Source organism: Juglans microcarpa x Juglans regia, chromosome 3D (assembly GCF_004785595.1).
Source record: "Juglans microcarpa x Juglans regia isolate MS1-56 chromosome 3D, Jm3101_v1.0, whole genome shotgun sequence".
In the NCBI taxonomy this organism is placed as follows: domain Eukaryota; kingdom Viridiplantae; phylum Streptophyta; class Magnoliopsida; order Fagales; family Juglandaceae; genus Juglans; species Juglans microcarpa x Juglans regia.
In genome coordinates, this window is record NC_054598.1 from 27585158 (window position 1) to 27657246 (window position 72089).

General features: G+C 37.1%; 3 protein-coding genes and 2 long non-coding RNA genes across 7 annotated transcripts; 2 read left to right on the forward strand and 3 right to left on the reverse strand.

Moving 5' to 3' along the window:
• Window positions 1-27678: 27678 nt before the first annotated feature.
• Window positions 27679-28386, forward strand: LOC121253908. Of its 2 annotated transcripts, none has more exons than XR_005938525.1 (3): window positions 27679-27747; window positions 27916-28155; window positions 28241-28338. XR_005938525.1 is itself a non-coding variant. In XM_041153834.1 (3 exons), the coding sequence occupies exons 1-3, from the start codon at window positions 27763-27765 to the stop codon at window positions 28364-28366; spliced, it is 402 nt and encodes a 133-aa protein (XP_041009768.1). In that variant the 5' UTR covers window positions 27759-27762; the 3' UTR covers window positions 28367-28386. The 2 variants fall into 2 exon arrangements, 1 of the variants encoding a protein (XP_041009768.1); XM_041153834.1 differs by lacking the exon at window positions 27679-27747 and adding an exon at window positions 27759-27798 and having other exon boundaries at window positions 28241-28386.
• A 12-nt stretch (window positions 28387-28398) lies between these two features.
• LOC121253909 lies at window positions 28399-28797 on the forward strand. The gene is made up of 3 exons (XR_005938526.1): window positions 28399-28450; window positions 28565-28657; window positions 28746-28797. It is a non-coding gene; the product is annotated as an uncharacterized LOC121253909 (long non-coding RNA).
• A 1456-nt stretch (window positions 28798-30253) lies between these two features.
• On the reverse strand, window positions 30254-45459 carry LOC121253911. Its single transcript, XR_005938527.1, has 3 exons — window positions 45449-45459; window positions 32258-32260; window positions 30254-30399 (listed from the first exon to the last, which is right to left on the reverse strand). It is a non-coding gene; the product is annotated as an uncharacterized LOC121253911 (long non-coding RNA).
• Window positions 42446-43244, reverse strand: LOC121253910 (MLP-like protein 43). Its single transcript, XM_041153836.1, has 2 exons — window positions 42971-43244; window positions 42446-42874 (listed from the first exon to the last, which is right to left on the reverse strand). Exons 1-2 carry the CDS (start codon window positions 43161-43163, stop codon window positions 42597-42599), a joined length of 471 nt encoding a protein of 156 aa, XP_041009770.1. The 5' UTR covers window positions 43164-43244; the 3' UTR covers window positions 42446-42596.
• Window positions 45460-60070: 14611 nt separating the features above from the next.
• On the reverse strand, window positions 60071-67307 carry LOC121253912 (MLP-like protein 43). Of its 2 annotated transcripts, XR_005938528.1 has the most exons (3): window positions 67295-67307; window positions 60703-60767; window positions 60071-60606 (listed from the first exon to the last, which is right to left on the reverse strand). XR_005938528.1 is itself a non-coding variant. In XM_041153837.1 (2 exons), exons 1-2 carry the CDS (start codon window positions 60893-60895, stop codon window positions 60329-60331), a joined length of 471 nt encoding a protein of 156 aa, XP_041009771.1. In that variant the 5' UTR covers window positions 60896-60973; the 3' UTR covers window positions 60071-60328. The 2 variants fall into 2 exon arrangements, 1 of the variants encoding a protein (XP_041009771.1); XM_041153837.1 differs by lacking the exon at window positions 67295-67307 and having other exon boundaries at window positions 60703-60973.
• Between the last annotated feature and the right edge of the window lie 4782 nt (window positions 67308-72089).

The following is a 72089-nucleotide window of genomic DNA, read 5'->3' on the forward strand; positions in this document are numbered from 1 at the left end:
ATATTATTATGTTTTCATCTAAAGTAGTATGCTATCATACTATATCTATATATATATATAAAATATAGTATATACACTACATTATAATATAGTATATAATGCAGAATTTATGGAGTAACAAAGAATATCTCGAACAACCAGGTTGTATAAAATAAGAAAATAGTGAGAAGAAGTTGGTATTTTTTTCAACTTTTAAAAAAAAAAATTATAATGAAGAGAAATATTTTGAGTATCTAGAAAATAATACGTATATATAACTATTATATTAAGGAATACTAACTATTGAATAAAAATTTAAGCCCGACCATGATTTTTTAACATTCGAACTTTAATAATGTATTCCCGCTGTATTTTTTATATCTGTTAGGAAGGGTACGTTCGAACGTTTCAATTATAACGTTCGAACATTAAACTAAAAGTGGGGAAATATCCCGCTCGATTAAGGTATCTATGTGATGACCTAAACATTCAAACGTTTATACTGTACGTTTGAATGTTAGTGACTAAAAATCACTAGAAAATTATAATGTTCGAACGCCAAATTTCTGAACGTCCGAATGTTAGGAAATTAGTGCAGGAAATTTCCCGCTCGATTTTGGTAACTCTTTGATGATATGAACATTCGGTGTGCAAGTTGTACGTTCGAACGTTAGTCGGTGAAAATCTATGAACGTTCAAACGATAAATTCCTTAACGTTTGAACATAAATAAAAGTGCGAGAAATTTCCCGCTAGATTTCATGCTCTATCATACGAAGGGTACGTTCGAGCGTTTATATAAAACGTCCGAACGTTAATCGCAGAAAAATTATCCTATTTTCTTACGTTCGAACGTCATATTAAAATTGGGCGGGATAATATAACGTTCGAATGTACAACTTAAATGTCCGAACCTCTGGTCTAATAATTTTAGACTTAATGAATAACGCATGGGAGGAAGCGCCTCATTTCTGCTTCTCCCATGCGCGCAACAGAGAAAGAGTTGAGAGAGAGTCTCCTACAGGAGAGAGGGAGAGGGTTGAGTGAGAGAGGAACGTGAGTTAGGGAGAGCAAGAGTTAGAGTGAGAGAGTTTTGGTAAGAAAAAAATATTGAGTTTTTGTCTTTTTTTTTTTTAATTTTATGATATTTGTATTATGTTTTTGTTATATAATACAAAATAATAAATTAGTGTTGTATTTTTTTGAAGGATTGGTTGTTTTGGCAAGTTGGAAGCTTTGGATTTGTAAGAGGTATATTTCTAAACTTTAGCAATATGTTTATACATTTTATGATTACTCTTGAAATGTTGTGATTATTATTTGTATAGTTTGTGAATAGTTTGTGAGTTATTGTGAATATGTTGTGATATGGATTTGAAATATTGTGATTATTGTTTGTATAGTTTGTGAATAGTTTGTGAGTTATTGTGAATATGTTGTGATATGGATTTGAGATATTGTGATTATTGTTTGTGAATTTTGTTTGAATATGTTAACATGTTTAGAAATATATTGTCTTTAGGTTTTGTTAATTCATGGTTATTGCTTACTCAAGTTTAGGAATATGTTAATACATATTGTTATCATTTTATACTTACTCTTGAAATAATTATGATTATTATTTATGAATTTTGTGTGAATATATGTTTATATGGTTAGAAACATATTGTGTTTAGTTTTTCGTATTTATGTGAATTTTTTATATAATAATTTTTTTTGCGTTTTTTAGATTTGTTCTTTGAGAAGAAAATTATAAATTTAGGATTTTAATTTAAGTAAAGATTAAAAATATTTAATATACATTTAATATGAGATTTAATATCTAACATTTAATAAGTATATATAATATATTCATACTAATTTAGTTAGAATATGATTATTATTCTAATTATAACTATAGTATAAAACTTGCTTTTAAAAAAAAGAAAAAAAAAGTATATAACTTAACTATATATAAAATATATATATACATACAATAACTATAATTAATAATTACTTATTAAATATAAATAACTCACTCAATTAAAATTATATAATAACATTGGAAATTAAGTATAACAATTAAAATGATACTTTAAGAATGATAATAATTAAAATGTTATAATAACATTTGGAATTAAGTATAACAATTAAAATAACTCTTTAAGAATTATAATAATTAATATTATATTATAACCTTTGAAATTAATTATACCAATTAAAATAACTCTTTAAGAATTATAATAATTAAAATTATATTATAACATTTAAAATTAAGTATAACAATTAAAATGATACTTTAAGAATGATAATAATTAAAATGTTATAATAACATTTGGAATTAAGTATAACAATTAAAATAACTCTTTAAGAATTAAAATAATTAATATTATATTATAACATTTAAAATACTCTTCAATAAAAAAGTCTTGTACCTACCAAATAAGTAGAGTTGGAATAAATATACTTATTTATTATAAACTAAAGAGTAAGTAAATAAGGATCAAATAAATGCTTATATAAAAATTATATACTTATTGTCTATATAAATAAGTAACTCACTCAATTAAGTATAACAATTAAAATTGTAATTGTGGAATGATAATAATTAAAATTATATAATAACCTTTAAAATTATATATAACAATTATAATAACAATTATATAATAACAACGAGGCAGAATGATCTTGAAGAAATGTCTATCAATTTGCTTGATTGTCATTGTCTCTCCGGCCTTGACTACTCTCTTTCGGTCTTGACAATTACTAATTGAAAGTTGTCAGGATTGGAGAGTCTATGACAGTTAAGCAATTAGACTAAAATATAGATATTTCTTCAAGATCATTCTCCCTCGTATCTACTCATGATACGAAACTTGTGAATATATTCTTTCATCTCTCTCTAGTTTAACAATATAACATATAATACTATTTGTTTGACAATCTAGACACAGAACATGAAGATATTGTTTGTAGTGTTTTTTTATAGATGCGTGTGACATTGCATAAACAACCTTAGACCCGTTTGAGAATTAGTGTACATTTATGTGTGCACTAATTCCTGAATTGTCTAGTGTGGACAGTTTGGGATTATATTATCTGTATTGCACATTTTTGTTACTCCTACTTTCCACGTTTAATATGAAGTTTCGGTGTCTTGTTCTTCGGGTATACTGTTCGTAAGGTCATAATCCCTCTATTTGAACATGTATACTTGGAGAACTATGGGGAGGTGCTGCCGAAATTTCTACTAACGTGGAAAGTAGTGGAGTGACGAGATTTGTGCAATATGGATAATATAATCTCGAATGGGATAGGACCAACTACCTTATTAAAAAAGCAACTTCGTATTGGAGCATGACATGCATGTGAATTTTTTATGTACGTGTTATTAATAGATAGAGGCTTTTAGAAATGGACAAAACTTAGATGCGTCTGGGCGATAGACTTGGAAAGGATTACCTACCCTATGCGCGTGGAGTAAGAACCTTCATTGATTTTGCACGGGCTTCTGCTGATAGTCGTGGTTACATTAAGTGTCCATGTCGAGAGTGTAAAAATTTGTGTGCGATAGGGTTGGATGAAGTAGAAAGTCATATATTTGTGAATGGTATGGATCTGGGGTATACTCGATGGGTACTGCATGGTGAGTTGTATGAACAGTCAGCAGATGTATTGGTCGATCATCACAATTATTTGCGGCACATGAATGATGATTATGAGCAGGATGATATGGAGGAGATGTTGGGTGACATTGGAGCGGGGATGTTTATGGATGAGGTTGAGGACAATGCCTCGAGTGGTGGAGGGACTGATTATGATAATTTCGCTTCAATGTGGGAAGATGCAAACGCGAGCTTTATCCAGGCTGTACAAAACATTCCAAAATGTCGTTTATTGTGCAGTTGCTTCACATTATGTCATTGTACGGGATGTCGACGAAAGCAATAAACATGGTATTGGACTTATTTAACGAGGTGCTTCCCAAAGGATCTGCATTGCCCAAGAACTTTTATGAAGCGAAACAGTTGAGAAATGGATTAGGATTTGAGTACAAGTCCATACATGCATGCAAGAATAATTGTGTTTTGTTCTGGACAGAGAACGAGGAGAACAAGCATGTCCTGTATGCGAAGAGTCGAGGTGGAAGGGTAAGAAAAACGTGTCGGTTAAGGTGTTGCGGTATTTTCCCTTGAAACCTAGGTTGAAAAGACTATATATGTGTAAGAAAACAGCTCATGATATGAGGTGGCATGAGGAGAAAAGAGTTAAGAATGACGCATATATGAGGCACCCAGTTGATTCACTTGCGTGGCAGTCTTTCGATAATCAATATCCAAAGTTTGGGATAGAAGCTCGGAACGTGCGCCTGGGACTCACAACAGATGGATTCAACCCTTTTGGGAATATGAGTACAAGTTATAGCACTTGATCCGTAGTATTGATTCTGTACAATCTTCCACCATGGAGGTGCATGAAGGCCCCAAAATTTTTGTTAACTTTACTCATCCCTGGCCCGAGATCACCTAGGAATGATATTGACGTATTCATGTAGCCGTTGATTAAAGAGCTAAAAGAGTTATGGGAAACAGGTATTAGAACTTATGATGCATCCATGTCGACATCTTTTCAGATGCATGCTACGGTAATGTGGACCATAAATTATTTCCCGGCATATGGGAATTTTTCTAGCTGGAGTACGAAAGGGAAGTTAGCGTGTCTTACGTGTAATAAAAAAACTGCTAGTGAGTGGCTAAAATATTCTCAGAAGTTAGGTTTCATGGGTCATCGACGTTATCTACCAGCAAATCATGCATGGAGAAGAGAATGTGCTAAGTTTGATGGGAGAGTAGAGGATAGAATTGCACCAAAAGAGTTGTCTGGGGAAGCGATAGTGGAACAACTGCAACATGTTAAAGTGAACAATTTTGGCAAAGGTCGGGGAAAGAACAAGAGAAAACGAGGCACATCAGAATTGAATTGGACAAAGCGTAGTATTTTTTTTGACTTGTCGTATTGGTCGTCCTACATGTTGCGACATAGTTTGGATGTAATGCACATAGAGAAGAATATTTGTGATAATATACTGGGTACATTGATGAGTATTAACAAAAAGACGAAAGACACGATCAAGACGAGAAAAGATCTTGAGAGAATGGGAATTAAACATAATCTACATTTGCGGGTGGAAGGCAATAGGGTGGTCATGCCACATGCATGTTTTACGATGACCAGGGAGGAGAGGATGGATTTCTGTAAATGGTTGCAAGGTGTGAAGTTGCCATATGGTTATGCTTCAAATATTGGTAGATACGTGAGTCCTGATGACTGGAAAATCAGTGTAAAAGTCATGACTGTCACGTATTTTTGTAGAAGTTATTACCTATGAGAATTCGTGGGAAGATGACGTCTAATGTACGTGTAGCCATATCTGAACTCTTTATGTTTTTTAAGGATTTGTGCGCTCAGATAGTAAATCGAGATGTGTTCTCGAAATTGGAAGAAGACATTGCTACTATACTATGTAAATTCGAGCAGATCTTTGCACCATCATTTTTTGATGTCATGGTCCATTTAGCAATACATTTACCGCGAGAGGTACTTTTGGGTGGACCAATGCAGTTCCATTGGATGTATCCAGTTGGAAGATATTTGGGTCGACTGAAGCGCACTGTTGGGAATAAAGCCAGAGCTGAGGATTCAATAGCAGAGGCCTATATACACGATGAATGATTAACATTTTGCTCTCTATATCTTCATGGTGTTGAGACAAGATTTAATCGTCAAGAGCGAAATGGTGATCTTGCTGCTCCGCCTCCTCGTGAGCTATCAGTGTTTTCCCATAATGTACGACCCTTGGGTGCACAAACGGGTTACGATTTAATTGATGGAGAGTTGGGTAAAGTTCGATGGTATGTGCTAAATAATTGTCGGGAGATTGATGATTATCTCAGGTATGTCATTCCATGCTTCGAATAATTATAGTTTTCTTAAAATTAACTGTAATTGTTATGCTCAAAATATACTTCGTTTGCAACATGTTATAACAGTAAGCACATGGGCAAACTTAGGACGGAAGGCGTAGAAAATATAGAGGCAAGACACGAGAAAGAATTTCCCGGATGGTTTGAAGAACGTGTATGAACTAAAATTAAATATATGTTATATTTTGAAATTTTTAACTCTGGATAATGAAATAATAAATATATACTATTTCAATTTTTAGATTTTGGAACAACGTGCTCGTGATCCCGGATCAATTTCTTCTTAATTGTATGCATTAGCCCGTGGTCCCTCAAATAGAGCACTTCGATACACTGCATGCATGGTTCGAGGTTATAGATTCTATACTCTGGATCGTGAACGTAATAGAAAGACTCAAAACTGTGGTGTTGGTCGAGGGGAGTCATGGAACAGATATTGACTATTATTGTGTCATACGTGATATTATCGGATTGAAATATCTGGATGGGTCTGTAACATATGTCTTTAAATGTGATTGGTGTGATCTAGGTGGTGGTTGGGTTTCGATACATAGGGATAATCACTTTACGAGTGTCAATACTGCATTTAAATGGTATGAAGATGATCCATTTGTATTGGCTTGTCAAGCTACCCAAGTCTATTACTTGATTGATCCAATGAAAAGTGCTGATGAAGATAGTGGAGAGATAACTTGGCGAGTCGTACAAAAATTTGTCCCTCAAAATATATATGAAGCAGGAACGAGTGCAGATTACGAGAATAGTGGAGATGAAGATCATGACACTCTGATTGTAGAGGCATACCAGGAAGATGGAGAGGGTATTAACTTGTTTGTTGACCTTGGTGTACTCGAGTTGCTCCCCTTGTGTAGAGATGATCTCCCACCCGTCCATCTCGACCCGTCTGTATTAAATGATCATTCAATTCAAGTAAGTGAGGAGGAAGAAGAAGAGGAAGAGTTAGAAGATGAAGACGAATCAGAATCTAGGCAAGATGTGGACAAGGACAATGAAGAAGAGGTGCATGATGATGATGAAGATGTTATTGATGGAGATTCTAAAACAAGCATGGAAAATTCATTCGAAGATGAAGAATAAAAGTACTAAATATTTAATTCATATAGGTGACTATAAAATATCTTAAATTTTCATAATTTCTTCTAATTAATTTTCTTTGATATAATTAATTATTTTCAAGAATGCCGTCAAAACGACAACGAAGAAATGTGCCTCCGACAAGTCCAAGTCCTGAACCCATTGAGGACTTCCCACTCGAGGAATCCATTCCTGAAGATCAAGTTAACACAGAAGAGAACAACAGCCAGTCGACACCTACCAGTAAGGAAATATTGTCATTGATAGTTAATCATATAGTTAATACTTTTGTCTCAATAACTATATAATTTATAATTATACTATCTATTATCATGTAGTTGACGCATCTGCACGTTGCGGTCGTGGCTATACACAAGTCATCTCTCTTGAAAAAAATAGAAGACACAGAAAATTGAAGATCACAATTCCTGATAATTCCACTGGAGGAGTGGATGATAGTGTAGCAGCGCTTTCCTCCTATATTGGCACAGTAGTTCGAGCTTATGCTCTATTTTATGTGCGCTCCTGGCGAGATGTTCCGAATGAGATTAAGGAGCACATTCGAAGCCGTGTGCTAGTGAGTTTACTTTGAGAGTACATTTTTTTCACCTAGATTAGTATATCATATTTTTGACCTGATTCCCTTATTAGGATGAATTCGACCTCGACTTTGGCCGTAGCGAGGATTTGAGAACCGTGAATGAGTTGATGGCTACACTATTCCGACGTCATAAAGGACGATGTCATGACTACTTCAAGAAGTTTGAGACGTTGGAAGAGGCTGCGCAGTCTCCTTTTCAGCAGATGAAGTTAGGTAATTGGAAAAAGTATTGTGATCTTTTCGCATCTCCAGATTATCAGGTATTTTACATTTATATCTTTTAATTATTTACATTCATATTCATTCTATATATTATATGTATACATATTACAATTAACATTCTTAATATATTTTGTAGCACTTGAGTTCTACAAATGCACAGAATAGATCCACTCTGACTGTCCACCATCATGCCGGTTCAAGGTCATTCCACCGTCTTGTTGAGAAAATGGTAATTAAAAAATTTTAGATTTCATTTATTTTTCTGATATTCTTTTATTTGAGTATTAACATTATATTTTTAAAATTGCTAATGTTGCTTTGTTAGAAACGTGATGATCCTGAAAACTTTTCCCTAATTTATGTCTATGCTGCTGCTCACACTAATGAGCATAGTGAGTGGATGGATCCTGTCGCTGCAGATAATTATGTAAGCAGTGTTAATTTTGTTAAATAAATTATTTATGTAACATTTGAATAATTTATTTTTTATTTCTATTTCTTTTAATACGTTACAAATTATTTACGATTATTACATTTCAAATTACAGGAAAAAATGATGGAGATGCAGTTTACTTCTGGGGAATCCTCTCCTAGTGACATAAACATATTCAAGCAAGTGCTCGGGCCGCAGTCTAGTATGGCAAGAGGTTTGAGACGATCTATCATGCATAGATGTTCATCCTCCTCAACCTCATTGACTTCACAGATTAATAATCTTACGGCAAATTTAGAAGCTGCACGGCGTGAGAATGAGTATATGAGGTCGAGACAGCAAGAGTTAGAGTCTCTCTTAGAACAACAGTCTCATTTAGAGACGTGCTTGCAAGACCAATAGAGAGATCAGGAGGAAAGAATACGCAGTGAAGTGCAAGAACAAGTGCAACGGGAGATGATGGTGCAAATGGAGCGTGTTATGCCATTTCAACATAATGGCGGTGGGCGAGTAAAATAGAAGATATAAATTTGTCTTTTGTAGTGGTGGCTAGTTTTAATATCTAATTTTAAAATTTTATAAGACATTGTTAGTTTTTAATTGATGGTATGTAATATGATGAAACAAGTAATATGTTTTTAAATTTTATGAAATTAGTATATCTGATCTGTATGTTCGAATGTAAAGTAAAAACGTTCTAACGTTTGTTCACATTCAAACCAACGTTCGAACGTGAATACATATTGTGTATTGTAACATTCGAACGTAGGCCTCTACGTTCGAACGTGCTGACCCTCAAACGAACAAAACGTTCGAATGAGTCAACAATTAACGTTCCAACAAACCTTCGAACGTACCACTTGCATTCGAACGCTCCTTCGTTTACATTCAAAATAACGTCAAAACGTTAACGCTTATGTTTGAACATTAGTTTGTTTACATCCGAACGGAATTTTGAATGTATATTCTACTTAACGTTCGGACGCATAAACGTTCGAACGTAAATATGATACGTTCGAACTATATTCAACGAACGTCAACTTCTCTCATTTGAATGCCAATCGGTCGGGTTACCGTTCGAACGTTTAATTTGACGTCCGAACGTGACTTTCTGTGATAGTTCTCAACCGTCACAAAAAATGGAACGTTTGAACGTTCTACCAAACGGAACACCTCCAACTGTCACCAAATTTTTTTTTTGTGACGGTTGAACAGTAAACCGTCACCAATTGTTTTCTATGACGCACTTTAGGTGACGGTCGTGGTGACAGTTACAAACCGTCACCAAATATCTTTAGTGACGGTTTCCCATTTTTTTGTGATAGTTTTCTCCGTCATAAAAGACACATTCTATTGTAGTGTACCCTCCATTGGTGCAAGGCAGTTTATCTTATTTGTGGATTGATACCGACACACTTTCCGAAGGAACCCTCAACATTGTTATGGGTATTAAGGTTCTCTCTCTTTTGAACAATCTTGGACCGATGCATTAGAGTGGATCATTTACACATCCAAGTTACATGAATTGCCATGATACTTCTTAAATTTCGCATATTTTACAATTGAATGATACAGATGCTTTATTTTCAAGTATGATTATACGCAAACATTTTCAAGATAAGCCTAAAGTCAAGTTAAGTTCTGTTTCAATGCAATGTGCTATTTATGGACATTTTCCGAGTGATGATGCGGACACCGAGCAGGATTGAAGACTAAGAGTAGATTTACTTTGCCAAGAGTCTTCATAATTGGTGGCATGTGCAAGTCATGCATGATGCTTCATTAGGTTCTCTGTATCGCTTGCACCTTGGTTATCTTTATCGTTACAATGTTTATTAAAGATTTGAAAGATGATTAGCGTTTTTGAAGGCCCTCCTCTCAATGACTACCTATCCCTAAAAAACATAAACAAGGGCAAGGTTAATAATAGCATAGAGGAGGTACTAGCTAGGGAACTAATACATAGAAGTGGAATAAAGATGAGAGAAAGAAAGACATGAAGGGATGAGTTCTAGAAAGTGACTAGTATTTTCAACTAACCGGAAACTTAAAATAAAGCTTGTTTTCGACAACTTTTTTTTTTTTTTTTGTGCAATTTTAAATGAATTATGAATTTGTCTCTTTCTTAGTTTCTCGTCTTGATTGTTGGGTTACTCATGTGCTGTTGCGAGAGTACTATTGATATTCGCTTATCCATATACCATTGCAACTTAAATATATAACGGCTAATTTGTGTAAAAAAATGGTCTACATTGGCTTAGCCTTAGTTCAACAAATATGTAAGACATTGTAACAGTAGGCAAACATTATTTTATTTATTTATTTATTTTTTTCTCTCACCTCTTTTTATTTTCATTTGCTTTTCTCTCCCTGCGTCTTTTGTTTTCATTCGCTCTTCTCTTCAAACCCAATACGAACACAACACGATAAAAGCGGATTAGGATTTAGCCTTAACGGGTTCGGCTCAAAACTGGTTGACCCGTTAAGACACGATAGCTTAACGGGTTAATAACGGGTCAACCCATTATAACCCGTTATGACCCGTTAAAAAAGTTAAAATTACAATTATACCCTTATACCTAAAAAATAAAATTTTTGGGATTTTAATTTCTATATTTTTATTGTTTGAATTGTAATTTTGGGCTTGTAGTTAGTTTTATATTTTTTATAGATATTGTGATTTTAACATTTATATAAAATTATACTAAACTTAACTAGATCAAGGGGTTAATTTTGGGTCTGTTCAATCCATTTACATAAAGGGGTCAAAACGGGTTGACACGACACGACCCGTTATGTTAATAGGTTGTGTTAGGGTTTGAAATCTTGATATGATAAGCTTAACAGGTTAGATTAGGGTTGACCTACATAATATAATATACATATCTTGATACGACACGAATACGACCCGTTAACACGATTTGACACCCTGCACACGACACAGGTAGAGCAAAAAAGTATAGGCAATATTTGGTGGGTGGCTACGTGATTTTGTAGAATTCTTAAAATGTTATTAGTTTTATTGTTGTACAAATTGGTATGATTTTATTTTAGTGGCACTGGGAACCTTTAATTATTGCAACCTCTAAAAAAGTGGCCCAACTTTTTCTTCACGCTTCACGTGTGTTTGGCTTGCTGCTGCTACGCACCATATGCATCTCTCTTTATTTTCAATAAAGCTTCTTTAATCACCATTTTATCAATTTTGTCCTCTTGAGATTTTTGCGTCTAGAAGTTTTTCAATTTTTCTTTCTCTTGTCAATCCATTTTTGTTTAGTAATAATGCCACTCGACTCTGTGCTTCCATTTCACTTCTTTTTCATCTGCTATAGGATCACAATATGCATTTTTTTTCCGCTTGTGGTGCTTGTTTTTCAGTTTGCAATGGCTTTATTTTATTGTCTGGATGTTCCTTGATGCTATTCTACTGCCTAGATTATCACTACAACGGAAAGTGGCTTTTGCAGCCAAAATTTTTTCCAACAACAATAATCTGGCCGCAAGATTTTACGAGGAAAAAGATCTTTTACGAGGAAAAAGATTTCCTTGATGCGACATCCCAACATTTTACGAGGAAGAAGATCTTTTTCCGGCGAAAATAAGTGTGGCCGTAAAAGCTATGGACAAAATTGTTATATTAAGTCTGTTGCAGCGATAATGGTTAGACGGAAAAAGAAATTATTCATCAGGTTTATTGGGGCAGCTATTGTCGCTGCAATAAATTATTTTTACATTAATCTCACATATTTCCCTTTTCTCTCCCTCTGCCTCTTTTTCCTTCCCACGAAAGACCTCTTCCCATGAGATTCGAGAAAACCCATGCCCTAACCAGTCGACCACCACCGTTGACCACCACCTTCTCGCAACAGCCACCACGATTCTCTATACTTCCTTCTATACAAAAACCTATATCGATAAAACCCTTTCACCCATTCTCAGTCGCCATCTATGCTGAAATCTATCCCCAGCTTGAGCCTCCTCAGTCGATTGTTGAAATCGGAAGTGATTTGTACGCAGCTGCCCATCCTAAACCATGAGAATCAATTGTAGACAACGAATTTACATGGCGAGCTTGCGAGTTGCGATCGAGGGCACTAATTAGTGCTTGATAAGGACTTTGCAATCGTGCTTGATATCCATCGAAGATTCCTATACCGTAGGGATTTGGGGCAAATCCAGCAAGGTCAGTCCAATCATTTATGCTTAAAGTTTGATTTTTATGATCTTTATTTCCTTAGTAGATAGTTCATGCAATCTGTTAGTTTAATGATGTATGATTTACAAAACTTTTTACTTTTGATTTCGATTAGCTGAAATTTAGTTGCTACACATGTTTGAGTCTCAACGTCATTTGAATGTGCTTATTTCAAATAAAAGAACCATTATCCTCGTTTGTTTGTTAAGTCTATTAACTTCATGTAATGGAATTTCTTGGAGGGGAAAATACCAAGTGAGGGGAAAAAACAACTTTTTATCATTTCTAGCTGCATTGATTTAGAGTGAACTCTCTAGTGGTTTATTTTTTACATGAAGAACTATTGCTTTTTAAAGGTACTGGGAAAATTGGCAACTTTAGTCATCATATAATGTGATGGTCTAGGTGTTGAAGTTGGACTAAATTCCTATTAAATTTAATGTATCTTTCACTGACGTCATTTGTTATTTACAATGCTCCCTGGGCAGAATAGAGAAACATTTCATGCCGTGTTGTCGATAGATATAACAAAATCACATTAAGCATGTTTACTCCCATATTTTAGTTTGTCTCACCTTTATACAATGATATAGGTGGGTTGGGGAATCCTATGGTATTTTAGTTTTTAGATGTGGAGTTTATGATGCAACCTTTTTTTTTTTTTTTTTTTGTTCGATTAAGCGGTTTAGTTGAATCAAAACTTTCATTTCTGCTTTCCTCCACAACTTGCATTTAGTATCTCTACTATTAACTTACCACCTACATCCAAGGAGTAAGAGCTAGTTATCGGAGCCCTACCCGGGTGGGAAATAGCAGTAATAGTTAGGTTTTGATATACCTAGTTTACTCAATCTGCTGGTGTGTATGGTTAATCACTGCATAATTACATGCATTACCCACATTTTGGATAATCAACTCAATCTGTGGGTTTTTTTTTTTTTAATTTTTACATTTCACATCTCAATTTTAAAATGGTCAGATCTTTATTGGATGATCAATGCAGACTGGTATTTTACTTACTATTTTTAGTGCAACACAGGTTGACTATGTACCGCATTTGAATAGACATACACTAACATATTCAACACTCATACGAGAAGTCAGACTTCCTTCACCCTCTTACAAACATTAACTAAGGATTACATATGTATATAGTCATAGCATATTGAATTGCCATTATTGTATTGTAAAAGTTTCAGTAACGCAGGATATGCACAACAATCTCTCAAATCTATTTTATGCTTCCTGCTATAAATCCACAGATTATAAATTTGTGTGTTTAAATACTGATAAGGAAAAATATCAAGTAGTTTCTATCCAAAATAGATTTGAGATGTGCACTATCGCTACTTGTAGTCTTTTCTTTCTCTTATTGTCTTCAGGTTATGTTCTCTGGCGCTTGTACTGACATTAGTGGTTTTGATCTCTTCTATAATTGTTGGTGTGACAAAGAATAGCAAAGTTCAAGGTCAGCATTAAAAGACTTCATGCTAGTAGGTAGATATATAACACCATTGGAGTAGGGAGACGTATTAAGAGCATTTTATGCCCAGTTTAACTAGAAAGTTAATGTGCATAATTGCTGAACCATCTTATCTATCTCTCTCTCTCAACATCTCTCTCTCTCTCTCTCTGTGTGTTTGTGTAGATATATAAAAAATGAGCACTAATTCAGATGGTATCCGACAAGTCCGCGTGCTAATGAGAAGTTAAGTCACGAATATGACCTTCTTAAAGTTAAGGTAAACTCAAGACTAGCAAACTATCTTGTAATATGGGTATCTCAATGTGATCACCATGACCTATTCTAATGGTATTTTTTATAATTTATATTTATTACACCTAACTGGAAATTAGCTTCCTGTTACAAAAATATACATATATAATCATTTTTTATATCAACTATACCTCATACAATAGCCTATAGAGTTGGGGAATACACACACTATAACCCTAGTTAGCTATTAGCTTGATGGATTATAATTTTTCCTTCATTATTATGGGCTTATTTGTGACTTGAAGCACACATCTTTCGTTCCAACCATACGTTTACATTCTTCTATTGATTCTTAAGATATCCTACACTGTACACTATATTCTTTGTAGTAGACATACAATGTATAGCACTTTGATATTGGTCCTATATCAACATAATATCATCCAAATTAGAGGGTGAGTCTAGGACAACAACTTTCATTAAGGTCTAGAGTGAACTTTTTCCATTTGGTTATCCAAGTTTTTTTTTTTCCTTAAATAGATATAGGCTTTAGCAAGCAGAAATAACATATTTGAACCCCCTATTTATAAAATGAAAGGGTAATATCACCATTCATCTTTACTTTAGTTTATCATTAGGACAGTAAACCTCTGTATTTCCAAGATTTTTTAATGTATAATAGTCATCAGGGCAACACAAAAGCTCTTAGTGATACCCAATCATAATGTACATAATTTGAATCAGATTACATTTCTTTTTGACTAGCACTATCACTGCAAAAATCCAAAATTTCATGCAGTATGTTTTCTATAACTGTTCCTTTCGTTATTTTGTATTTGTTTGGAACTTTGTATATTCATCAATAGCTGTATAGATTTCACACTTTCATTTATGGCATCAAATCTAGATGGTCAAGACGTGGATGGATATTGAAGATAGATTTGTGTCTAACGAATATGCATCGGGGGTTAACCATTTCATGACTATGGCTCGGGAACATGCACCCGGAGGAGTTGACATTACGTGTCTATGTCGTAGATGCCGTAATATGTTCTTCTAACCAATAAATGTGGTCGAGGAGCATTTATTTATCATAGGGATTGATCCTTCTTATAAGGCCTGGATATTCCAATGTGAAAATGAAGTATTGGATGTTAGTTCCTCAAATTATGGTGATGAGTCAAGCTTGAATGATGGCTACATTGACGATATGGATGAGATGATGGATGACATTTTGGCTAGAGCCTATTGATGGTGTAACAGAAGGGTCTCTAGGTGCCAACTTTACTGAATTGTTAGAATATGCATGCCGTCCACTCTATCCATCATGCCTAAAGTTTTCAAAGCTATCGTTTTTCGTAAAGTTGGTTCATATCAAGACAGTTGGTGGTTGGAGTGTTAAATCCTTTAACATGGTTATTAAGCTCTCGAAAGATGCATTTCTTGATGCTTTTCTCCCTGACTCATACAATGAGGCATGCCGCTGGGAACGTGGCCTCGGCTTTAATTACACCAAGATAGATGCTTGTTTGAATGATTGTGTTCTATTTTTGAAGGAACATTCTGATAAAGAGAAGTGTCCTAAATGCAACACTTCAAGGTGGGTGTTAAGCACTAATAAGCAAAAGAAAATTGCACATAAAGTGCTGAGATATTTTCCTTTGATCCCAAGGTTGCAAAGACTATTTGTGTCAAGTAAGACTGTCGTGGCAATGAGGTGGCATGCTTGTGAACGGGTCAATGATGCTAGCGTCATGAGGCATCTAGCAGATTCAAAGGTTTGGCAAGATTTTGATCTCCAGTATCCTAGGTTTGCCTCAGATTCTCATAATGTGAGAATTGGTTTAGCGAGTGATGGTTTTAACCCATTTAACAATATAGCTAAACCATACAGTATATGGCCAGTGATACTCACCTATAACTTGCCCCTTGGTTATACATGAAAGATCTATACCTCATGCTATCTTTGCTAATCCCTGGCCAAAAAGCACTTGGTAATGATATTGATTTCTATCTATGCCCTTTAATTGACGAATTGAAATATTTGTGGGAAGAAGGAGTTAATACATACGATGCATCTGCCTTATCTAGGTTTCCCTTACATGCCGCATTACTATGGACCATTAATGACTTCCCAATGTATGCTAATCTTTCTAGGTGGAGCACAAAGGGAAATATGGCATGTCCAACATGCAATGATGAGACAGATTCATTGTGGTTGGACCATGGGCAAAAGCATTGTTACATGAGTCATTGTTGGTGGTTGTTGACAGGGCACATGTGGAGATCTAAAAAGGCTGATTTTAATGGTAATATGGACCATTGGCATCCACTATACATTTGTTAGGAAAGCCTATCTTGGAACAGTTGAAAGAAGTGACAGATGTACAGTTTGGCAAAACTTCAAAGAAAGGGAAACACAGCTAATGAGTTGAATTGGACAAAAATAAGTATATTTCTTGAGCTACCTTATTGGTCTTCCTTGGGTTTGAGACATAACCTCGACGTCATGCATATTGAGAAGAACATATGCGATAACATAATAGGCACTTTGATGAATATCGATGGAAAAAGTAAGGACTCTGCCAATGCACGGAGGGATTTAGCCAACCTTGGCATACGGAAAGAATTACACTTACAGTAAGATGGTGATCGTTATGCCATGAGGCTGGCATGTTACCAATTAAATAAACATGAGAATAGATCTTTCTGCGAGTGGTTGGTAAATGTTAAGGTCCCTGATGGTTTTGCCTCAAACATTGCTCGATGTGTTAATGTTAGTGAATCAAAGATCTTAGGAATGAAAAGTCATGATTGTCATATTTTCATGATTGTCAAACTGATATCTCTATTCTTCTTTGTAAACTGGAAATGATATCCCCACATACATTCTTTGATATAATGGTGCATCTCGCCATCCATTTGCCACACAAGTCCTAGCTTGCAGGACCTATGCAATATAGGTGGATGTATCCTCTTGAAAGGTATCTAGGAAAGTTCAAGCACTATGTCAAGAATAAAACTTGCCCAGGAGGCTCAATTGTCGAGGCCTATGTTCATGTGGAATGCCTTACATTTTTTTCAACTTATCTCCATGACATTGAGACAACTTTTAATAGAGAGGAACGAAATGTGGATATCGGTCAAGACCATCGAGAAGGCAGTTTGATTGTTTTGTCCCAAAAGATTTGACCAATGGGTTTGGCCTCCACTAAAAGGTTGGATGATCCACTTTTTTCTAAAAGTAGAGTGGTACGTGCTTATCAACTGTCCTGAGATTGAACACTACCTAGAGTAAATACTATAGTACTCTAAACAGAATTGCATACTTAACCTTCGATGAAGTACCCTTTTTTGAAAATAAAATCTGCTATTTTACTTTTCTCTGTGTGTAAACAACACTATAATAAGATTAAAAGAAGAGGACACTAACAACGTTGATCGTAGGCACCAAACCGAATTCCCCAACTGGTTCAAGAACCATGTAAGTCAAGACATTTTTTACATAACTGCTTGACAAGTTTTCTACACAAAATATATTTCATCTCCTGCATATAAGATTCTTAAGATTCTGTTCAATGTTGCCAATAGATTCAAGAATTGAACAACTTGAACCCGGGTGAAGTTATAAACGAAGTTTATGCTCTTGCATGTAGACCAGATACATGGGATGGGTCATACAGTGGTTGCATAATGAATGGAATTAGGTTTCACACAAAGGACCATGAACAACACTAGCGTAGTCAAAGTAGTGGGGTCATTGTTTCATCGGTCAAACTCGGTTGATTTCTATGGTGTGTTGACAGATATTTTGGAATTACGCTACATGGGCTAGCATCTTGTATACTTGTTTAAATGTGATTGGTGGGATGTTGATGATCATAGACGAGGCATACGTGTTGGTGAGCATGTTACAAGTGTGAATACATCTAGAAAATTGTATCAGTATGAGCCTTTTGCCCTTGCTTGTCAGTGCTCACAAGTTTTTTACTTAAAAGACCCTAGTTTGGTTGGAAATTGGAAAGTGGTACAAAAGAAAACCAATAGGAATGTGTACGACATTCCATCCATCTCAATGGCCCTAGACGATGGTGAGGACTCCTCTGGTGTTGAGGCATATCAAGAGGAAGATGCTACCAATGATTATGGTCCAGTCAATCAAAGTGATAGTGGTTTGCTGAATCAATTGCATCAAGAGGATGAAGAACCAATTGCAGTTAATGACTTAACTGCGGTACACGGTGATGTTGGGAATGATGCCGACCAATCTTTTATTGACGATGAAGTGGACGGTGACACTTTTGACAATGATCCCAATACTGACCATTATGAGGATGGTGATGAGGAAGATTTGCACTCGAGTTCAAAAATAGACTCTGACTAAAGATAAGATTCATGTTTAACGACTAGGTTAATTGAATAATTTAATTATTAGAAAATTGCTATACTTTAATTATAAAACTCGACTTCCTGAATGTTGGTTGGTTTTCTACGTAGGTATCAGAAAAATGTGTGAAAATAAATATGATTTGCATGTTTGAATATATCAGGTTCACTTGGATTAACAATACATACTTGTTGTAGACCTCAATAGGTGATATTTTTAGGGACTACCTATAGATATTTTTTAATAGTCAAACTTCCTTGCTATTTAGTCATATAGTGGAAAGAAAAAGTTGATAGTCCTTGAAATGGTGAAAAAACTGGATATGATGTGTGTGAATTATTCTTCAACATGTTAGGCCACCATGTATCTCTATTATGTGAATTGGAATACAAAGACTAGGGAAGATGAAACTGGGAACTAATGGTAATAAATCTAAAAAATGGCATTTTGAAGGAAAAAGCTGACTGGTTATGATTGCATTCGAGTTCTGGAAACATTAAGCTCTACTATGTATATTTTTGGACTGCATAGAAACTAGCAAACTGTCCTGAAAAAGTTGCCATGAGATTCAACAATTGCCCCATTTGCAAGTGTTGAAGATACCATCAATTTATGCATAGTAAGTAGTTTGGCATCTACTCCTTCCATTTTCCTTAGCATGTTATCAGCACATCCTCTGTTATGGACTAATGTTGGTGCAAAGGGCAGCAAAAGAGAAAATAGTGAGAGAAAAGTTTGCTTCATGGCCAGTTACGAATGTCGCTATCCTTAAGAAAATATTCGCCCCTACCAATAACAGTCCGCACACGGGTTACAAGCAAATTCCACGATACAATGAAACCCAGAACAAGTGTCTTGGAGGTGTGGATTCTCATTCACTCATCGGTCCTCTATCATTCTGTGATTCTCTATTCAAATTCGTAGGCCAATGAGTCTATTTATAGAGGACTAAAGGATGTGAATGAAAAGTTGTAACTTTTCATCTTTTTGAAATTTGATCCCAACAGGTATATTAATTATGCATGTTACTAAGTGACACAACGATTGGACTTAGTCCAATGGTCACATTGCTTCCCTCCATCCATCTCCCATAGGTTCGAAACCTGGTGGTCCGATTTTTGGCATTTTATTTGCCAAGAGTTGTGCCTTTGTGGCGCTATGCCTTTTCACGCGGGCTACAAGCAAGCTCTCCATAAATCAACAAAAATCGCTTTCTTGAAAGAGGTGTGGCACGAACCCAATCCAATGGGTAAACATAGAGCCTCAATACCACTAAGCCAGTTAAAGGCTTATGATATACATATAGACCCAAACTATTATAAGCCTCATAAAATTTCCATAACGTCTCTCTTTCCAAAATAATTCACAACTTCAAAAAATAAATCTCCAAAATATTATTAATAATAAATATAATATATATTATTTTGAAAATATTTCCAACTCTAAGTTGGGTTGCCCCAATGTAGATGCCCATCACCAAACAGTAGTCACACTTTTATTAAGGCCATTATACCCACTTGGATTGCTTGAGTTATTTTTTTATTATTATTACTCATCAGAAATTTTATAATTTTTACGTGGTACATAATAATCATATGCATATATGGGGGAAAATGAAAAAATCTAAAATATGAAATATATACATATTTATTGATTGAGCATACCTATGCATTTTTGTGTTATGGAGCAATAATTTCAAAGCTATTTAGAGGAGTATAATTTCTGTCTAGAAATGTGGTTTTTTTTTTTTCTAGTTCATGTCATATTAATTTATAATTTATAATTTCTATATAATTTCCTCTCCTAGGTTTTCCTCTGTATGGGCGTTTTTCTACTGTAGTGGTGCAGTTTGCGATATTTTTTGGTTATGATCATGGAGGACGATCTCCATGTCGTACACACAAAGCTGTCCTTAACAGAGAAGGAAAATGAAGATGTGGTGGTGGACAAGGGAGATCTGGAGGATGTGCTTCCGTGTGGGGAGTGGTGTTTGTTTATGAAATTATTTATTGAAAAATACTACAAGAAGGAAGCTTTCAAAGGTGCAATGAGGAAAGTTTGGTGGACTATCATGGGGTTAGATTTCAGGAGATCTCTCCTATTTTTTTTCTGGTGGAATTTGAAAATGTTAGAGATAAGGAAAAGATTTTAAAGGAAGGGCCTTAGACGTTTGACAAGCATCTGGTTTTGCTAAAGGAAGTGGATAGCAGGCTTCAAGTACAACAGGTGCAGATGACAATTGCTACGTTCTGGGTACGACTTCATGACTTACCTCTTATGGCCAGGAATGCGTTTGTTGGTTATAAGCTTGGAGAAAAATTGGGTTCTGTTGACGAGGTGGATTTGGAGAAGGGGGAAGTGGAATGGGGTGAATATTTAAGGGTGTGGGTTACGTTCAATGTTATAGAGCCATCACTACGTGGTTCTAGGTTACCTATTGGTGGAGGTGAGTCAGTGTGGATCAGGTCCTCTTATGAGCGCCTTCCAAACTTTTGTTGTTGGTGTGGTAGAATTGGTCATAGCAACAAAGATTGTGCAGTTTGAGAGCAAGATTCTTAGGTGAAGAATATGGTGACTCAACCCTATGGAGTGTGGCTTCAGGCAGGAAGCTTTAATGATCACAATAATAAGGGGCGATTTCGTGCAATTGATTCTGAGAAAGTGGTCCGTAACTATGGTGTGAGGGGTGGTGGTGTTCCCTCTCATCTGAAGGTTGGTTCCATGCAGATGGAAGGGGGTGGAGAAGCCATGGCTGCTGAGGGAAGCTCTACCAATGCCTGCAGGGGAAGGGATGGGGAAGCTTTACTTGTAACAAAAACAATGTTAATGGAGCTGGTAGAAAAGGAAGTGGGGGCTGGTTTTCAGGGGGAGGTTGATGGGAGCAAAGATTCAGGGATAGTTAAAGATACGTCACATGTAACTGAAGCTGGGGCCGTTGGTGGAGATTGCCAGTTAGCTGATGGATTGAGATCAAAGCGGTAGGAGGTAGATGGTGCTAGGCCCAGTGGGCCTCAATAGACGTTGGATGCTAGCTTGATGGTAGGCTAGGGCCTACTATAAAAGCCTGATCCTTTACCTTGTCATGAATGGCGTAGAGTTTTGTCATTTTGAAATGAAGGGACAAAACCTAAGTCTGCTGATCTCGAAGGTCATCTCTCTGTGGGGTCTAAGAAACGAAAACAAAGGTGAGAGGAAGGTGCTACTTTACAGTCAACTGGGAAGAAGCTAAAGTGTGAAAGCAATGCTACGGATAATGGCTTCGGCGGTGATAATGCAACTCATGAGGAACTTTCAGTGCTATAGGCGGTGCTATTCAACAACACCGCCGACAGCCATGAAAACACTATGCTGGAATGCTCATGGGCTTGGGAACCCACGGGGCATTCGTAACCTCTGTGATTTAGTCAAGAGGGAAGGGCCCAATGTGTTTTTTCTGCAAGAGACGCATCTCAGTGGTTGTGAAGTCGAAAAATGTAAGTATCATATTGGCTTACCAAATTGTTTAGATGTTAGTGCTATTGGACAGAAGGGGGGTATTGCATTATTATGGGGGAGGAATTTTGATTTAATGGTTCTTAGTTACTCTTCATGTCACGTTGATGTTGTTGTTAATGATGCTATAGTGGATGGGGGCAAATGGTTTCTAACCACAGTTTATGGTTACCCTGAGGCACATTTACGTTATAGAACTTGGGATCTCCTTAGGGTCTGTGTCGATCAAATGGGGAGGCTTGGCTAGTGATGGGGGACCTAAATGAAATTATGTTTCATCATGAAAATCAGGGGGCAAGCCTAGACTGAAGAGACAGTTAGAAGCCTTTTGGGATGTTGTGGAGGATTGTGGTCTGCATGATTTGGGCTTTACTAGTTACAAGTTTACATGGTCTAATAGAAGGATGGGAAGTCATTGTGTTAGCGAATGACTTGATAGGTTTCTAGCAAATTTGGCTTGGTGTAACTTATTTCCAACTACTAGAGTAAGTCACGATGTTGTGGCATGTTCAAACCATCTTTCCATTTGGGTTCAATTGGAAGGGGAGTTTCTGATTTCTAGAACTAGACGACTCTTTCGATTTGAGGAAATGAGGGTGGGGGATAAAAATTGTGAAGAAATTATTAAAGAGCAATGGAAAAGAAGTAGCTCCCAGTCAACTATGGAGGAGGTAGTGGGGATGATTAAAGAGTGTGGGGTGAAATTGCATGCCTGAAATAGGAACAATTTTGGTCATGTTCAAATGAAGCTACAGCAAGCAAAAATGCAGTTAAAGAAGCTGTATGAAGATAGTCATTGGTTTGATACTTCTATGCCAAACAGGACAAGAGATGACGTACAACTCTGGTTGGAAAGGGATGAGGTTATGTGGCGACAACAGTCAAAAGCGTTATGGTTAAAAGAAGGTGATTAGAATTCGATATACTTTCATATGAAAGCTTCACAAAGGAAAAGAAAGAAAAAGTTGGTGCAGATTCAAGATGATAGTGGGCAGTGGCAAGAGGGGTCTAGTAAAGATAAGGTGATCCTTGATTATTTTAAAGACTTGTTTACTACTGCCAATCCGAGTGCTTCACTAGAATTTCTACACGCTTTGAGAGGCAAAGTCACTGTAGACATGAATGAAGAGTTAAGCCGAGAATACACTAAAGTTGAAGTCAAGAAGCATTGCAACAAATGAACCCTTCCAAAGCCCCAGGCCCAGATAGCATGTCTCCAATATTTTTCCAAAAATATTGGCATGTGGTAGGGTCTTCAGTTACTGCAGTAGTTTTGCATGCTCTCAATTCAGATTCTTTCCCTTCAACTTTGAACCACACTTTTATTACCTTAATTTCCAGAAAGAAGTCTCCTGTTCGAGTGGCTGATTATAGGCCTATAAGTTTGTGTAACGCGGTCTATAAGTTAATTGCTAAAGTCCTTTCAAATAGGTTGAAAATGGTATTATCCGACATTATTGGGGAAAGTCAAAGCGTGTTTGTACCAGGGCATTTAATAACTAATAATGTTTTGATTTCCTGTGAGGTAATGCATTTTTCGGAAGTTAAGAAAAAAGGGAAAAATGACTTTATGTCATTGAAGTGAGATATGAGTAAGGCGTATGATAGAGTTGAGTATGGCTTTTTGAAATCCATTATGGATGTGATGGGGTTCAGTCAAGAGTTTGTCAATCTGATTATGATGTGCGTTTGTTCTGTGTCTTTCTATGTACTGATTAATGGTGAGCCTAAGGGTCCAGTTATTCCATCTAGAGGACTTAAACAAGGGGATCCTTTGTCCCCGTATCTATTCCTTTTGTGTACTGAGGGGCTGACTACTCTGTTGAAAGATGCTAGAATGAGACAAAATATTTTCGGCATAAAAATTTGTAGAGGGACTCCAAAAATTACTCATTTCTTCTTTGAGGACGACAGTTTGGTGTTTTGCAAGCCTGAGGTAGAGGAGAATAGGGGAGTTCAAGCTATCTTGGAGAAGTATGAGGCTGTTTCTGGCCAACGAATCAATCGTGAAAAAACAGCCATACTGTTAACGTGCCAAGGAGAGTTCAAGAGGAGATAAAACATTTGTGGGGAAACTCTGAAATACAACAGTATGAGAAGTATTTAGGTCTTCCACCAATCATTGGGAGGTCAAAAGCTCAAGCTTTTCAATCCATCAAACAACGAGTTTGGAAGAAATTACAAACTTGGAAGGAGAAGTTACTCTCACAGGGGGGTAAGGAAGTATTGTTAAAGGAGCTGGCTCTTTCTATATCCTCTTACACTATGAGTTGTTTCTTTCTTCCTTCAACTTTGTGCGCGGAATTAGAGGGTATGATGGAGAATACATTGGTTGAGTTGGAACAAATTTTGTGTAAGGAAATCGTGGGGGATGGGGTTTAAAATTTGAGGGTTTTTAATTTGGCAATGTTAGCTAAATTATTTCATGACAAAAATACTTTACTACATAGGTTGCTCAAAGCCAAATACTTCTCGGCTCCAAGTTTTCTACAGGCTGGTTTGGGCAATTCTCCTTCATATACATGGCGTGGTATTTGGGAAGCCAAGAAATTGGTGGTGGAGGGATGTAGATAGAGGATAGGTGATGGCAATTCTGTTAACATTTGGCTTGATAAATGGATCTCGAGTCATAATGCTCTAGTTAAGGAAGGGAATGTGATTAGTGAAGACAACAGGAATGATTGTGTGAGTTCCCTTTTGTGTGCAAACTCTAGAACTTAAGATGTGAGTAAACTTAAAGCTCTCTTTAATTCAAGTATTGTGGAGGATATTCTAAAGTCTGCTGTGTGTGCTGGTAATGGGGCTGACAGGAGAGTATGGGGCTATGAGAGAAATGGTTTGTTTAGTGTTAAAAGTTGCTACAAGTTTATATTGGAGCAACAAGGTTCACAAGAAGCTGAGTCCTCATCAGCAAGTGCCCAAAGAGTAGTGTGGAAACAGCTATGGAAAATGCCTGTGCGCAATAAGATTAAGATTTTTGCTTGATGTGCTTACAAGGATGGTTTGCCTACAAAAGAGAATCTCCTAAGAAAGCATGTTCCAAATGATGGGATCTGTAGCTTGTGTAATGTTGAACGAGAAGGTTATACCATGCTTTGGTTAGCCGTGTGCACTTAAAGAGGACCTAGACTGTTTATCTTCCTGCTTTTGTTATTGATAATTATTTGAATGTTTTTGAGGTGGCTTTTGCTCTCTGTGACGCTAAAAAGTATGACATTGTGGCTACTTTCTTTGCTTTGGCGTGGGGGTTTTGGTATAGGAGGAAAAATTACTTTCATGAGCAGCTACTCCTTCCTCCTCATAAGGTTGCTGCACATGCAATCTCACTATTGAAAAGTAATAGGGAAGCTCAGAAACAATCAAGGATGCAAATGAGAGATGTGTTTAAATGGAAGCCTCTGGATCCAGACATGCTCAAGTTGAACGTTGATGGTGCTGGGAAAGCTGAGACGGGTGCAATTCTGCAAAATAGCTCGGGTAGTGTTCTCACGGCTGCAAGCTTTTTAGAGAGGGATGTTGCTGAACCAGAGCACATAGAGATGATTGCTCTCTTTCATGGCCTTCAGTTGTGTGCAAGTATGGGAATAGATAAAATTCAAGTGGAGAGTGATTGTCTCTTGGCAATTGAAACAGTTCAACAGGACAGCATGGCTAATTCACTGCTTGGTGGTTTTTATTCAGAGATTAAAAGGTTGTCATCTTGTTTTAGGGAATGTGGTTTTCAACATGTTTATAGAGAAGCAAACATGGTTGCTCATTGTCTTGCTCATTATGCAATAAAGGTTCATAGAATTACTATGTGAAGGGATTGTATTCCAGACTTTTTATCTCAAACCTTGTGGTTTGATTTATGTATGTAATCCTTTTTTGTTGATTAATGAAGTTCATGGTTTTGTTATCAAAAAAACAAAAACATCACGAAAATTTAAAAAAAAAAAAAACCATAAGTGCTGAGACATTTTTTTCTAGGAGCAGAACTTGTAAGATTTCATATACATGTTTAGATATCTCGTATAACATTGACCAGCACCATATAGTAGACTTAGTTTAATGTGAAAAGAATAGAAAATTAAAAATCTAATAAACAATGCTTTTCGGGAAACTTCTCTTCTAACATTTAATTTGACCATTTTTCCTATTTAATGGGTGACAATGGTTCATTGTGTAATTTAGATTGATGTCAATTAAATGTAATAATCTCATTAAGAGCTTCGTGTATTTAATATAAACCTAAGAGATGAAATTTAGAAATAGACAATGAAATTGGAGCTAAATAAAATGAAATAATGTAAATGCCATCAATGGGAAACCCGTAACATTACAATTCCAGCTATATAAATGGAGCAATTGTTACTATTGCATTAAGGCCAAAATAATTACCAATGGCCCAAAAAGTCTTGCCCAAGTAGTATCCATGCAAAAACAAGTCTATTCATGACCAACCAAACTGTGTTGCCCAAGTACTATTCATGCAAAACTCGACTGGAAACTGAGGACGTTAGCAAGGTGCGGTAAAGGGGGTTCATTTACGTGGGAAACTGAAATAATTTGGCTCCAATTTCAAAGAACAGTCTCTTCAGACAGCTGTTTGAGGGTTGGTATACTTGTTGCTACCCATTTACCATGGTACAAGTGAATACATGGTTAGATTGATGGTTAGTTACATTATTTCCTTCACCATGTTGAAGACTAAGATTCTCACTCTGCAATTGTGAAAACTGAGGGTTATCTAAGAAACGACTGCAGATTCCAAACTATAGCAACACCAAGTTCGACATAGTTATGCACTCGGTAGAGGCCAGGATATTCTCTGAGCACCAAGAAACCCAATAAGTCCTCCATTACCTTTAATCTCCACTGCTCAACAATGGGTTAATCAAATAATGTGTAATGATATTTGTAAAGGTCTCAAATAATATGGTTGGGTTCGCAAGAAACACAATTGTACAAAATCTGGGGATGGGTTACGATTTTGAAACAAATCTCATAAGTTTATTAAGCACTCAAAAAGTGTCGATGGTAGGACTATATGCATGTGAAATCTGTTTTTTTTTTTTTTAATCATTTAGTAGCTGGGCTCTCTGAATATTTATCTAGCAGTATATTTGTTTTGAGCTTCAACTACTAGGGTCCTTGCTAATGAGAAGATCATGCACTCTTTTATAAGCACTAACTGCCAGGACTTCGTACTTCAATAATTTATTTGAAATTGTCAGTTTACATTTGAGAAACATATTATACTTGGTATTTCAAGTAGGTCTCTACACTTTGGGTAAAGCTGGGTGCTATTTCGTTTTTTAGACATTATTAGATACTTGTATCTGTATAGTGCATACAGATATAAGTATCTTTATATATACTTATAAATGGACTCTTTTGTCACCTGGCTAATCACTCTCTTGTACAAATTTGTGGTTGGTAACGCATATAGTTCATACTATTTTGTCCAGTATTTGTATCTTAAATCAAACTTGGGTTGTGGTTGGTTATATAATGGTGCAGCCTATGAGTGGAACCAAAAATTCATGAGGTGAGCGTGCTGGCAATCACGTCGTAGCTCGTGGTAGAGGAGCAAAAACACAACCTCGAGCTCGCATTCTGAGAGACGAGACAATTTCATTTTCAGACGCCTCCACTTAAGGATCGAGTTAGATCCCTGAGGAGGTGACATTCCAGCTAATGAGATTTGAATGTCTAACATTGATGTACCTACAGGTATAGTATAGTCTGTTTTACATGTGTTTTGGTTTGATACTAGGAATATTAAATAGATTAGCAGTTACTATCCTTGTGTTAAACATATTATTATAATTGTGTGGTCTTCTTCTCTAGCTCCATCCAAAAAAAAAAGGTGGACGGGGACTAGCTAGAAGCACAGAATTTGACCGCATTCTCAAATTTGGCAAAATAGCAGTGGAAATTAAGGATGGCCAAATAGGAGTATCATGTCAAAATTTGACGATGCTTTCAACAAGCGTGACCTGGATTGTGAAATTTTATGTAGACATGCGACATGCAAGCTGGAGTCATGTTGATAAACAGAACAAGGATGAGCTAATGGATCATGTCCAAGTAAGAATTGTGTCAAATAAGGCAAAATCTACTGAATCCACATGTATTTACTTAACTTTATATAATCTGTCAATGTTTTTAATAGGCTGATTTTGTATTAGATTGGACCAAAAGCAACCTTCAAGAGACAGTGGCAATGGCAATTGCTCAAAAATATAATGATTTTCACTACCTACTGCACAGCAAGTACCTGGAGTGTGATACACATTAAGCTACAATTTCTAGAGGGACAAAGTTTGTGGACAAAGCCGTTTGGATATGTTTGTGTGAAAGATGGGCAAGTGAAGACTTTAAGGTAACAACTTTCCTTAAGCTATTTCTTTAAAGTTTATTAGCTAGTTTTAATTAGTTATTAAAGGTTTTATCATTTCATACAATAATAATATTCAAAAACTTGTTTAAATTGTAGAACCTATCAAGGCGGAACAAACATAATAGGTCCAATCAAATTATAAATCACACGTGTGGCAGGAAGTCTTTTGTTAGGCTAATGGAGGAAAAGGTAAAAGCATAAACTCATACTTCTTTTTGTGTTTAATTTCTAACTCAAATACAAGAATGTACTAACAAGGTTTGTAAATTCATTGAAGCGGGAACAAGCTCAAAATTATGTTGCTTTTTATAAAGAGGTGCATTGGTCTACAAAGAAGGGGAGACTTGTCACTTGAATTACGTGAGTGAAAACAGTTTGGACCGTTTACTTTTTGCTGGAAATATGTAGAGATTAATCCATTATAATGCCTAAAACTGATATGCTTATATTCTAATGCAGAATATGATGGTTGAGCTATTGAATAAGATTCCACCAGAAGATGTGGGGGATGATAATGCAAATGCAAATGCTGTGTTCAAGGAGGTTTTGGGATCTCGATCGGGCTATGCTAGAGGTTTAGGCCACTTAGTTATACCTGAACCATCTTAATCACTGTTGTCCAATAGGGAGTTTATACGACTTGGGGATGAGAATGAGAAGACAAGGCTGAGGTGGAGGTGGAGGGTTTCAAGAGGAAACTTGAGTCATATATGAGTGATGTCTAAAAAATGCAAGCTTATTTTAATGAATGTGACAGGCTGAATAATCATGTTATAGAATTGGAGTCATAGAGGGAGTCTCAACAGGAGACTCTGGGAGATGCGTAGCCAATCCTCCAATAATGGGGATGTGGGGAGTTTTTTGAAATTGTTGATATTTTTTGAACTTGTTGGAGTACAAGTAAAATCTGGGTGCATCCTTTTGTTTAGCATGTTAGGGTGGGTGTTTTGTAGGGACTTGGTTGGAAGTGGGAAATTATGCCAGGACAAAGATTTAAGTAAAGAGCATGTATCCTTTTGATAGTAGGCCCATGGAAAGATAGGATTTACAATAGCAAAGTGGCATGGCTTAGCATGGTACAGGTATGATATTAAACCTAATGCTCTCAGTTTTTTGATATCTTCCCCCTGAAATTGCACACTGCTATTTTATTTGCATGTTCTAGATTAGAAAATGTTAGATGACTATATGATCTTTATAGATTAATTGAATTGTAGTTCAAAAATCAAGTTCATAACTTTTACATGGAACATATATAAATTACTCTTCCAGTTGAATGATGGTCACTCAATACTAAAATGCTAAAGTTATAGTGGCTTGACTATGAATCGAGGGCACAAGTAGCATTAAAGTGCTAATGAGATGTGTTTGAAACACATATGGGCTTTTCACAAACTGTGGGAAGAGTGATAAAAGTCAATCTAATATGCAAGAGATTGTTAAATAGGTGGGTGAAAATACAATGATTTGCATTAGATGTTACACTGTTATAAACTTACGTAACTGGAATAGTCATAGACTAATATGCACTCTGCTTTTTATATTTCTCTATCGATGTTGGCATATAATTTTTCATAAGCACACACTATGCACAACACCTCCTCTATTTTGAAGTTACATTATTACCAAGGAGATGAAATTTAGTTGTGGGGCTATCTGTGGGTATCAGGACACGCATGGTTAATGATGAAAATTTTGGAACAAGTACAAAATATGGACTGGTTGTGAGTCTAGAATTGGAGACCTTTCACATGTACACTGATATTTGACAATCTTTATCTAATATTGCAGCTATCAATTATAGGGACTAAAGATCCCATCAGGTAAAATTCGAGTGCCCGAGCAGAACAAAGAACCAAGAATCCAAGCCTCCATGCATGCTGTTTAGGAAGAAGATCTTCATTCTTCTTCATTACAGGATATAGAATGAACTCCCCAGCCTTGTACGAGATGCACGATATAGCGTGACTTCCACAACACATATAGAATGGACTCCCCAGTAGAACAAACATGCATTGGTTCTTTTACACAAAATAGTATGCATGTATTAACTTAAAGCATCTATATCCTGTTATGAAACGACGTGGCATTTCAATATATGCATGTTGATATATCCAACTCTTATTTCTGTTGTAGTGTTTTGGGTATAATTTTGGATTTATGCTGGTCATTGTTTGGTTAAAACTACATTGGCATTCATGAAGTACACAGCTTAAGACAGATTTTATACTGAACCACGTTTTTATCCCTTATTATGCAATGTCGAAACACAAAATCCAAAACCAATTACAACTGCATATAATTTAATGGATGCAAGCCCTAGCAATTGTAAAAATAATAATAATTTAATATATTTTCCGGCATATTAAGCATGTCCAAGAAAATAAATTATTTGAATATACTGGAAGGACATTTATGACGTTTGTGTTCCTGTCAAAATTAGTTATTTATGGTGAACTTTTTTTTATCGGTGTTGTACATTTCTAAAGGACCTATATATGCCACAAGTCCGTAATTCTAGCAAAAACAAATTGCAAGAAACAGATTATTTCTGACGACAATTTGGTTACAAATAAAATAAGGCTAATTCTTGCATAGATATTATGGACATAAATAATGTACTGGAAATACTCATTGTCGCCAAAAATATACATATTTGACGAAAATAGTTCACTGAAAATCCTTATTTCCTACTGTATATTATGGATAGAAATGCTCAAATCTGGCGAGAGAAGCCACCATAATATGTTTTTTCTGGCTAGGAAACCACCTCCTGGGCCCCGAATATACGGCAAAATTTACAGTTTATCTAAGGATTTGGTCATGCCGGAAAAGCAACTTTTTTGGACAGAAATTGAGATTGCAAGAACTATTAGTATGTTGGGCCAGTTATCTCTGACGAAATTGCTACGACTTGAAAATGCCAGAAAAACCATTTCTGGCATTAAATGGGGGTAATATGGACAAACATCATCACGGGAAAAGCCACTTTCTGTTGTAGTGTATTCTTGGACGATTCAGCATAGGATGTTTAATTGCAATATAAAAAGCTTGAAGCTTTATTCTTCTTTGCAGTTTCTAATAAAACTGCTCTTTTTGACTTGACAGAAAATCAAGTACCCAATTATAAAGGGAAATGGAAGACTCCTTGGAAGCATACCTATTTGTGACTAAAACCATGCAGCCCCTTAACTATAAAAGTCGAGAGCAACAGTGGCCTAGAAGCTATAGGGTTGTTTGGATTGAAAAATCATCTCAACTCATCTTATCTAATTATTATAATTTTTTGAAACTCTCGCATAAAATATAATAAACAATTCAATTTTTGCAAAACCAAAAACAAACATAATATTAAAAAATAATATTTTAACAATATTTTATTCAATTTTCAACTTTCATCTCATCTCAAATTACTATTCAAACCTCCCCATAGTCTTTTCTTCTAATAACTGCTTGTTTCTTTATGGTTGAATAAAAAAATGTACGATACTAGTGTTGTTCACCCGGGTCACATCCCAAACTACAAAAATATTCTAATATAGTGTCCCTATATAAATAGTTAATATAAAATAGCCTGAAAAATGTCAAAAAAATCAAGAAGTTATTAATTAGCTCCCCACCACTATGAGTTAATTAACTCCTCACCACTACCACTTAATTTCTGGGAAGTTAATTAATCACCCATTAGAAAATTCTATAAATGAGAGTTTTACATACATTAATTGTAAGAGTGAAAAAGTGAATGTACAAAAGAAAAGCTATCCTCTCTCTACAATTTTCTAGAAAAACCATCTAGATCTCTTAATCTTGAAGTGTAAATTTTTTTAGGAGACTCTAGTAGCCTCCTAAGCAACGTAGAGGTGCAATCACCATAATTTAACGTGGGTCATAAGACGAGCAAAGACTCAAGCTTGTGAGAATTTCGCTCCTTGAGGTAATTCGAATTAACCTTATTTAGCAGATGTCATTCTAAATATATGTTGAAAAAGTGTAAAACATTAATAAAATACAGAATCTGGATGTGATCAAAGGAAACTACTTCAATTGCAATTTCTTTAGGCTGACATTGATGAATAAAATTAAAAAGGTATGCTTCCAAGGAGTCTTCCATTTCCATTTATATTGGGTTCTTAATTTTCTGTCAAGTCAGAAAGATAATTTTATTGAAAACTACGAAGAAAAATAAAGCTTCAAGCTTTTCATGTTGCAATTAAGCTAATTAGCATCTTCCCTACACTCACAGAGAGCATAGAAAAAAAAAACATCCTATGCAGGAATCTTCCAATAATAGTCTAGGCAATAGAATAGCATCAAGGCAAATCAAGGCAACAAGATAAAGCCATTGCAAGCCCCAAAACAAGCACTACAGGTGGGGGGAAACTGCATATTATCATCCTAGGATCCTATAGCAGCTGAAAAAGTAGAGAAATGGAAACACCAACTGAGGATGGTGGTAATACTAAACAAAAATGGCTTGACAAGAGGAAGAATGTGAAGCCCAACCCATGTGGAGCCCCAAGTCTGGGAATACATGTATTTTTAGTGAGGTGGAGCCCAAATATGTGGATTAAGTGGGTTCTTTTTAGTGTGAGCAGAAGCAAGTTTATGACCCAGCCCAATTGTGAGCCCATAAGCTGATGAGAAAAGCCCAGCCCTTCTACCAAAACTATGTGGTTTTGGCCTAAGGAATTGAAAACCCTACCTTCCTTTTTTCCTCTTTTTTTTCTTCTTTTAACCCACTCCCTTCTCATGCACCGCACCACCCCCAAACCCCCATTCTCTTCCATTTTCTTCTTCTTGTCACTATGACCTTGCCGCTGTCTCCTCTGCCACCGTCCGACCACTACAGCCTTCCTCATCTATAAGCCACTCCAATGTCTCCACCCCTCCGTCGACCACCCTCTCTCATATGGAAACCCATATCCATTTTGGGTTTGAAAACCGTTCTTATCGCCTCCTATCCAACCATACCACGCCATCCAATGTCAGCCAAGGCAGCTCTTCCCTCTCGGTCTTTGTATTCATTGCCCTTACCTTGTCTCTACTGCTTGTTGTTTTTGTCTCTCTCTCTAGCTTTCTCTCTCTCTCTCTCTCTCTCTCTCTCTTTCTTTCTCTCATCATGTTGTTTGTTGCAACCATTGCTGCCACTGCTCCTTACCCTGCGGTTTCCCTCTTAACCCCCCCCCGATCTCGCCCTTCTTCCCATAGATCTCTCCCTCCCTCTGTCTCTAGATCTATGTCCCGTAATTAAGATGCTACCGCAATGAATTGTCACCCTCCACTGCTCAGCGAAGGTCATCCGAGCAGCCCCCTCACCCCTTCAGTTCCTACTCAACCTCTCCCCTCTTAGATCCGCCCAAAACCCATGCCTAAAGCTCTCTCTCTCTCTCTCACAGAGTTGCACTATTACCAACCACTATCAACCACCGCAAGTTCCCCCTTCCCCACACTCTGTTTTCATTAGGACCACCACCCACTACTTTCCCAACCGTAGATTCTAACTTTTTTCCCAGATCAGCCACTGGTTATCGTGCTCCGCCACCCACCACCACCCTCTATCGTGTAAGTCCTTCTCTCAACCTCCTTTTTGTTAGTTTAATCACCCTTAAGTTTTTTCCCAGTTGTGGGTCCCCACTAACCTGCCTAAATTTGCCTTCGTCACAGTGTCTCATCGCTGCCGCCGTGCCACCACACAATGCGCACACACACTCACTAGATCTCTTAGACGACGCGCTGGATCATCAAGAAAATTGTCGTCCGCGTTGTAAGTAAAACCATAGACTCACCCTTAGAATACTTACATTGGGAAACTATATTTTTATTACAGTCCGGTTGTGATTGGTTTAGTGGTCGAGGGCCTATGGAGCATTGGGATAATAACTTTAGTTGGTGATGATCTGTTGTCTAAGGGCTAGGTGAAGCATTGGGAATCGTGTGTGGTTGTGATTTGTGAATATATGAACCTGTGTGTTGTTTGGCCATTGGTTGATATATTATTGTCACGTCATCCAATATTTGCCTGTTCACGCATCTGCATTATTATTATTGTTAATTATCTTGATTGTATTAGGTATGCTTTGATCCGTTTGTGCCGTGATTAATTTGCTAATTGTGCTATGTTCTCTAGTTGTGCTGTGAAATTGGAAAACTGTATTTTTAGTGTCATTTATTAAATACGTGTTTTGTGGGTGGGTGCGTATCTTGACTCGAAGCCGAGATGGGGCATTATCTTGGTGGAACTCCTCTGGTTACTCGGGAGTGTATAAAACTGAGTGACGTCACCTGGGTTGTCACCAGGCAACAACAGACTCAGACGAGATGGTAACGCTCTCGTGTCGACTCTGTGGCCTCTCTGTTTGCGAAGGCTAGAGGATGCCTGGTTATGTATGCATTGGGAGCAGAGCTGGGCATCACTCGTTAAGAAGTCACATGCACGGTCGTTACCCATGGTTTGGTGAAGGGAGTCAGGGTGTGTGGATGGTCTATTGGGGAGACCATGGTGCATGCGTAAATAATTTGATTTTATGGACTTTATATGGATCACAACCCCAAGCCAAGATTGGGCATTATCTCGATGGAGCTCCTCTTGTTACTCGGAAGCATGTAAAACTGATTAATGTCCCTTGTGTTGTCGCCAAGTAACAATGGGCTCTGATGAGATGGCAACGCTCTTGTGCCAACTTCATGGCCTCTCTGCTGGCAGATGCTAGAGAATGCCTAGTCATGTATGAGCCAGAAATAAAGCTGGGCACCATTCATTACGAAGTCACATGCACGGTCATTACCCGTGGAGTGGCGAAAGGAGCCAGGGTGTGTAGATGGTCTATAGGGGAGACCATGGTGCATGCATAATTGAATGGATGCTTTAAAAATGGAAATGTGGATTTTTGGTGTGCGTGGCGTTTTCTATAAATTGCTAAGAAGGATATTGGTTTCGTGCACTGTTGAAAGGTTTCATTTTTCAAATGCTGTGATATGTCCACTTTTTCTATACTTGTGTTTTTAGGTATCATTCTATTGGGTTTACTTGTTGAGACTGTGAAATCTCATTGTAGTGTTCCCACCTGCAGTTCCGCATTGCGGAACTGTAGATTTTGATGTAGAGGACGGTATGAGGTTGGAGAATCGACTCCGCCTGAGGAGTGAAGACTTGGGTATTTTTCTCCTTACGTAGCGTTGTCTGGTGCTTTCCTTTTAATTAGTTAGATGATTGTATAACTTTTATGTCGGGGATTGGGAGACTGGTGGCTTATGGATTATTTTGTTGGAGTTGTAAATTTGTTTTTTCTAGTACTGTTAAAATTAATTGATTGCCTTTTTTTTCCACTGTGAGTTAACTTTGCACTAAACTTTCTCGGTATTGCGAGGGGTGTTTGACCCAAGCGGCCAACATCCTGACGTCGCAACTCCTGCTTCATCTAGCCCAAGTGGGGTTCGAGGGTGCCACAAAGAAAAATTGGAAAACTTATAGATGCTAAAATCTCATAGGAGAGTTGATAAAATGGTGATTAAAAAAGTTTTATTGTAAATAAAAAGAGATGGTAGCAGCAGCAAGCCAAACACACTTGAAGGTGAAGAAAAAGTTGGGCCACTTTTCCTTCTTGTCTTTTTTATTTTTTTCTTTTTTCCAAGACTCTGCTGGTTAATTGCACATAAAGCAAATGCATCCAACTCGATCTGAGGAATCTAACTTGGTTAAGAGTTCAGGTATAAATACCAGCAATGTATATTGCAGATGAAGGCAAAAAGTGACAATCAAAACGAATTTAGCATAATTGAGAGGTTGCCATAAGCACTTCGAACAACTTGGCATATTTTATGAGTTACCATGAACAGTTCAAACAATTTAGCATAATTTATGAGTTGTCATGAGCATTTTACACAACGTCTTAGGATAGCTTAAGGGTTAACATAAGAGCTATGATCATGCTTCAAATATGTCAGTGAAAATAAAATCATATATTTTACCCCAAAGCACTAGCATGATCAGTTTGGCTATCTAATTAGCTAAATTAGTTTGCCAAATATCACACTTTTTGCCTTTTGTCTATCCTACTCAACGTTTAATTTCACATTGGATTATCCATCTAAACTCTATATAATAATAAAATATTATTTACTATCAATTTTTTATCTACCCTTTCAATCTTTATATTTTACAGAGTTATTGGTCATATTTTATATTTTAATCAAATAAAATATGTTTTTTTTAACTAGGATTCCTAGTCTTCCAATAGTACTATCACTACAACAAATATGGGTTTTTCGCACGAATTTTTTTTTCACGATATACGATCGTGGCAAATAATAGATTGATGACACGAAAACTGTTTGTGGGAAAAAATACAAGCCTTTTGCCACGAGATCACGTTGGCAAGTAAAACTTCGTGGGAAAACAATTTTGCCACGAAATAAATGCTTTTTGCTGCGATTAAAAGTTGCCGCAAATAAAATTACCCAAAATATCTCTCTTTTGTGGGTTATTAGTTTTTGCCACAAGGTTATTAGTTTTTGCGGTGACATTTTCTTGCCGTAAATAGTCTTCATGGGTTGTTAGTTTTTGAGATGAGATTATTATAATTTGCGACAATGTTTTTCTGCCACAAATAGACTAACCTTTGGGTTATTAGTGTTTTTGACAGCGTTATTAGATTTTTTGGCAATAACAACCTGCCACAAATACTGATAAAATTAAATCCCCCGCTCCATTCTCACCCCCCCTGCGCAAAACACCCACGAGATACTCTTCTCTTTCTCTCTCCCTCCCTCCCTCTCCCTGCAGCTGTCGAGCCTCTCCTCCATGCTGCACCACTGCAAATGCCTCCCCTTGTGGTCGAGTCACCGTGGATCTTCCCCCTCAGCCCCTCACCTTCTCACCGACTCTCTCTCTCCCCCTCTTCCTCTCAAATCCCAGCAGATCCGTGCACCTCCGTCATCTCCAGCCATGGCCATCGCCACCCTCAACCGCCCTACGGTTCTGCCAGTCACCAACCGTCGCTCCACTCCAGCTCCCGCATCTCTCTCCCTCCCACGGTGTCTCTCGGAGGTCTCCGCCGCACACCCCCACTGTTTTCTTATTACAGTGGCCTTCCCCCGCTGCCATGAGTCACCATCGCCAGCCCCAACCAAGACGCACCACCACCACGAGCAACCTATGGACGCAACAACACCTCCCGCACGCCTCCTTCACTGTCCAGCCCTTAAGCATGGTAAACATCCTACCTTTGTATCTCAAGTGCATTATTTTAGTGTATATAGACGTGTATGGTATGGTGTTGAGGGCCTAAGCAAATTTTGTATCTATGTAAATTTACTATTTCAAATGTTTTCAACCACTCAATTGCACCTCACAGGGTTTTGAGTCTGCTCTGAAAATGGTTTTGGGCTAGTCGTGGATGAAAAGAGAGATGAGGAGATGAAAGCACTTTTAAGATCCAAAGTTAAGATTGTGCGATGTCACATATTTTTCATTTTTATGGTCAAATATTAACAATGAGTAGATTATGAATAATTGTTCACATTGGGGATGAATTGACAACTGTGGTAATTTGGAAGTCATACTAAAAATGGAGTGGTATATTTTCTGGAATTCGGTCTTGATTTTGATAACACTTTATGGCAGAAAATGTTCAAAATGATAGTTCTATGACTGATGGTGCGTATGATTTTGAAAAAGCAACAACATGACTTAGTAGTCTATCAATATCGTCATCGAAGGTGTCCATGCCTTGTTTGCCTTGGATTTATGTTATGTAAGATTTTTGAAAGGATTTTAAGTTTCATGTATACTAACTTGATTGGTTAGTATACATGACAGGGAAGCTCAAACTTATCTATCCTAACAAAAACTGGAGTGAGGCAAGCAGAGAGGTGCAGGAAAGTGACATACAGTGATATTTGGAAATTTGTTAAGTTCTCTCTACACTAAATGAATTAAAATTCCTTTGGGCTCAAGTGATAAATGTATTAAAATTCCTTTGGGCAGCAAGCATGCTGTATGTTTTTGGTTTGTTGGTTGGGCGATAGCCTATTTGGATTGCAATGGAGAAGATGGAATGGAGTGACTTCACTTGTATCGTTGGAGTGATAAATAACTATTGTTTCCTTTGTCTTGTGCTTTGAAGAGTATGTCGGGCCTCTGAAGATTAGAGATTTGGTACGGGCACATTATCATGAATTGATTTTTATTTCTTTTATGCCTTGGTGCTTATTTTCTTTGCCTTCTGTCGGTTCTTAGGTTAGTGAACTGCTAGGTTCTTTTGGTGACAATGAGCTTTCTCCTGAATGCCTTGATGGAGCCCAGAGGTTTTTTGAAAGATGATGGGATTTCAAATTTCAATAACGTCTTCGTAAGTATATTATGCTTAACTCTTATATATTTATAATTGTAAAGGAAATATAGGATTGTTATACTCATATCAAAAATAAAAAAAATATAGGATTGTTATATCTTATCAACTGATCGGACTGCAGAAAATGTGTATGGAAAATGTGCTTACTTTGCTTTATGGCTAGCCTGCATGTAATGATAGATTAATGGCAACAATTTGATGACTTGTGGGCGATCTCCTGTGCCCATGGATGCTTACATTAACAATAAAAACTATTATTATTCTGGCTAGCATTATATATAAACGTCTTATTTCTCTGTTTCTTATTGGCAGTTTTTCCACTCTATGGTTAGGGTCAATGCTCAACTGCCATGAAATCTCATTCAGTTCATGAGAATCTCAATGTGAACCATAACTTAACTGTCCATGTACAGATCAAAAAAAAAAAAAAAAGAGACATTTGTGGATGAACACTTGTGGATGTATTGGTTGTGACCCACATGTTTTAACAAGAGGTTCAAAGATCAAGTTTTTATTTTCAATGTAATGTGCTTAGCTTTAACTATTAATGGGTTTTTATTTTGTTTCTTGCAGGAAAGCTTTCTCATGCTCTGCCCTGCTCATACTTCAATCAAGTTTCCAAATGAGAAATCTCAATCTGGAAAACATGTTTTTAAGGATTATCTGGTGCCAAATCAGAGGTACACTCCATTTTCTTAGGTTTTTTAATGTTTTAGTAATTAACTGAATCACTTTTCAATGTGGAAAAGTGATAAATAGTGTATAACTATGTTGCAAGTGATAAATAAGCTGTTTCTGCTGCTCATATCACTTTTAAGGCTTCTGAAACTTGAAACCGATGCCCTCATTCTTAAGACTTGCAATTCTAGTTTTTGCTTCCTCCTCACTAAATGCCTCTATGTTCTTTGTATCAAGTATCAACCAATTTTCCAAAGTATCAATGAAAAGCTTTCTTATCAATGGGTTGAGGCCACTCACCCATCAATATTGAGATAGATGATCTACTCTGAGATTTCTAGCACTAGAATTTTTTGTTACCCCTCTTTTCATGTATCTTTTTCTATTTCTAGTCAGGCCTTCCTTCTGTATACTTGCAAGCGTGGGATGCTACCTTTGTTTTAATTTTATTAATAAAGTCTTCCATTACGTATGATCCAAGAATTTTTTTGTGACAACTAATTGATTTTTGTAGTTTATCTTACCCTTTTTGCTGTGCTTGAATTCATTACTTGGACCTTGCAATCCACACTTCACTTGTAGTCTGCGAAGGAGCATAGGCATTAGTTTATTAATTACATAAAGTTCTTAAATGCTTCTGTTATCATAAGTTATCAGCGCATATGATTTTTGTCACTTTAATCTCCTCTATCCTATAAGATGATTTTGTCACTTGATTTCTTTGAGCTATTAAGATAATTACTCGTAAGAATTGTTAAACTGAAGCACCAGACTCTAAAAATTTATGCTTTTCAGATTATTTAGTTTGGGAGTAATCAAGTGATTAGCTTTTTCATGTCTTCTTTCTAAATAATTTTGCTTCAGGTTCTTGTGCTCAAGTTTGCAAGCATGTGTTGCATTGGAAACGTTCAAGTTACTAGAACCTGATCTTTGCATTGGAGGGATTCTATAGGTCAAGTTACCAGAACTTGTTCTTTGCATTTAGTTATGGGAAAAAAGAACCCTCTATTAATTGTTGTGTCTAATTTCCTTTTATGCCATTAGCTTTGAAGTTTGGATGAAGTGGATTTTTTTAAACCACACCCCACTATTGGTGGAGTTATGAATTGTAACTTGTAAAGTTTTGTGATTGTGTGGTCTATGTGTATAAATTGGGTTCTTATTAGAAGTTTTTCTTGTGAATGTTAGCATATTCTTACATGTTTGTTTTTTAAAATTCATATAAGTGTGAATTTGGATCTCCAAGGTTCAGATATATTTATTTTAACCTATATTAGACTATTTGTTATGATTATTTTTGGCTTTCAATCATTTTTTTATTTTATAACTTCTTTCTTTTTTCAAAAATCTCTTAGCATTTGCCGCGAATGCAACTCATGGCAAATACCTTTATTTTTTTGGTTGGAAGTGATTATTTCCCGTGATAAGATTTATTCGTAAATAAGTATTTCCGACGAAATATTTTGCGAAACGTGTATATTTCTCAGGTAAGTATTTTATTGAAAATACCAAAGATGACTTTTTTCACGAAAATATGTCATGAGTAAACACTTTTTACCACAACCTCTTCTCACGAAAAATGATGTTATTGCCCACCATCATACCAGATGAAAGCTTACTTGCCACGGAAAAATAACAAAAAGTTTCAATCACCCCGGTAGTTCAAGGGAAAAAGAAGGTTCGTCCATGAACTTATTTAATTTGGTGGAAAAATACTCTTTTTTTCACCAATTATATCCCTCGTCTTTCTTTCTCTCATTTTTATCCCTATTCTCTGTATTCGTTCCCTAGCTAGTACCTCCTCTGTGTTATTATTAACCTTGCCCTTGTTTATGTTTTTTAGGGCTAGATAGTCAGAGAGGAGGGCCTTCGACAGCACTAATCATTTTTCAAATCTTTAATAAACAATACAACGATAAAGATAACCGTGTTACAAGCGATACAGAGAACCTAATGAAGCATAATGACGTGCACATGCCACCAATTATCAAGACCCTTGGGCCCTTGGCAAAGTAAATCTACTCGTAGTCTTCGATTAGTGTCAACATCATTGCTTGGGAAATGTTCCATGAACGGTAGGCTTTTTCCGGATAATTATTGCCCAAAAAGTATTATGTTGCGGCCACCGCATACAACATCTTCTTAAGAGCTTGGACGTTCCGGCGATAAAAAATAGTTGGAAATAATTATTTTGCCACTGATTTATGGCTCTTTCTTACAACTTAATGTTGCCCAAAAAAATCATTTTTTTCTTTTAGTGAACCCCAGAGGGATGAAGTGTTAGCCTTGTTTTCAGTAAAGATCAGGATGCTCTCTTGAATTCTCAATCATCTTTGGACAGCGTTCTCAACTAGACCTCAGATCTAGACTGTACTGTCAGATTCTTAAGAGCTTAGAGGCAAGTTTCATCTTTCTCTCCATCGAGTAAGAAGATATGAGCTCAATGGAGGCAGGAAGTAGATCTATAAATTAATTTTAATATATGGTCCAAACAAGTATTTTAAATTTTAAAGATCAAAATCTAAATATTTGTCCTCAAATCCAAAACCCAAACGAATTATTAAAGTGTGTTTGAACTGAGTTTTTTCATCTAGAGAGTCACTTGAAGCTATTGTTTTGTATGCTCTCGGAGTCTCGAGCCCCCGCATACTTTTCCCATAACCAACCAACTTGCCCTGTGTGTACGAGATGAGAACTCATGATTTGATGATCTGCTTGTATGTTTAAGAGATGATAAATGAAGGGCAAAAAGAATATAAGCCATTACATAGTGCAGAATATAAGCTAGTACGTACGATATAATAAAGTGGAAGCCATTATTTAATCAACAAAATGGTCGAAAGCACAAGGAAGTTTCGTTTGTAGGCTTATTATAAGCATAAATTGAGAGAGATAGATCAGATACCATATGAGTACATATAATGGATCGATCAACCATGAAAGACACGAGGTACCTGCTCAAAGTAAGATAACCAAAAATGAAAAAAACCAACAATACATGATGTAGGAAAGGGTACCTTTTTACGTACTTTCTTTTTCAGAAAATAAAGGTACTTATTTATAATATATGCTATATGCATGTGATGTTTTTGTTCCATCTACTCCTGGCCGATCTTCATAAGAGTATCATCTATCTCTCTGGTAAGATCAGCTGCAAACTGAAGCAAATCTTTTGGATCTGGAATATCCGCGTTAAGTTTCTCATATTCATAAGTCCAACGGACCAAGCTTCCCTCTTTCTTTGGAAAGGCCTGAAAAATGAACTTGAAACTTTTGAACGACTCCACGAATGATCCTCCTATCACCTTGAACGTAACTGATAGTTTTTCGTCATCTATGCTCTCGTATATCTCCTTGGAAATTACAGTTTTCCCCCCTACGAAGCCAGACCAATAAAATAACATGTGACGCGTGAGAGAGTTTGTATTAATACAATATCATGTGATCAATAACAAACTTTTGTTGCCCTTACCGTATGCGAGATGCCAGTTCACGACAGCACCCACTTCTTCCCATTTTCCTTCTACTAAATCAATCCTGGGTATACAGGTAGGGCAAAGTTTTGGTATCTCGTACAATCGTTTCGCGTTAGCCTCATAAAAAGCACGAGCTGATGACTTGACCTCTATTTCAATACTTAACTTACCAGACAGAGAAGATGACATTTTTCCTTTCAATTATAAGGAGTTTTCAGTATTCTAGTACGAGCAAGTCGAAGCAGTTAGTAGTTGCAATGAAAGACTGTGTCCAGGCCACTAATGTTCTTCGGCTTTTATAGGAAAAAATGGACTGGGTTTAGTGCGTACTGTACGTTAATAAAGTCACACTCGTGCCTTTGAAACAGCAAGCTAGCCGACGTCGATCTTTGAGTACTGTTATTTTTATAATTAAGCTTGAATAATCTTCTGCTTAGTCTTTCCACTTTAATTCAGATTTTATAAAAAGCACGAGCTGGTGAGTTGACCTCTATTTCAATGCCTAGTCTCAATCACTCAGCCAATTTTGTAGGAGGATTAATCTAAATTAATCATTTGTCAAACTTCATCAATCATAAGGGGACATTGGGAATGTTAGATGCAGGTTGGGAGGGATATTCCCCCCCCCCCCCGGCAGGGCCAAAGGCCAAGCAGACTCCACTCCTCAGAAGCCCATCTAATTCGTGAATTGCGCCTATATGTGTCAAGAGGAAGGAGTTCTAGACCCAGCCCGTGCGGTGTACGTCAGAGGGGAAGAGGCCATGACATCACTAACACATCCTAGCCCACACGGGAGGCAGGGGATCACGCGCATATTAAATGAACAAAGACGGCAGCAAACAACAATCTCGATAAGAGACTCACCTTTTTCAGTGACGTAAGCAGTGGGCACACTTTCCCACCTGCCATAAGGAACAGGACGCACAGAGAAGTGTACCGCATTTAATGCGGTGGCATGGCATCCAAAGCAATAGGTAGTCGCCCTACAGTAGGCATGGCACCCAATATGACTCCTGAACATCCCACTGACAAAGAGTGGGGTCCACCTCAATCGGGTATATATAAAGGCTCACCTCTAGGTTAGACCGAGGGATCTTGTTCTCTCTAGACTCTTGTATACAATATCATCTCATACTGACTTCGGCATCGGAGGTGTTACACACCACCCTAATCCCACACCCTTGAGTGTGTTGCAGGAGCATTGGAGAAGGTGAGAAAAGTTGCCTGGGAATGAAACATGCCGTTAACAGTGGAGCCATGTGTGGGATACCGTGGACGATGTCTCATTCGTATGCCGGCAACAAGACGCTCCCAAACCACCCGTGGACAGGAAGAATCCTCGAGAAACATGGAAGCAAGGTTCACTGAAATGCAAAACGTTGTGAGGAAGTTGACAGTAGAAGTGGAAAGGTTTCAGCAGGAGAACGAGGCACTGAAGGAAGGTAGAAGCAAGTCATTGGAAGGCCAAGTTAGGACAAGCACACTAAATCACGAAGCACGGTAGGAGTAGATGCGGCTGAGGAAGAGAGAAGGCAGATGCACCATGAGTTGTGCGACCTTATGGATAAGTATGAAGAGATGGCCTAGAAGATGGGCGCATCATCCTCAATCGACAAACTACTCATTAGCACCAATTTACCATACAACGTTGAGGTAATGGCGGCACCACTTCCACCCAAATTCAAAATACCTCAAATGCAAATGTATGATTGGTCCAAGGACCCCCTCGAGCACTTGGAGACTTTTAGAACTCGTTTGTTTTCAGAGATGAGATGAGATTAAAGTTAAAAAATTGAATAAAATATTGTTATAATATATTTTTTAATATTATTTTTGTTTTGGGATTTGAAAAAGTTGAATTGTTTATTTTATTTTGTGTGGGGATTTGAGAAAGTTGTAATGATGAAGTGAGATGAGATGAGATGTTTCTTGAAAACAAACGAGGCCTTAAGGCTCACATGACCCTCCAAGAGTTCGAGGAGATAACTTGTTAGGCCTTTCCTTTAACACTACGAAGAGATGGCTCAAAATGCTACCCCTAAGGTTGATCGACGGCTTTGGAGAGCTAGCCTGTATACTTTTAACGCAGTTTATGGGAAGTAGGAAGGGGAGGCGACCAGCGGCATATCTCTTGACTTTCAAACAAGGGGAAGATGACCAGAGGCATATCTCTTGACTGCAGCACGATGTCAGGCGTGGAGAGAACATATTGCGTGCAAACGCCAGCCTTAATGTACAATCGGAGAGTAAGTCGACCTCGTGAGATACTGACCAACATGACCGAAAGAACCGCCACTTTTTCACGTACAGACGGTCACCGAACCGGATACTATTACATGCTAAAGAAGAAGATGAATGAGTTGGAACGTTTGTTCGCCCAACACTCAACGAAGGCTAGTCTGACCAAGGAGGCAGGCGCATGAGATAACGTCAGATTGAAAGCCCCAATAGGCGGAGAATTGAACAAAAGACACCTCAAAACTTCTCCAGCCATACCCCAGCATTCGATAACAGTTTCTTGGGAGAGATACGCACCATAGCTAGTGGGTATGCCTGGGGCAGCCCCACCTCAGTTGGAAGGAAGGCCCACGCCCGAAGGGCCTAATACTAAGAGGTATTCACATCGGAAAGGTCCCCAACTAAACATAGGAAGCGCTCCGAGACCACTGTCATCACATTCGGCAAAGAAGACAAATAGATGGGTGCTTCACCCCCATGATTACTCACTAGTAGTGACCATGTTGGCCGCTAACTTCATAACTTGGAGAATTTTGATAGACAACGGAAACTCAGCCGACATCTTGTTTGGGATGCATTCACTAAAATGGGAATTGATCCCAGCCGCCTACGCCTGACACCCATGCCACTGAAGGGGTTCACGAGTGATCTAGTCTGGCTAGTGGGAGCCATCAACTTGTCATTCCTGGCAGGAAAGGCCCTTGAACCATCGCAACAATGATCGAATTTCAGTTGGTTAAGGCTCCGTCTTCATGTAACGCAATTCTGGGGTGTCCCACCCTAAACAATCTAAAGGCGATAACTTCAACCTCTCAGCTGAAGATGAAGTTTCCCACAGAAGCCTAAGTGGGCAAGGTCAGGGGTGAGCAAGTACCCCCTGAGAATGCTATGTACAAGAGTTGAAGGCTAGGGGCACACATGTCCGAGCACTCAAGAAGCTGATTCACATTAGAGGACCACCACCATTGCTGGACCTCTCTGATCGGGATGAGGAAATCTAGGAAAAACAAACCCTTTAACAGGCAGGGCAGAACGATCCCTCGGAGCTGGTCTCCATCGACCTGGGAAGACCTGGACAAATAGTGAGGCACAAAATGATAATGAAAGTCGAGATGAGGTGGTCCATGAAGAAACTTCTGACTGAGCATCACAATGTGTTCGCATGGAGTCACAATGAGATGTCTAGAATCGATAACACAGTCATTGAACATCACCTTTGTTGAACCCTAAGGCGAAGAAAGGAAAAAAAAAATGCAAAAGTTTCAGCGTAGAGAAGTATGCCACCATACCTGAGGAAGTTGACCTTCTCCTTACTGTGGAGTTCATCCGGGAAACACATTAGCCCGAATGGCTATCCAATGTAGTGTCAGTAAAGAAGCCAAGTGGCAAATGGAGAACGTGTGTCGACTTTACTGACCTTAAAAAGGCATGCTTGAAGGATAGCTTCACGTTACCTCGCATAGACCAAATCGTGAACTCCATGCTGAGCTATTGCCTGCTGAGCTCCATGGACGCTTATTCAGAATACAACTAAATCTAGATGAATCTCAACGATAAGGACTCTATTGTTACCTAGCTATGCCTTTCAAACTGAAGAACAGAGAAGCAACATATCATCAATTGGTCAACCGGATGTTCAAAAATCAAATAAGTCGTAGCATGGAGGTTTATGTGGATGACTTGCAGGTCAAGAGTAACGAACCTGAACACCACTTGGATGACTTACGAGAAGCTTTTGCAGTCTTGCGCTAGTATAAGATGAAACTGAATTTGGCAAAGTGCACCTTTGTGGTGGAATTCGAAAAAATCCTTGGGCTTTATGGTCTCAGAACGGGAGATCAAGGCCAATCTGGAGAAGATTGAGGCCATAATGAACATGCTGTCGCCACGAAGAATAAACATCATACAGAAGTTGACAAGACGGGTGGCCACCCTCAATCAATTTTTCTCTCGGTCAACAAACAAGCGCTTACCATTCTTTAAAGTTTTGAGAAAGACGCTAACTTGGAATGACGAATGTAATCAGGCATTTGGCAAGCTGAAGGAGTACTTGGCTCACCCCCTGCTCCTTAGCCAGGTAGAGCCGGGGGAGGACCTAACCATATATCTATCGGTGTCCCCAAACACCATCTCGCGGATGGATGTCAGAAACCGATGCACTACACCAGTCGAGCATTCCAGGGGAGTTGAGGAAGGTATCTGTGGATGGATATGATGGCCTTTGCACTAGTGATCGAGGCATGGCGATTGAGGTCGTATTTCCAAACCAACCTAAGGAAAGTGCTAACTGAAACAACCCTCAAGAAGATTTTGCAATGGCCGGACTCCTTAGGCCGCTTGATGAACTGAACTAAACGAGTTCGACATAGAGTATCTTCCACGTACCGACTTAAAAGGACTAATATTGGCCTATTTTGTAAATGGCTCGTCCTTTCGGGCTAGAGGGGGAGTAGGGGTGCACATCACCACAGACTCGGGAAAGGAGCACAACTATGTGATTAAACTTGCCTTCAAAACCACCAATAATGAAGCTCAGTATGAAGCAATACCGGCTAAACTGTTAGTAGCCGAGAAGTTGGGTGCAACAGAGATCGAGGTTAAGGTCGAGTCCCAAGTAATCGTTAAACAAGTGCTAGGCAGATTCGCCATGGAAGGTGAGAAGCTATAAAAGTATCTGCAACTAGTGTGGGAGAAACGTGAATCTTTCCGTTACTTCCTCATCCAACAGATGTCGACGGAAGAAAACCAAAGCGCATATAAGTTAGCGTGAACCGCCTAAAGACGAGAAGACTCACCCTTGCCAGAACCCAAGATTACCCAGATGGTAGAGGTCCCCGCCATAGGGGTCGAGGTCTCGGTGGTGCACTCAGGGGCTCCAGAGTTGGCATTGGATGTGATAAAGTACGTGGACACCAATGAGGTACTGGATGAAAAATAGGAATCTTGAAAAGTCAAGAACAGGGCAGTGCACTTCACCTTGGTAGACGTGGTCTTATGCAGGCGAGGCTTCTCGGAGCCCTTCCCGAGATGTGTCTCACTGGAAGAAGCCCTATACATACTAGTCGAGATACATGGGAGAATTTATGGGAATCATTCTAGAGGCAAAATATTGACCTGAAAGGTAATGAGGGCAGGGTACTACTTGCCCCATGCCTTCAAGGATGCGGTGGAATTTGTCAGGAAGTGTTCAGAGTGCCAGATCCATGCACTAGTACCAAATTGCCGCTAGAGGAGCTGACATCAATCATGTCTCCATGGTTGTTTGCACAATGGGGAGTGGATTTAGTCGGGCTCTTACCTGCAAGCAAGGGGGCATAAGGTTTGTAGTCATCGCTGTGGACTACTTCACCAAGTGGGTAGAACAGAAGCTCTGGCGACTATAACCACTAGCGCCTTCCCAAGATTCCTATGGAAAGCCATTGTTTGTCGATTTGGCATCCCGTGAAGCATCATATCGGACAATGGGCAACAGTTCGACTCCCTCCATTACTGCAACTGGTTTGCAGAACTGAAAATCAAGTTCAAGTACTCTTCCCTGAGTCACCAACAGTCCAACGAACAGGTCGTGGCAACCAACAAAACTCTGCTAGGAATCCTAAACAACAAGCTAGCAGACAAGAATGGGAACTGGGTGTAAGAACTTACACTCCCGGGGATCTTGTGGACATATTGAACTACTGTTAGGGCACCGGCAGGGGAAAAACCATTCGCCCTCACTTATGGTAGCGAGGCAGTAGTTCCGACAGAGATAGTTGTACCAACCACCAGGGTTCAACACATCGATTGAAGGTCCAACAATGAGAAATTGGAGGAGTAGTTAGACCTACTGGAAGAAAGAAGACATGAAGCGAAGATACGGATGGCGACCAACAAGAGGAAGGCCGAGCATTATTTCAACACACGAGTCAAACCTAAGTCCTTCAAACTTAAATTTTGGCATTCCACATCCCGTTCAGTACCTTACACAACAAAAGGCACATGGCAGCCTTACAGACTTCTACGGGAAAGTTATTTATTTTTATTAAAAATTATAAAATAAAAATAAATTATTTTCCCATATAAGAATTCGTTAGAAAAAGAAATCTTAAAAATAAATTAATTTTTAAGAATTATATTAAAAATAACTTAGTATTTATTTAAATATAAAAAGAATGCTATTTTTAATTATATAATTTCTTAATATTAAAGATTATTTCTTTTAAGTTTTATATAAAAGTAAATTTATTTTTTAATTTATAAGAATACCACATGATTGTATGTAAGACTGTCACGTGGCTATTTGTAAGACTACAACATGTTGTCTATTAAATAGAGAAGTAATGCTACATATAGTCGCGGAGTGTCCAAACACCGTGTAGTCGTTTTGAAATAGAGTGAGGTCTACTATTAAAAAATTAATTTTTATCAAAATGACTGCGTGGTACTTGCGCACTCATAATTGCAATTATCACTTCTCTAAATAGAGTGGATAGAATACGTAACAGAGGTCAAATTTGAAATTTGATTCTGCATGAGAGTCAAATCTCAATTGAGACCAGATTTGAATTTTGTAAATAAAATCTTACTGTTCTATCTACCGACGTGAAAATAGAATAATTCTTTCTATATTTGGTAACACGCTAAAAGTATTATTACTAATAATGTGGTATAAACACTAAAACATTTATTAGAACAAATTAAAAGAACATTTCGCGAAGCACACTCCATTAGCTCTAGAAAGTAATTTTTTATTAAAAAACAATGTATCTAACCTTCCTTTGAAGAACGCAATTAAAGAAGAAAAACATGCATTTTTCTTACAAATAATCAAACTTTCTTTCAAAGAATTCAAAGTACGAAAACTGACCAGATCATCTGGAGGGAGTTAGCAGGAATTTGAAAACATAATTTGTTTTATATAGCCCAGCTAAAAAATACTGCATCTCGTAAAAATTCTTGATAAATTATTTTAAAAAACTGAATTTACGTAATTGGTTTAGTTGAATCCATGACCTTTATGGCTCATTGAATACTTAGAATATCTTAAAATATTTATGAATAACAATAAAATATTTTGAGTTAAGATACATAGTTTATTAAGTTTCAAAAAATGAGAGATAAAAAGTTGAATAAAAATATTATAAAGTTAAAATTTTATTTGAATATAATTTTTGTTTTGAAATTTATAAAAGTTGTATTATTTATATATATATATATATATATTTTTTTTTTAAGTTTGAAAAAGTTTTTTATATTTGAGCGATATTTAAGAAGAAAATGTAGAATTTTTGAAAATATAATTTGAGAATAGCCAAAAACACTTATATTCCAAAACTAACCCTTAATCTTGATACATGAACTTGTCGGATAGTTGAACTTGTCTAATTTTATGATATTTGATATCGAGACTTATAGGTCTCCTTTTAGAGATATTGCATAGAGAGCGATACTGCAGACACACCCCAACAAATTTAATAAAAACGTTTAGCTTACGGAAGTCATTGCAACAAATTTAATATGCAACCATTTTAGACCATATATATTGGTCCTATCTCCTATTTCACCATAGTGAATAATACTATATTGGTACAACATCACGTAATCGTTTTAAACCATTGTAAACCATTTCGTGCAATAAACCGCACATCAATATTAAATACAAGACATTTGTTTCATAAAATAATACGAATTAAAGATAAGAATAATTTTTGTGAGACAGAAGACCTTCTTTTTCTTTAAAAAAAAATCTTTTATTTTTTATTTTTTGTAATAAAGAAAGATATGTGAGTATTGGTATGCAGTTTGATGCGCTAAATCGTTTGTACCTAGCAAGTTCCACATATCTATATCTATATCTCGTAATTAGAGACTACTAGCTCTCTTTTATCATTCCTAAGAGCATTAGCATTTGGCTAATAGCATTGGACTAATTTGACGAGTCCAATCTTCAAATTTTGATGAATTTAGTTTTAAAATCACTACATTAGATTTACCATATACACAAATTTGAAACTTTGAGCTACATGACATTTTTCTTCTTCTTCAAATTTAAAGACCTATTGTTCATAGCTATCCAGATTATTTTATGCTTATTTGAATGTTGGCGGCTGGATCACGTGAAGTTAAAAATAAAACAAAATAGAAAATTGTGCATTACATTGTTGCTTAACTCACATGAATTCGTAATTTTTTAAACAACTCTCTTTTTAAACTTAATATTTTTCTACGTCTCAAATAAATATATTAAGTCTAAAAATGAATAAAAATTAAAACCTATATAAAAATTATGCATTGCAATTTATAAATATGATTGTTGGGTAGAATAAGTGTTAACAAAATATGTTTGTTGGATAATTAGGTTGAAGAAAAAAATTAATTGGGAAACAATAATTTAAGTATCAAATTAAATTATTAATTAACATATGGTTAATGTAATTGCAAAATACGAAAGAAAAAATTAAAAAATATTATTATTAAAAAAATAATAATATATTATTATTTTGATGAATCTAATAATTAATCTAATGTAAAGTTATGGATAAAGAGATTTTAAATTTATGGTACTATCTCCAATTTCACCAAAGTGAATAATATAATCGTAAAGTCGCACAAACATCACCTAATTATTTTAAATAATAAAGTAAAATCTAATGTTAAAAAACTATTTTTAATGAATTTGAAAATAAAAAAAAAAAATTTACATATTCGATGGTTGTTTCGGTGGACTTCTGTTGGGAGTAGCACCGTCCAAATATAATTTCTGATTATCTCTCTTTCTCAAGATAGCCGTGACCTTAGACTGACACGTGGAACTACATCGCAAATTAAGCGCATTTCTAAGCTATCAATCACGACAACTCGACAAGAACCTGAGAAAAAACATATTATATATCTATATCTCGTAATTAGATGCTGCTAGCTCTCTTTTTTCTCATCTTTTCATCTATTCTTTATCTGGTTCAATTCTCTAACATGTACCTCATTTCACTACTTCTTCCACTACAATTAATTTAATTTCTGAGAATATAATCTGACCAGTAAAGCTAAAAAGACTTTTATTTCCAAACTAACCCTTAATCTTGGAACATTAGAACATTATTATTATAATAAAGGGATTTTTCGCGAAGAACACTCCGGCAGCTCTAGAAAATAATTTTCTATTTAGAAACAATATATATATGTATCTAAAATTCAAACTTTCTTACAAGGAATTCAAAGTATGACCTGACCAGGTTTGGATCGTGCTGGCAGCTAGCGGGAACTTGAAAATTGAAAACATAATTTGTTTTATATATAGACCAGGTCACGAAGATTTTCAAAACGTTATCTTTTAAATAGGTGTATTTTATCTTATCCTTCTAACAATGATACATTATTAATTAATGATCTCCTCGCGATAAGTTTTGGCCAAATTTTCTGTGACACATTGTTTGAATGGTGTAGCTAGTCCTACAATCAAACCTCAGTGATCTTACACGTTAATTCATTTTTCTTTGGCTGACATCATAATACATGTCACGTCTTCATGAGCCAATTTTGTAAGAGGATTAATCTAAATTAATCATTTGTCAAACCAAAACCAGATTTTCTGTGACACATTGTTTGAACGGTGTAGCTTGTCCTACAATCAAACCTCATGATCTTCCACGTTAATTCATTACATCATAATACATATCACGTCTTCATGAGCTAATTTTGTAAGAGGATTAATCTAAATTAATCCTTTGTCAAACTTTTGAGATATGAAATCTCAGCAAAACCATATAACTAAGATATAACAACGTTAATCATAAGGGGACGTTGGGAATGTTAGATGTAGGTTGGGAGGGATACTCCCCCCCCCCCCTCCCCCGGGCGCGAGCCGACTCCACTCCTCAGTAGCCCATCTGATTCGTGAACGGCCCGCTTATCTGTGTTAAGAAGAAGGAGTTCCAGACCTAGCCTGTGGTCAGAGGGGGGAAGATGTCATCACATCACTGACACGTCCTAGCCTACATGGGAGGCAGGAGATCACACCGCAATATTAAATGGACAAAGACGGCAGCAAACAACAATCTTGACGGGAGACTCATCTTTTGCAGGGATGCAGGCGGTGGGCTCACTTTCCCACATGCCATAGGGGACAGGACTCGTGTAGCATAACTCATGAACTCAACACCAATATGATACGAAATTAGTGGGTTTGAGTTTGATATAAATTAGTTCGGATCAAAATGGGTACACCAATTAAGACCCGATTAATAAACGAATCAATAACGGATCAGCCCGCTAACTTGAAATCAACCCACAATAACACGTTGAAATTTTATTTCAAAATTACAATTTTATTATTGTTGGGCTGTATTATTAGTATTTCTCAATATACTTATGTTTTTATTGTTCTGATTGTAATTCTAGTATACCTATGCTTATATTTTTTATTGTTGAGTTTGTAATATTAGTTTTATTATATGTTAAAATCTAAAAAATATTGATATTTTTTTACTAGGTAGTCTCTATATTTTTTCTTCAAATATTGTGGCTATTGTCTTAGCGGGTCAACCCATTTTAACCATAACCCGTTAACATTAAATTCAAACCCGCTAATGTTGTGTCGTGTTTGTGTTGGGTACACGGGTTGTCACTACAAGAAATTAGACTTTTTCCAGCGATTGTAAGATCGCCGCAAAAAAACGCTAAAAGTACTTATTTGCGGCGATTTTTAAATCGCCGCTGAATTTCAGCGCAAAATTGATGAATGCGGAATGAGAGTTTCTTGCTTATTTTTTGCAGCGACTTTTTGTATCTTTTGCGGCGATTTGTGTCGCCTCAATAGAATATCGTAACTGTAGCGACTTTTTATTTCCGACGAATTAAAAATCGCCTCTATAGTTACTTTTGCTAGCGAATATTGTCGCTGCAAAGTCATTTTCTTATTAGCGGTGAATCAGTTGCACCGGAAAAAACTGATAAAATTAAAATCAAATATTTTACCCCAAAGCACTAGCATGATCAGTTTGGCTATCTAATTAGCTAAATTAGTTTGCCAAATATCACACTTTTTGCCTTTTGTCTATCCTACTCAACGTTTAATTTCACATTGGATTATCCATCTAAACTCTATATAATAATAAAATATTATTTACTATCAATTTTTTATCCACCCTTTCAATCTTTATATTTTACAGAGTTATTGGTCATATTTTATATTTTAATCAAATAAAATATGTTTTTTTTAACTAGGATTCCTAGTCTTCCAATAGTACTATCACTACAACAAATATGGGTTTTTCGCACGAATATTTTTTTCACGATATACGATCGTGGCAAATAATAGATTGATGACACGAAAACTGTTTGTGGGAAAAAATACAAGCCTTTTGCCACGAGATCACGTTGGCAAGTAAAACTTCGTGGGAAAACAATTTTGCCACGAAATAAATGCTTTTTGCTGTGATTAAAAGTTGCCGCAAATAAAATTACCCAAAATATCTCTCTTTTGTGGGTTATTAGTTTTTGCCACAAGGTTATTAGTTTTTGCGGTGACATTTTCTTGCCGTAAATACTCTTCATGGGTTGTTAGTTTTTGAGACGAGATTATTATAATTTGCGACAATGTTTTTCTGCCACAAATAGACTAACCTTTGGGTTATTAGTGTTTTTGACAGCGTTATCAGATTTTTTGGCAATAACAACCTGCCACAAATACTAATAAAATTAAATCCCCCGCTCCATTCTCACCCCCCCCCCCCGCGCGCAAAACACCCACGAGATACTCTTCTCTTTCTCTCCCTCCCTCCCTCTCCCTGCAGCTGTCGAGCCTCTCCTCCATGCTGCGCCACTGCAAATGCCTCCCCTTGTGGTCGAGTCACCGTGGATCTTCCCCCTCAGCCCCTCACCTTCTCACCGACTCTCTCTCTCCCCCTCTTCCTCTCGAATCCCAGCAGATCCGTGCACCTCCGTCATCTCCAGCCATGGCCATCGCCACCCTCAACCGCCCTACGGTTCTGCCAGTCACCAACCGTCGCTCCACTCCAGCTCCCGCATCTCTCTCCCTCGCACGGTGTCTCTCGGAGGTCTCCGCCGCACACCCCCACTGTTTTCTTATTACAGTGGCCTTCCCCTGCTGCCATGAGTCACCATCGCCAGCCCCAACCAAGACGCACCACCACCACGAGCAACCTATGGACGCAACAACACCTCCCGCACGCCTCCTTCACTGTCCAGCCCTTAAGCATGGTAAACATCCTACCTTTGTATCTCAAGTGCATTATTTTAGTGTATATAGACGTGTATGGTATGGTGTTGAGGGCCTAGGCAAATTTGTATCTATGTAAATTTACTATTTCAAATGTTTTCAACCACTCAATTGCACCTCACAGGGTTTTGAGTCTGCTCTGAAAATGGTTTTGGGCTAGTCGTGGATGAAAAGAGAGATGAGGAGATGAAAGCACTTTTAAGATCCAAAGTTAAGATTGTGCGATGTCACATATTTTTCATTTTTATGGTCAAATATTAACAATGAGTAGATTATGAATAATTGTTCACATTGGGGATGAATTGACAACTGTGGTAATTTGGAAGTCATACCAAAAATGGAGTGGTATATTTTCTGGAATTCGGTCTTGATTTTGATAACACTTTATGGCAGAAAATGTTCAAAATGATAGTTCTATGACTGATGGTGCGTATGATTTTGAAAAAGCAACAACATGACTTAGTAGTCTATCAATATCGTCATCGAAGGTGTCCATGCCTTGTTTGCCTTGGATTTATGTTATGTAAGATTTTTGAAAGGATTTTAAGTTTCATGTATACTAACTTGATTGGTTAGTATACACGACAGGGAAGCTCAAACTTATCTATCCTAACAAAAACTGGAGTGAGGCAAGCAGAGAGGTGCAGGAAAGTGACGTACAGTGATGTTTGGAAATTTGTAAAGTTCTCTCTGCACTAAATGAATTAAAATTCCTTTGGGCTCAAGTGATAAATGCATTAAAATTCCTTTGGGCAGCAAGCATGCTGTATGTTTTTGGTTTGTTGGTTGGGCGATAGCCTATTTGGATTGCAATGGAGAAGATGGAATGGAGTGACTTCACTTGTATCGTTGGAGTGATAAATAACTATTGTTGCCTTTGTCTTGTGCTTTGAAGAGTATGTCGGGCCTCTGAAGATTAGAGATTTGGTACGGGCACATTATCATGAATTGATTTTTATTTCTTTTATGCCTTGGTGCTTATTTTCTTTGCCTTCTGTCGGTTCTTAGGTTAGTGAACTGCTAGGTTCTTTTGGTGACAATGAGCTTTCTCCTGAATGCCTTGATGGAGCCCAGAGGTTTTTTGAAAGATGATGGGATTTCAAATTTCAATAACGTCTTCGTAAGTATATTATGCTTAACTCTTATATATTTATAATTGTAAAGGAAATATAGGATTGTTATACTCATATCAAAAATAAAAAAAATATAGGATTGTTATATCTTATCAACTGATCGGACTGCAGAAAATGTGTATGGAAAATGTGCTTACTTTGCTTTATGGCTAGCCTGCATGTAATGATAGATTAATGGCAACAATTTGATGACTTGTGGGTGATCTCCTGTGCCCATGGATGCTTACATTAACAATAAAAACTATTATTATTCTGGCTAGCATTATATATAAACGTCTTATTTCTCTGTTTCTTATTGGCAGTTTTTCCACTCTATGGTTAGGTTCAATGCTCAACTGCCACGAAATCTCATTCAGTTCATGAGAATCTCAATGTGAACTATAACATAACTGTCCATGTACAGATCAAAAAAAAAAAAAAAAAAAGACATTTGTGGATGAACACTTGTGGATGTATTGGTTGTGACCCACATGTTTTAACAAAAGGTTCAAAGATCAAGTTTTTATTTTCAATGTAATGTGCTTAGCTTTAACTATTAATGGGTTTTTATTTTGTTTCTTGCAGGAAAGCTTTCTCATGCTCTGCCCTGCTCATACTTCAATCAAGTTTCCAAATGAGAAATCTCAATCTGGAAAACATGTTTTTAAGGATAATCTGGTGCCAAATCAGAGGTACACTCCATTTTCTTAGGTTTTTTAATGCTTTAGTAATTAACTGAATCACTTTTCAATGTGGAAAAGTGATAAATAGTGTATAACTATGTTGCAAGTGATAAATAAGCTGTTTCTGCTGCTCATATCACTTTTAAGGCTTCTGAAACTTGAAACCGATGCCCTCATTCTTAAGACTTGCAATTCTAGTTTTTGCTTCCTCCTCACTAAATGCCACTATGTTCTTTGTATCAAGTATCAACCAATTTTCCAAAGCATCAATGAAAAGCTTTCTTATCAATGGGTTGAGGCCACTCACCCATCAATATTGAGATAGATGATCTACTCTGAGATTTCAAGCACTAGAGTTTTTTGTTACCCCTCTTTTCATGTATCTTTTTCTATTTCTAGTCAGGCCTTCCTTCTGTATACTTGCAAGCGTGGGATGCTACCTTTGTTTTAATTTTATTAATAAAGTCTTCCATTACGTATGATTCAAGAATTTTTTCGTGACAACTAATTGATTTTTGTCGTTTATCTTACCCTTTTTGCTGTGCTTGAATTCATTACTTGGACCTTGCAATCCACACTTCACTTGTAGTCTGCGAAGGAGCATAGGCATTAGTTTATTAATTACATAAAGTTCTTAAATGCTTCTGTTATCATAAGTTATCAGCGCATATGATTTTTGTCACTTTAATATCCTCTATCCTATAAGATGATTCTGTCACATGATTTCTTTGAGCTATTAAGATAATTACTCGTAAGAATTGTTAAACTGAAGCACCGGACTCTAAAAATTTATGCTTTTAAGATTCTTTAGCTTGGGAGTAATCAAGTGATTAGCTTTTTCATGTCTTCTTTCTAAATAATTTTGCTTCAGGTTCTTGTGCTCAAGTTTGCAAGCATGTGTTGCATTGGAAACGTTCAAGTTACTAGAACCTGATCTTTGCATTGGAGGGATTCTATAGGTCAAGTTACCAGAACTTGTTCTTTGCATTTAGTTATGGGAAAAAAGAACCCTCTATCAATTGTTGTGTCTAATTTCCTTTTATGCCATTAGCTTTGAAGTTTGGATGAAGTGGATTTTTTTAAACCACACCCCACTATTGGTGGAGTTATGAATTGTAACTTGTAAAGTTTTGTGATTGTGTGGTCTATGTGTATAAATTGGGTTCTTATTAGAAGTTTTTCTTGTGAATGTTAGCATATTCTTACATGTTTGTTTTTTAAAATTCATATAAGTGTGAATTTGGATCTCCAAGGTTCAGATATATTTATTTTAACCTATATTAGACTATTTGTTATGATTATTTTTGGCTTTCAATCATTTTTTTATTTTATAACTTCTTTTTTTTTTCAAAAATCTCTTAGCATTTGCCGCGAATGCAACTCATGGCAAATACCTTTATTTTTTTGGTTGGAAGTGATTATTTCCCGTGATAAGATTTATTCGTAAATAAGTATTTCCGACGAAATATTTTGCGAAACGTGTATATTTCTCAGGTAAGTATTTTATTGAAAATACCAAAGACAACTTTTTTCACGAAAATATGTCATGAGTAAACACTTTTTACCACAACCTCTTCTCACGAAAAATGATGTTATTGCCCACCATCATACCAGATGAAAGCTTACTTGCCACGGAAAAATAACAAAAAGTTTCAATCACCCCAGTAGTTCAAGGGAAAAAGAAGGTTCTTCCATGAACTTATTTAATTTGGTGGAAAAATACTCTTTTTTTCACCAATTATATCCCTCGTCTTTCTTTCTCTCATCTTTATCCCTATTCTCTGTATTCGTTCCCTAGCTAGTACCTCCTCTGTGTTATTATTAACCTTGCCCTTGTTTATGTTTTTTAGGGCTAGATAGTCAGAGAGGAGGGCCTTCGACAGCACTAATCATTTTTCAAATCTTTAATAAACAATACAACGATAAAGATAACCGTGTTACAAGCGATACAGAGAACCTAATGAAGCATAATGACGTGCACATGCCACCAATTATCAAGACCCTTGGGCCCTTGGCAAAGTAAATCTACTCGTAGTCTTCGATTAGTGTCAACATCATTGCTTGGGAAATGTTCCATGAACGGTAGGCTTTTTCCGGAAAATTATTGCCCAAAAAGTATTATGTTGCGGCCACCGCATACAACATCTTCTTAAGAGCTTGGACGTTCCGGCGATAAAAAATAGTTGGAAATAATTATTTTGCCACTGATTTATGGCTTTTTCTTACAACTTAATGTTGCCCAAAAAAATCATTTTTTTCTTTTAGTGAACCCCAGAGGGATGAAGTGTTAGCCTTGTTTTCAGTAAAGATCAGGATGCTCTCTTGAATTCTCAATCATCTTTGGACAGCGTTCTCAACTAGACCTCAGATCTAGACTGTACTGTCAGATTCTTAAGAGCTTAGAGGCAAGTTTCATCTTTCTCTCCATCGAGTAAGAAGATATGAGCTCAATGGAGGCAGGAAGTAGATCTATAAATTAATTTTAATATATGGTCCAAACAAGTATTTTAAATTTTAAAGATCAAAATCTAAATATTTGTCCTCAAATCCAAAACCCAAACGAATTATTAAAGTGTGTTTGAACTGAGTTTTTTCATCTAGAGAGTCACTTGAAGCTATTGTTTTGTATGCTCTCGGAGTCTCGAGCCCCCGCATACTTTTCCCATAACCAACCAACTTGCCCTGTGTGTACGAGATGAGAACTCATGATTTGATGATCTGCTTGTATGTTTAAGAGATAATAAATGAAGGGCAAAAAGAATATAAGCCATTACATAGTGCAGAATATAAGCTAGTACGTACGATATAATAAAGTGGAAGCCATTATTTAATCAACAAAATGGTCGAAAGCACAAGGAAGTTTCGTTTGTAGGCTTATTATAAGCATAAATTGAGAGAGATAGATCAGATACCATATGAGTACATATAATGGATCGATCCACCATGAAAGACACGAGGTACCTGCTCAAACTAAGATAACCAAAAATGAAAAAAACCAACAATACATGATGTAGGAAAGGGTACCTTTTTACGTACTTTCTTTTTCAGAAAATAAAGGTACTTATTTATAATATATGCTATATGCATGTGATGTTTTTGTTCCATCTACTCCTGGCCGATCTTCATAAGAGTATCATCTATCTCTCTGGTAAGATCAGCTGCAAACTGAAGCAAATCTTTTGGATCTGGAATATCCGCGTTAAGTTTCTCATATTCATAAGTCCAACGGACCAAGCTTCCCTCTTTCTTTGGAAAGGCCTGAAAAATGAACTTGAAACTTTTGAACGACTCTACGAATGATCCTCCTATCACCTTGAACGTAACTGATAGTTTTTCGTCATCTATGCTCTCGTATATCTCCTTGGAAATTACAGTTTTCCCCCCTACGAAGCCAGACCAATAAAATAACATGTGACGCGTGAGAGAGTTTGTATTAATACAATATCATGTGATCAATAACAAACTTTTGTTGCCCTTACCGTATGCGAGATGCCAGTTCACGACAGCACCCACTTCTTCCCATTTTCCTTCTACTAAATCAATCCTGGGTATACAGGTAGGGCAAAGTTTTGGTATCTCGTACAATCGTTTCGCGTTAGCCTCATAAAAAGCACGAGCTGATGACTTGACCTCTATTTCAATACTTAACTTACCAGACAGAGAAGATGACATTTTTCCTTTCAATTATAAGGAGTTTTCAGTATTCTAGTACGAGCAAGTCGAAGCAGTTAGTAGTTGCAATGAAAGACTGTGTCCAGGCCACTAATGTTCTTCGGCTTTTATAGGAAAAAATGGACTGGGTTTAGTGCGTACTGTACGTTAATAAAGTCACACTCGTGCCTTTGAAACAGCAAGCTAGCCGACGTCGATCTTTGAGTACTGTTATTTTTATAATTAAGCTTGAATAATCTTCTGCTTAGTCTTTCCACTTTAATTCAGATTTTATAAAAAGCACGAGCTGGTGACTTGACCTTTATTTCAATGCCTAGTCTCAATCACTCAGCCAATTTTGTAGGAGGATTAATCTAAATTAATCATTTGTCAAACTTCATTAATCATAAGGGGACATTGGGAATGTTAGATGCAGGTTGGGAGGGATATTCCCCCCCCCCCCCCCCCCCCCCCGGGGGCCAAAGGCCAAGCTGACTCCACTCCTCAGAAGCCCATCTAATTCGTGAATTGCGCCTATATGTGTCAAGAGGAAGGAGTTCTAGACCCAGCCCGTGCGGTGTACGTCAGAGGGGAAGAGCCCATGACATCACTAACACATCCTAGCCCACACGGGAGGCAGGGGATCACGCGCATATTAAATGAACAAAGACGGCAGCAAACAACAATCTCGATAAGAGACTCACCTTTTTCAGTGACGTAAGCAGTGGGCACACTTTCCCACCTGCCATAAGGAACAGGACGCACAGAGAAGTGTACCGCATTTAATGCGGTGGCATGGCATCCAAAGCAATAGGTAGTCGCCCTACAGTAGGCATGGCACCCAATATGACTCCTGAACATCCCACTGACAAAGAGTGGGGTCCACCTCAATCGGGTATATATAAAGGCTCACCTCTAGGTTAGACCGAGGGATCTTGTTCTCTCTAGACTCTTGTATACAATATCATCTCATACTGACTTCGGCATTGGAGGTGTTACACACCACCCTAATCCCTCACCCTTGAGTGTGTTGCAGGAGCATTGGAGAAGGTGAGAAAAGTTGCCTGGGAATGAAACATGGCGTTAACAGTGGAGCCATGTGTGGGATACCGTGGATGATGTCTCATTCGTATGCCGGCAACAAGACGATCCCAAACCACCCGTGGACAGGAAGAATCCTCGAGAAACATGGAAGCAAGGTTCACTGAAATGCAAAACGTTGTGAGGAAGTTGACAGTAGAAGTGGAAAGGTTTCGGCAGGAGAACAAGACACTGAAGGAAGGTAGAAGCAAGTCATTGGAAGGCCAAGTTAGGACAAGCACACTAAATCACGAAGCACAGTAGGAGTAGATGCGGCTGAGGAAGAGAGAAGGCAGATGCACCATGAGTTGTGCGACCTTATGGATAAGTATGAAGAGATGGCCTAGAAGATGGGCGCATCATCCTCAATCGACAAACTACTCATTAGCACCAATTTACCATATAACGTTGAGGTAATGGCGGCACCACTTCCACCCAAATTCAAAATACCTCAAATGCAAATGTATGATTGGTCTAAGGACCCCCTCGAGCACTTGGAGACTTTTAAGGCTCACATGACCCTCCAAGAGTTCGAGGAGATAACTTGTTAGGCCTTTCCTTTAACACTACGAAGAGATGGCTCAGAATGCTACCCCTAAGGTTGATCGACGGCTTTGGAGAGCTAGCCTATATACTTTTAACGCAGTTTATGGGAAGTAGGAAGGGGAGGCGACCAGCGGCATATCTCTTGACTGTCAAACAAGGGGAAGATGACTAGAGGCGTATCTCTTGACTGCAGCACGATGTCATGCGTGGAGAGAACATATCGCGTGCAAACGCCAGCCTCAATGTACAATAGGAGAGTAAGTCGACCTCGTGAGATACTGACCAACATGACCGAAAGAACCGCCACTTTTTCACGTACAGACAGTCAGGCGATCACCGAACTGGATACTATTACATGCTAAAGAAGAAGATGAATGAGTTGGAACGTTTGTTCGCCCAACACTCAACGAAGGCTAGTCTGACCAAGGAGGCAGGCGCATGAGATAACGTCAGATTGAAAGCCCCAATACGCGGAGAATTGAACAAAAGACACCTCGAAACTTCTCCAGCCATACTCCGGCATTCGATAATTGTTTCTTGGGAGAGATATGCACCATAGCTAGTGGGTATGCCTAGGATAGCCCCACCTCAATTGGAAGGAAGGCCAACGCCCGAAGGGCCTAATACTAAGAGGTATTCACATCGGAATGGTCCCCAACTAAACATAAGAAGTGCTTCGAGACCACTGTCATCACATTCGGCAAAGAAGACAAATAGATGGGTGCTTCACCCCCATGATTACTCACTAGTAGTGACCATGTTGGCCGCTAACTTCAGAACTCGGAGAATTTTGATAGACAACGGCAACTCAGCCGACATCCTGTTTGGGATGCATTCACTAAAATGGGAATTGATCCTAGCCACCTACGCCTGACACCCATGCCACTGAAGGGGTTCACAAGTGATCTAGTCTGGCTAGTGGGAGCCATCAACTTGTCATTCCTGGCAAGAAAGGCCCCTGAACCATCGCAACAATGATCGAATTCCTGTTGGTAAAGGCTCCGTCTTCATATAACGCAATTCTGGGGTGTCCCACCCTAAACAATCTAAAGGCGATAACTTCAACCTTTCAGCTGAAGATGAAGTTTCCCACAGAAGCCTAAGTGGGCAAGGTCAGGGGTGAGCAAGTACTCCCTAAGAATGCTATGTACAAGAGTTGAAGGCTGGGGGCACACATGTCCGAGCACTCAAGAAGCTAATATAAATTAGGGGACCACCACCACTGCTAGACCTCTCTGATTGAGATGAGGAAATCTGGGAAAAAAAACCCTTTAACAAGCAGGGCAGAACACTCCCTTGGAGCTGGTCTCCATCGACCTGGGAAGACCTGAACAAACAGTGAGGCACAAAATGATAATGGAAGTCAAGATGAGGTGGTCCATGAAGAAACTTCTGACTGAGCATCGCAATGTGTTCGCATGGAATCACAATGAGATGTCTAGAATCGATAACACAGTCATTGAACATCACCTTTGTTGAACCCTAAGGCCAAGAAAGTAAAAAAAAAAAATGCAAAAGTTTCAACGTAGAGAAGTATGCCACCATACCTGAGGAAGTTGACCTTCTCCTTACTGTGGGGTTCATCCGGGAAACGCATTAGCCCGAATGGCTATCCAATGTGGTGTTAGTAAAGAAGCCAAGTGGCAAATGGAGAACGTGTGTCGACTTTACTGACCTTAAAAAGGCATGCTTGAAGGATAGCTCCACGTTACCTCGCATAGACCTAATCGTGAACTCCATGCTGAGCTATTGCCTGCCGAGCTCCATGGACGCATATTCAGAATACAACTAAATCTAGATGAATCTCAACGATAAGGACTCTATTGTTACCTAGCTATGCCTTTCAAACTGAAGAACGGAGAAGCAACATATCAACAATTGGTCAATCGGATGTTCAAAAATCAGATAAGTCGTAGCATGGAGGTTTATGTGGATGACTTGCAGGTCAAGAGTAACGAACCTGAACACCACTTGGATGACTTATGAGAAGCTTTTGCAGTCTTGCGCTAGTATAAGATGAAACTGAATTTGGCAAAGTGCACCTTTGTGGTGGAATCCGAAAAGATCCTTGGGCTTTATGGTCTCAGAGCGGGAGATCAAGGCCAATCCGGAGAAGATTGAGGCCATAATGAACATGCTGTCGCCACGAAGAATAAACATCATACAGAAGTTGACAAGACGGGTGGCCACCCTCAATCAATTTTTCTCTCGGTCAACAAACAAGTGCTTACCATTCTTTAAAGTTTTGAGAAAGACGCTAACTTGGAATGACGAATGTAATCAGGCATTTGGCAAGCTGAAGGAGTACTTGGCTCACCCCCTGCTCCTTAGCCAGGTAGAGCCGGGGGAGGACCTAACCATATATCTATCGGTGTCCCCAAACACCATCTCGCCAATCTTGGTACGGGAGGCGGATGGATGTCAGAAACCGATGCACTACACCAGTCGAGCATTCCAAGGGAGTTGAGGAAGGTATCTGTGGATGGATATGATCGCCTCTGCACTAGTGATCGAGGCATGGCGATTGAGGTCCTATTTCCAAACCCACCCAATGAAAGTGCTAACTGAAACAACCCTCAAGAAGATTTTGCAATGGCCAGACTCCTTAGGCCGCTTGATGAACTAGGTTATTGAACTAAACGAGTTCGACATAGAGTATCTTCCACGTACCGACTTAAAAGGACTAATATTGGCCTATTTTGTAGTTGAATTTACCGAATTCCCAGAAGAGATCCCCGTTGCACCCATAAGAAATCCCTGCAGGTCTTTGTAAATGGCTCGTCCTTCTGGGCTAGAGGGGAGTAGGGGTGCACATCACCACAGACTTGGGAAAGGAGCACAACTATGCGATTAAACTTGCCTTCAAAACCATTAATAACGAAGCTGAGTATGAAGCACTGCCGGCTGAACTGTTAGTAGCCGAGAAGTTGGGTGCAATAGAGATCGAGGTTAAGGTCGAGTCCCAGGTAATCGTTAAACAAGTGCTAGGCAGAGGCAGATTCGCCATGGAAGGTGAGAAGCTATAAAAGTATCTGCAACTGGTGTGGGAGAAACGTGAATCTTTCCGTTACTTCCTCATCCAACAGATGTCGACGGAAGAAAACCAAAGCGCATATAAGTTAGCGTGAACCGCCTAAAGACGAGAAGACTCACCCTTGCCAGAACCCAAGATTACCCTGATGGTAGAGGTCCCCGCCATAGGGGTCGAGGTCTCGGTGGTGCACTCGGGGGCTCCAGAGTTGGCATTGGATGTGATAAAGTACTTGGACACCAATGAGGTACTGGATGAAAAATGGGAAGCTTGAAAAGTCAAGAACAGGGCAGTGCACTTCACCTTGGTAGACGTGGTCTTATACAGGCGAGGCTTCTCGGAGCCCCTCCCGAGATGTGTCTCACTGGAAGAAGCCCAATACATACTAGTCTAGATACATGGGAGAATTTATGGGACTCATTCTAGAGGCAAAGTATTGGCCTGAAAGGTAATGAGGGCAGGGTACTACTTGCCCCATGCCTTCAAGGATGCGGTGGAATTTGTCAGGAAGTGTTCAGAGTGCCAAATCCATGCACTAGTACCAAATTGCCGCCAAAAGAGCTGACATCAATCATGTCTCCATGGTTGTTTGCACAATGGGGAGTGGATTTAGTCGGGCTCTTACCTGCAAGCAAGGGGGCATAAGGTTTGTAGTCATCGCTGTGGACTATTTCACCAAGTGGGTAGAACAGAAGCTCTGGCGACTATAACCACTGGCGCCTTCCCAAGATTCCTATGGAAAGCCATTGTTTGTCGATTTGGCATCCCGTGAAGCATCATATCTGACAATGGGCAACAGTTCGACTCCCTCCATTACTGCAACTGGTTTGCAGAACTGAAAATCAAGTTCAAGTACTCTTCCCTGAGTCACCAACAGTCCAACGAACAGGTCGTGGCGCTAGGAATCCTAAACAACAAGCTAGCAGACAAGAATGGGAACTGGGTGTAAGAACTTACACTCCCGGGGATCTTGTGGGCATATTGAACTACTGTTAGGGCACCGGCAGGGGAAAAACCATTCGCCCTCACTTATAATAGAGAGGCAGCAGTTCCGACAGAGATAGGTGTACCAACCACCATGGTTCAACACATCGATTGAAGGTCCAACAATGAGAAATTGGAGGAGTAGTTAGACCTGCTGGAAGAAAGAAGACATGAAGCGAAGATACGGATGGCGACCAACAAGAGGAAGGCCGAGCATTATTTCAACACACGAGTCAAACCTAAGTCCTTCAAACTTAAATTTTGGCGTTCCACATCCCGTTCGGTACCTTACACAACAAAAGGCACATGGCAGCCTTACAGACTTCTACGTGAAAGTTATTTATTTTTATGAAAAATTATAAAATAAAAATAAATTATTTTCCCATATAAGAATTCGTTAGAAAAAGAAATCTTAAAAATAAATTAATTTTTAAGAATTATATTAAAAATAACTTAGTATTTATTTAAATATAAAAAGAATGCTATTTTTAATTATATAATTTCTTAATATTAAAGATTATTTCTTTTAAGTTTTATATAAAAGTAAATTTATTTTTTAATTTATAAGAATACCACATGATTGTATGTAAGACTGTCATGTGGCTGTTTGTAAGATTACAACATGTTGTCTATTATATAGAGAAGTAATGCCACATACAGTCGTGGAATGTCCAAACGCCGTATAGTAACTTTGAAAAAGAGTGAGGTCTACTATTAAAAAATTAATTTTTATCAAAGTGACTGCGTGGCGCTTGCGCACTCATAATTGCAATTATCACTTCTCTAAATAGAGTGGATAGAATACGTAACAGAGGTCAAATTTGAAATTTGATTCTGCATGAGGGTCGAATCTCAATTGAGACTAGATTTAAATTTTGTAAATAAAATCTTACTGTTCTATCTACCGACTTAAAAATAGAATAATTATTTCTATATTTGGTAACACGCTAAAAGTATTATTACTAATAATGTGGTATAAACACTAAACATTTATTAGAACAAATTAAAAGGACATTTCGCGAAGCACACTCCATTAGCTCTAGAAAGTAATTTTTTATTAAGAAACAATGTATCTAACCTTCCTTTGAAGAACGCAATTAAAGAAGAAAAACATGCATTTTTCTTACTAATAATCAAACTTTCTTTCAAAGAATTCAAAGTACGAAAACTGACCAGATCATCTGGAGGGAGTTAGCAGGAATTTGAAAACATAATTTGTTTTATATAGCCCAGCTAAAAAATACTCCATCTCGTAAAAATTCTTGATAAATTATTTTTAAAAACTGAATTTACGTAATTGGTTTAGTTGAATCCATGACCTTTATGGCTCATTGAATACTTAAAATATCTTAAAATATTTATAAATAACAATAAAATATTTTGAGTTAAGATATATAGTTTATTAAGTTTCAAAAAATGAGAAATAAAAAGTTGAATAAAAATATTATAAAGTTAAAATTTTATTTGAATATAATTTTTGTTTTCAAATTTAAAAAAGTTGTATTATTTATATATATATATATTTTTTTTTTGAAAGTTTGAGAAAGTTATTTATATTTGAAAGATATTTAAAAAGAAAATGTAGAATTTTTGAAAATATAATTTGAGAATAGCTAAAAACACTTATATTCCCAAACTAACCCTTAATCTTGATAAATGAACTTGTCGGATAGTTGAGCTGACAATCCATTTAAAAGAAATCGATGTAAGAAAAATGCATTCAATTAAGTCTAATTATATGAAATTTGATATCGAGACTTATAGGTCTCCTTTTAGAGATATTGCATAGAGAGCGATATCAAAATATGTTTGTTGGACAATTAGGTTGAAGACAAAAATTAATTGGGAAACAATAATTTCAGTATCAAATTAAATTATTAAATAACATATGGTTAATGTAATTATAAAATACGAAAGAAAAAATTAAAAAATGTTATTATTAAAAAAATAATAATATATTATTATTTTGATGAATCTAATGGTTAATCTAATGTAGGGTTATGAATAGAAAGGTTTTAAATTTGTGGTCCTATCTCCAATTTCACCATAGTGAATAATATTATTATTTTGATGAATCTAATAATTAATCTAATGTAAAGTTATGGATAAAGAGATTTTAAATTTATGGTACTATCTCCAATTTCACCAAAGTGAATAATATAATCGTAAAGTCGCACAAACATCACCTAATTATTTTAAATAATAAAGTAAAATCTAATGTTAAAAAACTATTTTTAATGAATTTGAAAATAAATAAAAAATTTACATATTCGATGGTTGTTTCGGTGGGCTTCTGTTGGGAGTAGCACCGTCCAAATATAATTTCTTATTATCTCTCTTTCTCAAGATAGCCGTGACCTTAGACTGACACGTGGAACTACATCGCAAATTAAGCGCATTCCTAAGCTATCAATCAAGACAACTCGACAAGAACCTGCGAAAAAACATATTATATATCTATATCTCGTAATTTGAGGCTGCTAGCTCTCTTTTTTCTCATCTTTTCATCTATTCTTTATCTGGTTCAATTCCCTAACATGTACCTCATTTCACTACTTCTTCCACTATAATTAATTTAATTTCTGAGAATATAAACTGACCAGAAAAGCTAAAAAGACTTATATTTCCCAACTAATCCTTAATCTTGGAACATTTGAACATTATTATTATAATTAAGGGATTTTTCGCACAAACATTATTATTCTTTATCTGGTTCAATTCCCGGCAGCTCTAGAAAATAATTTTCTATTTAGAAACAATATATGTATCTAAAATTCAAACTTTCTTACAAGGAATTCAAAGTATGATCTCGTGTTGGCAGGTCACGAAGATTTTCAAAACGTTCTCTTTTAAATAGGTGTATTTTATCTTATCCTTCTAACAATGATACATTATTAATTAATAATATCCTCGCGATAAGTTTTGGCCAGATTTTAAATAGGTGTATTTTATCTTATCCTTCTACAATCAAACCTCATTTTCTTGGGTCCACAATATTTTTTTCAACCCGTGTTGAACTTAACCGCTAAACATCAAAATCAAGTCTGCTAATTTCGTGTCGTGTTCGTATTGGGTATACATGTGTGTCACATGTTACCACCCATAATTTATGGTTTGACGCCTTTTTATAATTATTTTAAACATAAATAATAATTTTACCTTCAATAATACATCACTCGAATAATTAAAAACAATATTAATTATTAAAGTTAGGTAGAAGTCTTGGATTCTTTTATACCGACTGAATTTTATTTTAACTGGTATATTCTTCTTTTGTAGTAATAAAGATGGGTGAATTAGTGGTTTCTAATTTCACGGATCGAAGAGTGAAATTAAAAAGAGAGGTAATATATTTCTACACAGAGAGGTACGTAGAAGTCTTGAATTTAATCGTTTGATGCCTTGGTTATGCAAAAATATATAAAGTGCTGGAGATAAGCAAAATTTACATCTTAATTAATATATTAAACTCCCAAAAATGTAATATTACATAACATGCTTTTATACATAGTATTTTTTTTAATAATTTTTTAATTACTTAATTTACTTTTTTCTCTATGTTAATAGGTTAGACGAATGCAACAGAGGTGGCTTCATTACCTTGGCATAACCATGGTAGCACCCTCCTACTGTTGGGAACCAGACAGTGATAGCCTAGATGGCAAGAAGTCTGTGGTGCTCTCTCAAGACAAGTTTGAACCATAACTTAGGCCTTGTTTGGGTAATGAGATACTCTCAAAACTTCTCATATTTCCTTTCCCAAAATCACTGAAACACAAAACACATTTTTGTTTCAAATTTTCAACTTTTTCATCTCATTATTACCTAATTATTGTCCATACATAAAATCCAATAAATATGACTTTCTTACAAGGAATAATTCAACGTCTGGATCGAGCTGGGAGCTAGCAGTAACTTGAAAACATAATTTGTTTTATATATAACCCAGCTAAAAAATGATGCATCTCCTAGAAATTCTAGATGGATTATTTACATGTCACGAAGATTTTCAAAACGTTCTCTTTTAAATAGGTGTATTTTTTCTTATCCTTCTAACAATGATACATTATTAATTAATGATCTCCTCACGATAAGTTTTGGCCAGATTTTTTGTGACACATTGTTTGAATTAATGGTGTAGCTAGTCCTACAATCAAACCTCAGTGATCTTACACGTTAATTCATTACATCATAATACATGTCACGTCTTCATAGCTAATTTTGTAAGAGGATTAATCTAAATTAATCCTTTGTCAAACTTTTGAGATATGAAATCTCAGCAAAACCATATAACTAAGATATAACAGTGTTAATCATAAGGGGACATTGGGAATGTTAGATGTAGGTTGGGAGGGATATTCCCCCACCCCCCCTTGGCGCGCCCGCTGGGGGCCGAGCCGACTCCACTCCTCAAAAGCCCGTCTGATTCGTGAATAGCCCGCTTATCTGTGTTAAGAAGGAGTTCCAGACCTAGCCCGTGAGGTGTGTGTCAGAGGGGGGAAGAGGTCATCACATCACTAACACGTCCTAGCCCACATGGGAGGCAGGAGATCACACCGCAATATTAAATGAACAAAGACAGTAGCAAACAACAATCTCGACGGGAGACTCACCTTTTGCAGGGATGCAGGTAGTGGGCTCACTTTCCCACCTGCCATAGGGGACAGGACTCGTGTAACACGACTCATGAATTCAACACGAATATGATACGAAATTAGCGGATTTGAATTTGATATAAATTAGTTCGAATCAAAATAGGTTCACCAATCAAGACACGATTAATAAACGGATTAATAACGGATCAGCCCACTTAACCTGAAATCAATCCACAATAACACGTTGAAAATTTATTTTAAAATTACAATTTTATTATTGTTGGGCTATAATATTAGTATTTCTCAATGTACTTACGTTTTTATTGTTGTGATTGTAATTCTAATATACCTATGCTTATATTTTTTATTGTTGAGTTTGTAATATTAGTTTTATTATATGTTAAAATCTAAAAAATATTGATATTTTTTTACTAGGTAGTCTCAATATTTTTTCTTAAAATATTGTGGCTATTGTCTTAACGGGTCAACCCATTTTGACCGTAACTCGTTAACATTAAATTCAAACCCGCTAATGTCGTGTCGTGTTCGTGTTGGGTACACGGGTTGTGTCACATATTGCCACCCCTAATTTATTGTTTGAGACATTTTTATAATTATTTAAAAAAATAATAATAATAATTTTAACATCAATAATACATGACTCCACGAATAATTAAAAACAATATTAATTATTAGAGATAGATAGAAATCGTGGATTCTTTTATATCGGCTGAATTGTATTTTAACTGGTATATTCTTCTTTTGTAGTAATAAAGATGGGTGAATCGGTGGTTTCTAATTTCTCGGAAGAGTTATCTCTTTGTAGAAATTAAAAAGAGAGGTAGATTTCTACACAGAGAGGTAGAAATCTTGAATTTAATCGTTTGATGCCTTGGTTATGCAAAAATATATAAAGTGCTGGAGATAAACGAAATTTATATCTTAATTAATATATTAAACTCCCAAAACGGATAATATT

Bases quoted from the DNA above. Each gene is read 5' to 3' on its own strand.
- LOC121253910 (XM_041153836.1), bottom strand. From the start codon at position 43,163: ATGTCATCTTCTCTGTCTGGTAAGTTAAGTATTGAAATAGAGGTCAAG. The intron at 42,875-42,970 runs GTAAGGGCAACA...CTGGCTTCGTAG, and splicing joins GAACTGGCATCTCGCATACG to GGGGGAAAACTGTAATTTCC.
- LOC121253908 (XM_041153834.1), top strand. From the start codon at position 27,763: ATGAGATTTGAATGTCTAACATTGATGTACCTACAG. The intron at 27,799-27,915 runs GTATAGTATAGT...CTTCTTCTCTAG, and splicing joins TAACATTGATGTACCTACAG to CTCCATCCAAAAAAAAAAGG. The intron at 28,156-28,240 runs GTAAGAATTGTG...TGTTTTTAATAG, and splicing joins AGCTAATGGATCATGTCCAA to GCTGATTTTGTATTAGATTG.
- LOC121253912 (XM_041153837.1), bottom strand. From the start codon at position 60,895: ATGTCATCTTCTCTGTCTGGTAAGTTAAGTATTGAAATAGAGGTCAAG. The intron at 60,607-60,702 runs GTAAGGGCAACA...CTGGCTTCGTAG, and splicing joins GAACTGGCATCTCGCATACG to GGGGGAAAACTGTAATTTCC.